Source organism: Apium graveolens, chromosome 8 (genome assembly GCF_009905375.1).
Source record: "Apium graveolens cultivar Ventura chromosome 8, ASM990537v1, whole genome shotgun sequence".
In the NCBI taxonomy this organism is placed as follows: domain Eukaryota; kingdom Viridiplantae; phylum Streptophyta; class Magnoliopsida; order Apiales; family Apiaceae; genus Apium; species Apium graveolens.
In genome coordinates, this window is record NC_133654.1 from 96,536,317 (window position 1) to 96,608,405 (window position 72,089).

The 72,089-nt window shown below is 38.5% G+C and overlaps 3 protein-coding genes and 1 non-coding gene across 4 annotated transcripts; 3 read left to right on the forward strand and 1 right to left on the reverse strand.

Annotated features, from left to right (window-relative positions):
* The first annotated feature begins 10,068 nt into the window (after positions 1-10,068).
* On the forward strand, positions 10,069-10,175 carry LOC141681522 (small nucleolar RNA R71). Its single transcript, XR_012558950.1, has one exon. It is a non-coding gene; the product is annotated as a small nucleolar RNA R71 (small nucleolar RNA).
* A 13,949-nt stretch (positions 10,176-24,124) lies between these two features.
* On the reverse strand, positions 24,125-25,720 carry LOC141677131 (large ribosomal subunit protein uL5-like). The gene is made up of 4 exons (XM_074482896.1): positions 25,574-25,720; positions 25,341-25,491; positions 25,024-25,219; positions 24,125-24,448 (listed from the first exon to the last, which is right to left on the reverse strand). The coding sequence occupies exons 1-4, from the start codon at positions 25,574-25,576 to the stop codon at positions 24,250-24,252; spliced, it is 549 nt and encodes a 182-aa protein (XP_074338997.1). The 5' UTR covers positions 25,577-25,720; the 3' UTR covers positions 24,125-24,249.
* Positions 25,721-25,776: 56 nt separating this feature from the next.
* On the forward strand, positions 25,777-29,889 carry LOC141677130 (uncharacterized). The gene is made up of 3 exons (XM_074482894.1): positions 25,777-26,012; positions 26,206-26,255; positions 29,146-29,889. The coding sequence occupies exons 1-3, from the start codon at positions 25,851-25,853 to the stop codon at positions 29,618-29,620; spliced, it is 687 nt and encodes a 228-aa protein (XP_074338995.1). The 5' UTR covers positions 25,777-25,850; the 3' UTR covers positions 29,621-29,889.
* A 36,300-nt stretch (positions 29,890-66,189) lies between these two features.
* Positions 66,190-66,627, forward strand: LOC141679777 (uncharacterized). The gene has a single exon (XM_074486182.1). The coding sequence runs from the start codon at positions 66,190-66,192 to the stop codon at positions 66,625-66,627; it is 438 nt and encodes a 145-aa protein (XP_074342283.1).
* The last annotated feature ends 5,462 nt before the right edge of the window (positions 66,628-72,089 follow it).

Sequence of the window (72,089 nt, forward strand, 5' to 3'; positions counted from 1 at the left end):
GTTCTCCCCATTATAAGAGCTGTGCAAGGCACAATGTTGTATATGATTGTGACCTAACGTTGGATTTCCCAATAAATTTTTTTTTATTATCAACTCATGCCGCCAAGAAAGATTGGAACTAGGGCGAACCCTGGATCTGGGACCAGTGGAAGCCATAACCAGGATGATAGGAACCAGGAACACAGTGAGAGGAAGATGAGATTATGTGGAACAGGATGACTCCCTGTATGAAGAGGAGAGGAAACATATAATGTTGAGGGATTTGAGATAGAGGCTGAAGAAGGAGAAATCGAGTTGGCAACCAGTACCACACCCAGGCATGGATCCCATGGGCCAGTTCATGCAACTCCTAAGGTAGAATTTCGAACGTCACCCAACCCACCCCCAAGGAAATAACAATGTTGTGGCAAACTCTTTCAGGCTTTTAAGTCCCTTAAGCCCCCTGAGTTCCATGGATCAGCCGACCCAGTTTGTGGCAAGGGCATGGTTAAAGGAATGGAGAATCTTTAGATTTTGAGTACCGATGAGCACAGAAGACTGTATTTGCTACCACCTTCTGAAAGGAAAACTACACTGGTGGGAGGCCAAGAAAAACATGAGACGAGCTATTATAACCTGGGAGAGATTTAGTCAGTTGTTTCTGGGAAAGTATTTCCCGAGGTTTATGAAAACCAGATGGAGCTCAAGTTCTTGGAGCTAAGCAAATAATTTATCGGTAGCAGAGTACGAAGCAAAATTCACTGAGTTATCAAGGTTTTGTGCCGAGTTTGTGAGCACCCAGGAAAAGAAAGCTAGGAGTTTCAGCAGGGACTGAAACCGTGATTCAGAATAGTTGGCAATCCTTGAGCTTACTACTATGCCACTCTGGTGCAAAAGGCACGATTGTAGAAGTCGGAAGTGAACAGATGCAGAAGGAAAGAGAGAAGAAAGGAATAAAGAGAAAAGTATGAGCATGGGTGGAGGTTCCGCAGGAAGGAGCTTCCCAACTAGATTTAATCGAGGAGCAGTGTCCCTACCAAGGAACACTGGGTTTAAGCGGCCAATGAGTGTGAGTGTAGCCAGGCGGCCAGAATCAAGAATATCCTATCCCAACCAGTCTCGACCCCCATTGCCAGCCTGTAACATATGTGGAGGAATCACACTGGGGAGTGTAAAGGAAAGCCAGTAACCTGCTTATGTGGTCGGAAGGCTGTTAGGGGGTGCGAAAACACGCGCTAATATTCACGCAAGTATACGCGTTCGCAAGTAATATAGAATATTTCTAGTTCGTTCCCTCAGAGACTCAGACTAAATTATTGTCTAATTAAACTCACTCACCAATGTATGATTACTTCTCAATGTTAAGATAATAACACTTAAAATTGTTGATTAAATATTAACTATAATTAACTACTTAATTAACCACTTAACTAACACTTCAATTTATCAATAATAAAACACTCATGAGATCACAACTTCATTATTACTTCCTTCTATAGCCATTGTTATTACCTTTAGCATGTGACAGTGATGATATTAATCGAATAACACGAAACTGATAAAAGCCAACTTTCATTGTACTAATACCATTCTACCAAGCATCCACAATTAAGATAGAAGTTGAATAGTCATCAATTATGTTGAGTTCCTATATGTCTACAGAAATTGACAACACAACGATTTAAGCACAAGTTATTCCTTTTTGATTACATAGGGCAAATAAAACTGTTAGAGTTACCCACTAATCATGCACAACGTACATGAACCTATGCTAGCATGGCAAGTTCTAAATCTCAAGATCCACCGTCGCTTCACAAGAGATTAACACCCTATCTTATATGTTCGCGACGCACATAAGACGAATACGCACAACCAATACTAGATATCAAGCAATCATCACACACTAAAGTATTAAACAATTAACTAAAGAATTCCATAATAAATCCGTTGCAACCCCATGATCACGATTAGCCCATAATAGAACTTATCGCCATCATGGGTTCATATGAAATCATGATAAACAAACACAAGAAAATAATAACTAAACTAATTATATTAAAACAGTACGTCACAAGAGTAAATAAGTCAAAGCAAGAAAACTAGCATCCAACGTTACAACGAAACAAGAATCACAAGAAATATGCTTCCTCTTCGTTGCGGTGTGCTAAATCGGTCTTCTTCCTTATCTCCTTCGCTTCTTGCGTAAAACACAATCTTCTTTCTTAATCCCCGTGAAAACGTCTCAAATCTACTTATATAATAGTCCCATAAAACTCAGATTACATAGAAGTTGGAAGCCAAACAGAAGTAGAAGTCTAAAATAATTCAGCAAAATTCCCGACCCTGCGCGGCCGCTCAGCATAGCTGCGCGGCGCGAGGCCTCTACTGGAAAAAATCCAAGTTTGCTCCGTTTCTTCGCCGTAATCTGCCCGTCCTTTCCTCCTCTCACAATGGTGAACACATGCCAAGGCTTATTCTTGATGATTCCTCCCCCGAAATGCAACTAATACCCTGAAATGCATAAACACTAGAAAAACGCATCAAATACACAAAATACTTGATTTCAAGACACCAATTTAAGCCATTTTAAGACGTTCTAAGTGGTATAAAATGCCACTTATCACACCCCCAAACTTAAATCGATGCTTGCCTCAAGCGTCACAGACTCAAAAACAAATAAAAATATGCATGAATGCAATCTATATGAAAATGCAGCGATCCCCCTTACTACAATTAACAACCAAATTGCCACATCTCAACGAATGCAGTTAGACAACTAAAGATCAATAAACTCATGCAAACGGACAAACAGCCAGAAACGTGGTGTGTGCAAATTCTTAACAGATATGCTTCGGAACTAGACCAATTACTATGACTAGACTATCCTCAAGGCAATCCTATGATTATACAAATAATAAAAATTCTAGGCACAAAGTGATATACATCACTACAAGAACTCTGGAGCTTACTACGGAATCGTGCTTTTTATTTACAACTCAAATGCTTATTTGACCGTGCAATGAGTGAGGTCCACAAAAGACTTATACAATGGTATCCATGTAACGAGCGTTTTAGCGGATCCCAGACTCTAAAAGCCTTAGGTCACTAGGCACAAAGTCCCCTAAGAACTTAATAACTCGAATACCAAAGAGCCCACTCTTGATCAATTATGCAATTTTTTTTTTTTTTTTAATTGAGCAAGTGCGTTTCGCTCCATCTTGCTCAACCCTAGACTACTCGCAACATAGCGAGCCGGCTACTAGCCATTTGACGCCTAGCCACAACTAGCAACAACTTCCATATTTTTTCTCCAAATTTTTCTTTTTCATGCTTTATCACTAAGAACCTATAATCGAATTCTAAGCATAATAATAGATTGACCTTGAAAACAACCAAATCATAACAACAATCTAGCCCTTACGCATTCTCTAAGACTTAGTGGACTTACAATTGTTTCTAGCATGCATATCAACCTACACAACTTAATATCACTTTAATGCTATCACTACACTCGCATCAATATCACAATTCAGTCGATAAATCATTGCAAAAGGGATCATGGTAAATGCATGAGCTACATGACATTCATAAAAAAAACTATATGGCATAAATTATGCAACTATATGAACTAAACTATCATGAATATGCAACTAAATGACACACACACAATATTCCTTAACTACCACCCCCAAACTAAAAATCTTCACTGTCCTCAGTGAAAGTAGTAGAAAGGAACACAGGGTATACCTACTCGGAGTCATCATCATCACCCTCAGTGGGTGGAGTATCAGGCGGCGGGTATGCAGAGTCCTCACCAAAAACTGGCCACTGGATATCAGCTCCAAGGCCTCGAAAAGCAGTCCCTAACGCAAGGGTGAGCTCCTGAGCAAACCTGCTCTGCGTCTCATACATGGCATCCATCCGCCGTGAAAGCCTCCTATACTGGGCATCACCATCCCAGCACCCTCCTGAGCTCTCGAAGAACCAGCCTCATCACGCCCTGGCCTAGCCATAGTAGCACCTCGTGCTGGACGCCCTCCTGGAAGACGATAACCCAGCCCATGCTCCTCAGGCTCACCACCGGTCCACTCCTGCATCCCATTCAGAGTGCCAGAATCTCGGAGCTGCTGGCAACTGCAACTGCTCATGAGCCCAGTTCACTCCCACTGCTCGGCATAGCTTCGTAACCGTATGCATAAGGGATGTTCATATGCTTTGCTCCCCTCAAAAACTTCAGAATTCCTTGGTAGATAAACTCACCAAGGTCCACATAGTACCTCATTCAGAATTCCCCACAACAGCTGTGCTCTCTCAACTGTGACCTCGTGTGCATGCGAAGAAGGCAAAATATTAGCACAATAAATGCATTCCATGCACGGGCATACCTGTTCATGGCGATCGCCGGAAAGTGACGATACTCATTATTGCTGGACTGCGGTCCAAACTGTGCCCGGTCGACAGAGAGTCGCACAAATCAAATCCAAGTCAAAATCCTCAGCAGTCTTTTCATTCCAGTTCTCCTCCTCGGGCTTCCTCTCTCGCTGTCCAATCACACGGCGAATCGCCGCAGGATGATAATCAACCGTCAGCCCACGGACCAGAAAACCCATTCTTTTCAGCCTTCGCGTTCGCGTAGAACTCGCGAACAACGCTCATCGGTACTGCTTCGGGTGACTCACAAAAAGCTATCCACCCCTTCTCTGCAATCATGGGCAACAACTCACCATCCCTCCCGATGGTAAAAACCCCCTCTCCTTCAGAATCGGCTTCCCCAACAGCCTAGTGTACTCCTCCTCCGCGCTCTGTCAGTTAACCGAGGCCTTGCAGCAGTACCCCTCGATGAATCAGCAGTAGGAACTGTGCTGCTGCTGTCAATAGTGCGTGCTCTCTTGGGTGCCATTGATTCGTGAATAAAAGTGTGTAAGAACTGATTTTTGATGTTTGTGAGAGGGTTTAAGTGTAGGAAGTTTTGTGGGATATGTAGGATAGGTGTATGTATATATAGGGTGTGGATTAGATTAGGGTTTGGGAATTAAGGGATAAAATGATGGGGTAGTGGGAACAAATCGTGGGTTTATGGGCTAAAACTGTTTTTGTGTTTTTTTGTTTTTTTTTTTTTTCTGAACTGAACTAAAAAAATTCTGGTCTCGACCCCTGCGCGGCCGCTCAGCATAGCTGCGCGGCGCTCAGCTTGCTGCGCGGCCGCTCAGCTAGCTGCGCGGGCGCGCAGGGGTCACTGGAATTTTTTTTTCAGCCCCTGTTTTCTGATTTTTTTGTGTTTTTGGATAGGTTATTAACTTCTAAGGGTTCCTGTAACAATTCATGGGTTGCCTCCCACGCAGCGCTTCTTTTTCGTCATTAGCTTGACGTTCGTACCTTCTCAAGTAGTCAACAAAATGGCACTAACCACTCTCGGTTTGCCATGTCCCCATAGTAGTGCTTCAACCGCTGACCGTTAACCTTGAATGCTTGGTCCGATCATTCTCAAAAATTTCCACCGCTCCATGTGGAAACACAGTTTTGACAATAAAAGGTCCAGACCACCTTGATTTCAACTTCCCAGGAAAAAGTCGGAGCCGAGAGTTGAATAAAGAACTTGTTGCCCTGGCACAAATAACTTAGGATGTAGCTTCCTATCGTGCCACCTCTTCACCTTTTCCTTATACATTTTGTTATTTCGTACGCTTGAAGTCGAAATTCATCAAGTTCATTAAGCTGAAGCATTCTTTTCTTACCAGCTGCATCTAAATCCAGGTTCAACTTCTTCAATGCCCAGTAGGCCTTATGCTCAAGCTCCGCAGGTAGATGACATCCCTTACCGTACACCAACTGAAACGGTGACATCCCAAGTGGAGTTTTGTATGCTGTTCTGTAAGCCCAAACAGCTTCATCGAGCTTTAAAGACCAATCCTTCCTTGACGGACAAACAACCTTCTCTAGAATGCGCTTTATCTCTCTGTTAGACACTTCCGCTTGACCATTTGTTTGCGGATGATAGGCAGTAGCTACTCGATGATTCACATTATAACGCTGCATCATAGAAGTGAACTTACGGTTGCAAAAATGCGATCCTTCATCACTTATGATTACCCGAGGTGTTCCAAACCTTGTGAAAATTTGCTTATGAAGAAAATTTAGCACTGCCTTTGCATCATTTGTCGGTAAAGCTTTAACTTCGACCCATTTTGAGACATAATCGACTGCCAGCAAGATGTACTGATTATTGCAAGACGAGATAAAAGGCCCCATGAAATCGATTCCCCATACATCAAAGACCTCGACTTCAAGCATCACATTTAATGGCATTCATCCTTCCTTGACAAATTTCCCACTCTTTGGCAACGATCACACCTTAAAACAAACTGATGAGCATCCTTGAACAAAGTAGGCCAGAAAAAACCTGCTTGCAGAATACGAGCTGCCGTCTTCTCACCTCCATAGTGTCCACCATAAACCGTGGAATGGCAGTCTCGTAATATCCCCTCCGTCTCACAGAACGGGATACATCTCCTGATGATCTGGTCAGCTCCCTGTCTAAACAAATATGGTTCATCCCACATATACCACTTCACCTCATGCAGAAACTTCTTCTTTTGAGCGGATGTCAAATTAGGAGGCATTATATTGCTGACGAGATAGTTTACAATATCTGCAAACCATGGTTCTTCCTCCTGAATTGCAAACAACTGCTCATCCGGAAAAGATTCATTGATTAACGTCCTATCTTGTGAAGTAGAATCGGGATTCTCCAACCTAGAGAGATGGTCAGCTACTTGATTCTCAGTACCTTTTCTATCTTTGATCTCTAACTCAAATTCCTGAAGTAAAAGCACCCAACGAATGAGTCTCGGCTTCGAATCCTTCTTAGAAACCAGATAGCGAATAGCTGCATGATCAGTGAATACTGTTACTTTCGTACCAAGCAGATAAGATCGAAATTTCTCAAAGCCAAAGACTATAGCCAAAAGCTCCTTCTCAGTAGTGGTGTAGTTCAATTGGGCACCATTTAAAGTCTTACTCGCATAGTAGACCACATGGAAGAGATTTTTCTTGCGCTGTCCCAGAACTGCACCTACCGCATAATCACTCGCATCACACATCATCTCAAACGGTTCTGTCCAATCTGGTGCTGTAATACTGGTGCCGTGATCAAACTCTCTTGAGAGTCTCGAATGCTGCCAAACATTCATCATCAAATTTGAAAGGCACATCTTTCTCAAGCAAATTGCACAACGGCTTAGATATCTTTGAAAAGTCCTTGATGAATCGCCGATAAAAACCCGCATGACCAAAAACTACGGATTCCTTTCACAGAATTAGGTGGGGGAAGATTTTCAATGACTCCCACCTTGGCCTTGTCCACCTCCAGACCCTTGCTAGAGACCTTATGCCCAAGGATAATGCCTTCACGCACCATAAAATGACATTTCTCCCAATTAAGCACCAAATTAGTTTCCACGCATCTTTTGAGTACGGCGCGCAGATTATTCAAACATTCATCATATGAGTGTCCAAAGACGGAGAAGTCATCCATGAACACTTCGACGTTATTTCCAATCATGTCAGAGAATATAGCCATCATACATCTCTGAAAGGTGGCCGGCGCCACATAACCCAAACGAAACTCTGAAAAGCAAATGTGCCAAATGGACAAGTGAAGGTAGTCTTTTCCTGATCCTCTGGTGCAATACAAATCTGATTATACCCGGAATAACCATCCAGAAGACAAAAATACTCATGTCCCGCCAATCTGTCAAGCATTGATCAATAAATGGAAGGGAAGTGATCCTTCCTTGTGGCTTTGTTCAATTTTCTATAATCCATGCATACTCTCCATCCTGTAACTGTTCGAGTAGGGATGAGCTCATTCTTTTCATTTGCGACCACAGTGATACCTCCTTCTTAGGTACACATTGTACGGGGCTCACCCACGAGCTGTCAGAAATAGGATAAATGATGCCTGCATCTAGCCATTTCAGAATTTCTTTCTTCACCACCTCCTTCATGATGGGATTCAGTCTTCGCTGCTGTTCCACAGTTGGCTTACTACCTTCCTCTAGCAGAATTTTATGCATACAATATGAAGGACTTATCCCCTTGATGTCTGCTATGGTCCATCCTATAGCCGATTTGAATTCTCTCAAAATCCTTAAGAGCTTGTCTTCCTCACTACCTGAAAGGTCAGATGAAATAATAACAGGTAACGTAGATGAATCACCTAAAAAAGCATACCTCAAGTGTTCAGGTAATGGTTGAGCTCCAAGGTAGGTGCTTCCTCTATTGATGGTTTGAGCTTCCCTTCAGCGTTCTTGAGGTCAGAAGTACCAAGAGATTCAAATGGTATGTCCAGCTTTCGCTTCCAGGGAGAAGCGTTCAGATATTGTAATTGCTCGTTGCTATCTTCATCATCGCTGTCAAAATCCCCCACTAAGGCCTTTTCCAATGCATCAGACATTAGCATGTGATCGAGTTCCGAAGTAACCGCAGAATCAATCACATCCACTTTTAAGCACTCCTCATCTTCTGTAGGGAATTTCATTGCCTTGAATACGTTGAAGGTCACATCCTGATCTTGGACCCGCATAGTAAGTTCCCTTTTTGCACATCTATCAAGGTACGGCCAGTAGCCAAGAAAGGCCTCCCCAAGATTATGGGAATCTTCTTATCTTCCTCAAAATCCAGAATAACAAAATCTGCAGGAAAGAAGAGCTTATCCACCTTGACGAGCACATCCTCAACTATGCCCCTTGGGTAAGTAATGGAACGGTCAGCCAATTGTAGCGACATGTATGTGGGTTTTGGATCAGGCAGATCCAGTTTTTAAAGATCGACAACGGCATCAGATTAATGCTTGCTCCCAAATCACAAAGGCACTTGTCAAATCAGATTGCCAATGGTGCAAGGAATGGTGAAGCTTCCTGGATCTTTCAGTTTTGGTGGTAACTTTTGTTGCAGAACAGCGCTGCATTCTTCCGTGAGAGCAACGGTTTCAAGGTCATCCAGTTTCACCTTCCTTGAAAGAATAGTCTTCATAAACTTCGCATAACTAGGCATTTGTTCCAGAGCCTCAGCGAAAGGTATATTGATGTGAAGTTTCTTGAACACCTCCAGAAACTTCCCGAACTGTCTATCCAGCTTTTGTTGCTGCAATCTCTTAGGAAAAGGTGGTGGAGGATAGAGCTGTTTCTCCCCTGTATTAGCCTCAGGCAGAGTGTGTTCAACAGTAGTCTTCCTTGGTTCCGCCGCTTTCTCCTTTTGCTTAGATTCTTCCTCTAATTCAGCTTCTACTTCTTTTGCCTTTTCAGCATCAGCTACTTTTCCAGACCTTAAGGTAATAGCCTTGACTTGCTCTTTAGCTTCCTTCCTGCCTGGTACTTCCGTGTCACTGGGAAGAGTGCCAGGTTGACGATTGAGCACTGCATTGGCTAATTGACCGATTTGATTTTCCAAGGTCTTGATAGAAACCGCCTGACTCTTGCACAACAGCTTAAGTTCCTCAAAATCAGCACTAGTAGGTGCAGCTGCACTTCCCTGTTGAGGATATGATTGCCTTGTAGCATACTGCTGTGGTTGCTGGAATCCAGGTGGGTTAAACTGTTTACTCACTCCTTGCTGATATGGTGGCTGAATAGCATTCTGATTATTCCCCCAGCTGAAATTTGGATGATTTCTGTTGTTAGGATGATAGGTCGCTGGCACAGGCTGCTGTTGTCGCTGATAATTATTCACATACTGAACAGATTCGTTGACAAGAGAACACTGATCCGTAGCATGAGAACCTGCACAAAGCTCACAAACCATAGCTATTTGATTAACTCCATACGTAGCCAAGAATCAACCTTCATTGATAGCGCTTGGAGCTGGGCTGCAATAGCGGTGGCTGCATCAACTTCCAGAATACCTGCTACCTTGCCTGACGTCATCCTCTGAGTTGGGTTTTGATGCTCATTTGCAGCCATCGTCTCGATAAGATTATACGCCTCAGTATAGCTTTTAGCCCATAAGGCGCCTCCAGCTGCTGCATCGAGCATGGGCCGAGATTGGGCCCCCAAACCATTATAGAAACCAGTGATCACCATCCAATCCGGCATTCCATGATGTGGACATTTTCTCAACATTTCCTTGTAGCGTTCCCAAGCCTCGCACATAGATTCTGTAGGTTGCTGCGCAAACTGAGTAAGAGCACTCCTCATAGCAGCAGTCTTTGCCATCGGATAAAACTTCACCAGAAACTTTTGCGCAAGATCTTGCCACGTAGTGATGGACCCAGCTGGTTCAGAATGTAACCAGTCTTTAGCCTTGTCCCTCAGTGAGAATGGGAAAAGCCTCAACTTGATAGCCTCATCAGTCACGCCATTATACTTAAAAGTGCTGCAGATCTCGACAAAATTCCTTATGTGCATGTTGGGGTCTTCAGTTGCCGCTCCTCCAAAAGAAACAGAATTCTGCACCATCTGAATAGTGCCCGGCTTGATTTCAAAGGTGTTAGCTTGAATAGCCGGATGAAGGATGCTTGACTGAATGTCATCAATTTTAGGCCGAGAAAAATCCATAAGAGCTGGATCAGCTTGAACAATACGATCTCCCATGTTTACTGGTTCTTTCTGCTCAGTTCCTGAATCCGAATCCTCAAAAACTCTCTTCTCCGGAATATCAAGAACTTCGTCTGTCTCCTCAGCTGTATCTAAAGTCCTCTTGCGAGCACGAGAACGAGTTTGCATAAACGCTTGCTAAAGTACCTGAAACACAACCGAAAAATAAGTAACTACTACGTCCTAATCACTGAGTCCTAATGACCAATGATGGTAAGTACATAAACTAAACAAATACGCCGAGTCCCCGGCAGCGGCGCCAAAAACTTGTTAGGGCGAAAACACGCTAATATTCACGCAAGTATACGCGTTCGCAAGTAATATAGAATACTTTCTAGTTCGTTCCCTCAGAGACTCAGACTAAATTATTGTCTAATTAAACTCACTCACCAATGTATGATTACTTCTCAATGTTAAGATAATAACACTTAAAATTGTTGATTAAATATTAACTATAATTAACTACTTAATTAACCACTTAACTAACACTTCAATTTATCAATAATAAAAACTCATGAGATCACAACTTCATTATTACTTCCTTCTATAGCCATTGTTATTACCTTTAGCATGTGACAGTGATGATATTAATCGAATAACACGAAACTGATAAAAGCCAACTTTCATTGTACTAATACCATTCTACCAAGCATCCACAATTAAGATAGAAGTTGAATAGTCATCAATTATGTTGAGTTCCTATATGTCTACAGAAATTGACAACACAACGATTTAAGCACAAGTTATTCCTTTTGATTACATAGGGCAAATAAAACTGTTAGAGTTACCCACTAATCATGCACAACGTACATGAACCTATGCTAGCATGGCAAGTTCTAAATCTCAAGATCCACCGTCGCTTCACAAGAGATTAACACCCTATCTTATATGTTCGCGACGCACATAAGACGAATACGCACAACCAATACTAGATATCATGCAATCATCACACACTAAAGTATTAAACAATTAACTAAAGAATTCCATAATAAATCCGTTGCAACCCCATGATCACGATTAGCCCATAATAGAACTTATCGCCATCATGGGTTCATATGAAATCATGATAAACAAACACAAGAAAAATAACTAAACTAATTATATTAAAACAGAGTACGTCACAAGAGTAAATAAGTCAAAGCAAGAAAACTAGCATCCAACGTTACAACGAAACAAGAATCACAAGAAAATGCTTCCTCTTCGTTGCGGTGTGCTAAATCGGTCTTCTTCCTTATCTCCTTCGCTTCTTGCGTAAAACACAATCTTCTCTTCTTAATCCCTGTGAAAACGTCTCAAATCTACTTATATAATAGTCCCATAAAACTCAGATTACATAGAAGTTGGAAGCCAAACAGAAGTAGAAGTCTAAAATAATTCAGCAAAATTCCCGACCCTGCGCGGCCGCTCAGCATAGCTGCGCGGGCGCGCAGGCCTCTACTGGAAAAAATCCAAGTTTGCTCCGTTTCTTCGCCGTAATCTGCCCGTTTCCTTTCCTCTCGCAATGGTGAACACATGCCAAGGCTTATTCTTGATGATTCCTCCCCCGAAATGCAACTAACCCTGAAATGCATAAACACTAGAAAAACGCATCAAATACACAAAATACTTGATTTCAAGACACCAATTTAAGCCATTTTAAGACGTTATAAGTGGTATAAAATGCCACTTATCAAAGGCCACTATTCAACTAAGTGCCCATCATCAACCCCTGCCGTCATTCCAACCACCACTTGTCATCAGTGTGGACGCCCAGGTCATTGGAAGAGGGAATGCCTAATGAACAAACTAGCAGCTTCGGGAGCAAGCAGGGCTGCTTCTAATAAGCCACCTACTGCGAGGACTTTCAACATGACAGTCCAGGATGCTATGAAAGATTCAGATGTGATAGCAGGTACCCTTTCTCTAAATTCAGTCAGTGCAAATGTTTTATTTGATTCGGGAGCAACTAAATCTTTTATATCAAAGGACTTTGCGCGTAAGTTAAGACTTAAGGCTGAACCCTTGATAGAACCCTTGCAAGTAGAAATAGCCAATCATGAAATTATTCCTGTTAACCAGATTCACCCCGCCTGTGAGATAGGCATAGGGGAGCAATCCTTTAGTGTTGATCTGATTCCTTTTAAATTAGGGGAGTTTGATGTAATTTTGGGAATGGACTGGCTATCTAGCAATGATGCTCAGATAGACTGTAAAGGGAAGAAAGTTAAGCTAAATATCCCAGGGAAGAAGGAAGTTATATTTAGAGGAAAGAGGCAGACGCAGAAATTTTTGACTATGGCCCAGGCCAGAAGGATGCTACGAAAAGGAAATGAGGCCTACCTAGCCTATGTGGTGGACACGCAGAAGGAGGTGCCCAACTTACAAGATATTCCAGTAGTCAACGAATTTGAAGATGTAATCCCACAAGACCTTCCGGGATTACCACCTGATAGAGTGATTGAATTTGCTATTGAGTTGGCCCCGGGGACGGCGCCAGTTTCAAAGGCACCTTACCGGTTAGCCCCGTTAGAAATGAAGGAATTAGCTATCCAATTACAGGAACTCTTGGATAAGGGTATGATAAGACCCAGTGTGTCTCCATGGGGAGCACCAGTTTTATTTGTTAAGAAGAAAGATGGGAACATGAGGCTGTGCATAGACTATCGAGAGTTGAACAAGCTAACCATAAAGAACAGGTACCCATTACCTAGAATAGACGATCTGTTCGACCAGCTAAAGGATGCTGTTTATTTTTCCAAGATCGACCTGAGAACTGGATATCACCAACTAAAGATTAAACCCGAAGATATTTCCAAGACAGCGTTCCGTACCAGATATGGGCATTATGAGTTCTTGGTAATGTCCTTTGGATTAACCAACGCCCCAGCGGCTTTCATGGATTTAATGAATAGAGTATTTAAGAAGTACTTGGACAAATGTGTGATAGTTTTTATTGATGATATTCTGATCTACTCAAGAGCTGAGGCAGAACATGCAGAGCATTTGAGGATAGCTCTAGGAATACTCAGAGAGGAGCAGTTGTATGCCAAATTCTCGAAGTGTGAATTCTGGCGGAATGAAGTACAGTTTTTAGGACATGTGATCAATAAAGAAGGAGTATTGGTCGACCCCTCCAAGATAGAGGCGGTCTCAAATTGGGAAAGACCAACCACACCCACAGAGGTAAGGAGTTTTATAGGATTGGCCGGCTACTATCGTAGATTTGTACAGGACTTTGCGAAGATCGCAGCCCCTTTGACACGACTTACTCGTAAGACAGAGAAGTTTGAATGGACGGAGAAATGCGAGAACAGTTTTCAAGAATTAAAGAAAAGGTTGATAACGGCTCCGGTATTGGCATTGCCGGACGGAAAAGGAGATTTTGTGATATATAGTGACGCGTCGCACAAAGGATTAGGATATGTGCTTATGCAGCACGGTAAAGTGATTGCGTATGCGTCGAGACAATTGAAGGAATACGAGGTTAGATATCCTACTCATGACCTTGAGCTCGCGGCAATAGTATTTGCCTTAAAGATTTGGAGGCACTACTTGTATGGAGAGAAGTGCGAGATTTTCACAGACCATAAGAGCCTCAAGTACATATTTACGCAGAAAGAGCTCAACATGCGCCAGAGGAGATGGTTAGAACTAATCAAGGACTATGATTGTGAGATTCTTTATCATCCAGGGAAAGCCAATGTGGTGGCTGATGCCCTTAGTAGAAAGGAAAGACTCAAAATGATAACGACTTCGGAAGAATTGATAAGGGATTTTGAGAGAATGGAAATAGAAGTAAAGGTAACCGGAACCGGAACTGAAAAGCTTTTTGAGATCTCAATGCAGCCAGAGTTATTGGAAAAGATCAGATTGTGCCAGGAGAAAATAATGAATGAAGGTAGAGAGTCAATGACTGGAGAGGAGATCCATACTGAGAAAGATGATAAAGGGATAATGAGGTACTCCTACCGGATTTGGGTTCCGAATGTTCAAGAGCTTAAAGATGAGATATTGGATGAAAGCCATAGTTCAAGGTATTCCATTCACCCGGGAAGTACCAAGATGTATAGGGATTTGAAGGAATATTACTGGTGGCCCAACATGAAGAGGGATGTAGCAGAATGGGTAAACAAATGTTTGACTTGCCAAAGGGTAAAGGCAGAGCACCAGAGATCCATTGGACTCTTACGACCCCTGGAGATTCCCGAATGGAAATGGGAACATATAGCGATGGATTTTGTTGTAGGCTTGCCAAGGACGAAAGTGAATCACGACGCCATTTGGGTAATTATAGACCGACTGACAAAGTCAGCTCATTTCATTCCTATCAATGAGAGATACACAGTCGATAGACTGGTGGACATTTACCTTAAGGAAATAGTGACGCGACATGGAGTCCCAGCGTCCATTGTCTCAGACCGAGACCCCAGGTTCAACTCCAAATTTTGGAGGAGCTTTCAGGAATGTGCGGGGACCAAGTTAAATATGAGTACCGCGTACCATCCCCAGACGGATGGGCAGAGTGAAAGGACCATCCAGACACTAGAGGATATGTTGAGAGTCTGTGCAATAGACTTTAAAGGGAGTTGGGATGATCACTTGCCGTTGATCGAGTTTTCTTATAACAATAGCTTTCATGCTAGCATCGGAATGCCTTCTTATGAGGCCCTGTACGGAAGAAGGTGTCGATCTCCCTTATACTGGGATGAAGTAGGAGAGCGGAAGATGCTCGGACCCGAAGTGGTCCAAAGGACCAAAGATATAGTGGATCTCATCAGAGGACGGCTTGTAGCAGCCCAAGACAGACAGAAGAAATATGCAGACCTAGCCCGAAAGGACAAGGAATATGAAGTCGGGGACTTAGTACTGCTAAAGGTATTAATGAGGTTCGGAAGGAAAGGAAAACTAAGCCCAAGATACATTGGACCTTTTGAGATATTAAGACGGATTGGAAAGTTAGCTTACGAGCTAGCCTTACCCCCTAATTTGCAACAAGTTCATAATGTGTTCCATGTGTCAATGCTAAGGAAGTATCATCGGGATGCCAGACACATAGTGGAGTACGAGCAGGTGGATATGCAGCCAGATCTAACTTACGTGGAGAAGCCAGTAAGGATTATAGATAAGAAGGAGCAGGTGCTTCGGAACAAAGTAATCAAGCTAGTCAGAGTACTATGGCAGAATCATAATGTGGAAGAATCAACTTGGGAACTAGAGAGCACAATGCTAGAAAAGTACCCCCATTTGTTTTCTGTTTGATTCCGGGACGGAATCCTTTTAAGGAGGGGAGACTGTAATAACCCCCAAAATTTTCAACTTTTTGTAACCCTTGTGAATAGTGTTTTTGCTGAATGAGAAAACTTTTCATGCCACACTATGTAGGGGTTCTGTTATGGATATTCTGAGATTTTATTAGTACTCTATACGGTATATGAGTGTATGTAAAGATCGTCGGAATCCAATTCCGAACACTTTGGTTTTTTCCGGAAATCCACTAGATACGGAGAGAATTGAGTATAAGGTAACAGGATAAAAAGGATTTAAATTAAAGGATTATAATAGAGGATCATAAAAAGGAATATAATGTATTGAGAAAGGTTAAGGGAACCTAAGTAATAAGATCCTGGGTATGATCCTTCAAACGATAAACGAGAACGAAAGTTAAGCGAACCGTATAACAGATCAGCGGTCATTAGGCAAACAATTAGGAAGTTAATCAAAGGGATTAGAGAGAGTGATGTCACCCAACCAATGAGAAGAGGACAAGAAGGGAAAGATGACATCACCACATGACATGGGCATGACATGGGAAGGAAGGAGATGTGGTGGCTTTTTAACCACACAAAATCAAGGGCAACAAGGTAATTAACTAAATCAAACACAAAACCAATCAACCAAGCCAAGCAAATCACTTTCATCAAAATCAAAAAAGAAACCAAGGCATTGTTCTTCATGCTCTCGGCTTTTTGACATTTTAAAGGCAAGGAAATTCAAAATCAAAGATCCAAGCCTCCTAAATTGGTAAGATAATTCCCTAATCATCTTTATGCTTAGTTAGGGCTATATCATGAGTTTAAGCCATCAATTCCTTCTCAATCTTCTTCATTTAATCAATGAAGATGACAATGAATAGTGTTTTCAAGTTTTTAACTTGAATTTTTTCTTGATTTCCTTGAAGATCCAAGCATTCCTAAGACTTCTCAAAGCTTCTTAAGGCTTCCTAGATCCTCCCACCACTTCGAGGAAGGTATATCATCTCCAAACCCTAGATTACTATGTATTATAAGATGATTTTGATTAGTAGGGTGATATTGTAGCTTGATGTTTGTGATTTAGAGTTTGGGATTGAAATGGTATTGAATCGGATTGGTAAATCTTGTTGTTTTGGTTAAAAGAATGTAGTATAGTTAAATTCAAGCTTAGGCATAAGTATGAATGTTAAAATTGAATTGGTTGGGGTTGTTATGATGTGATAAGGATGGATGTTGGTTGTATGTTGGATTGAGGTTGAATTGGGTTGGTTTTGAATGGTTTTAAATTGGGAAATCGCGTAAACATAGTCGTCGTAACGTCCGATTTTCTTTAGACTGTTTTTGTGCATAACATTAGGACCCGAGAACCCCCTGCTATATTTTGACCATTTCCATGTCTAGATAGCTCATGTTACGAGCTTCGTTTTGATATGTAGTTCGTTCGATTCCGATGCACGGTTTAGGAGAAACGACCGTTTCAAGTAACGGCGTTTCGCGAACAAAACTTTTCCCCTCGCCTTACTTTGAAACATAGGTTAAAGACCAAAAAGGGTTAATTAATGTATGAAACATTTATGGTAAGTGTGTTAGGCAGTTGGTAAGACACTCGCGAAGGAATTGCCTTAAAACTCGTAAAGGTTAAATTATTAAAAATGGTGGAGCCGAGGGTACTCGAGTGACTTAAGCGAATCAGTAAGCGCAAAATAAGCGTTAGAGTCTAAGTTAGTTAAAGTATAGATTTACAAGTGACTTTGGTTTAATTCCAACTTACTTGTTGTTTATAGGTTACCAAACTCGTCCCGAGCCTTTTATCACCCCAAGTCGCTCAGGAAAGTTTTCTACCCGTTATACTGTTGTTGTGATGTATATGTGTATATGCATGATCTTGCGTTAAATGCATATTTGTTATAGCAGATTCTTGCGATATATTGTAGCATGTTATATGGTACATATGCATGCCTATTTCGTATTCTTGCCATATATATATCTGTTGGTTCAGTTGATAATACCTATGCTAGAGGATAGCAGTATTTTGCATATACTCTTATTATAAGGACCCAAAAGGTGAAAACATTTTCTAAAACCGGGAGTCGAGGATCCCGAGTAGATTTTGTATATATGTATATATATACATATATATTTATATATATATATGGTTATAGTTTTCAAAACTATTAATCGAATAAGGTTTATTCGATAACTTTATTTTATTTTATGAATATTATTTCGAATATTCATCCGAGGGCTTATGACTCAGTTCATATTATTATTGAATATTACTTGGATATTCATTTGAGGATGTATGACTCCTTTATTTTATGAATATTATTTACAGTATTCATTCGAGGTATTATGACTCCGCTTATTACTTAATAATATTCTTTATTGTATTAAAGAATAAGGTGTTGATAATCAAACTTATTTTTGATTATTCAAATAAAGATAGTACTTTCGTATAAGTATATCTTTGGTTATTTAATACTCGTTTCAAGTATAAGTTTTAATACTTCTACTTCAATTATTTTTATAAAGATTATTCTTTATGGGAATATTATTTAAATAATAATATTCAGACATTTTCTAAATATACTGGGGACTGATTTACTTCATTAAATCAGCTTTACTCCAAACACTCTTTAAAGTGTTTTCGAGTCTTCAAAATGATTTTTAAAAGTTAGAGCGGATCCCAAAACTCATTTTTATATTTAAGATCTTCCTTTTTAAGGGGATTTAAATACTCGCTCAAAACCTGAGGGATCCGGCTCTGTGGTGTATTTTATATTCGCAACAAGGTTGCAGTTTTGGTAAATAAATTGATTACTTACACAACGTTCGGGAAGTAAGTCCATCTATTGAGTCGGCATAAGCAACATGGGCTCAGTGGGCGTCCATGATAGTGTAAGTGGCTCAGTGGGAGTCCATCAAATGCATAAGTGGCTGAGTGGCAGTCCAACATAAGGTCCTATTGAGACCAGGGTGATGACCAGTGGGGAATTCGTCCATCTACTAGTAGAAAAGGTTACTTATTGGTATCCTTGCCTGATCAGCAAGATACCTGGTTTATGCCAAAATTCTTTTCCTTTTTCCAAAATTTATTGGATGTTTCAAACTCTGTTCATACTTTACATGACAGAGGTTTTCAGGAAATGTATAAAGAAGATGTATATGTGGATATATATATATATATATATATATATATATATATATCAGAACTTAATGAAGTATATCATAACTTCATTTCCTTTAATAATATTTTAAAGATTTAATCTATTCAAATCTTGTCTTGTAGTCTCATCTATGTGATGAACTGTTGAAAGCTCATTATACTTTGAACAGTGGTAGTTCAAGTAGCTTTATAAATGATATAAGTGTAGTGAAGTATCTGGTAACTTCATCCCTTATTTTTACTTATATCTAGTAAGTAATTATCTTACACAGGATAAAAGATTCTAGTAAGTATCCATTTAGATACTTATATTATTGTTATCACTTTATACTATCTTGCGAGCTGTAAGGCTCACTCTTGCTTTATTTCTTCATCACACAACAACAGTTAGGAAAGATGGCCAGACTCCAGCAGACCCAGCGCAAGCGCGTGGGAAGCGTCCCGCGTCTTCCCGTTGATGTTGTAGCTGCTATAGCTGCAGAGGTAGATCTATTGGTAGATCAGGCATTCTACTTTTGAGAATCAATTTATGTATAATTATAACTTGTGGCAGATAATGGCAATTAACTGTAAATTATCAAGTAATCATTTTGGGTTGTAATAACTTTTAAATTGTGGATTCAAAGACTTGTACTTATTTCAATTTCATCTCTGAGACTATAACGGGTTGTGGTGTGTGTTAGTGTGGGGTCACAACATAAGGTTATTTATTATTAATTAAGTGAAGTGATATTGTGGAAAGAAAGACCGTGATGACCCGGATCCCCGACCCCGGATCTGGGGGTGTTACATTAATGAAATGCTCTCAAAAATTATCTTACCTTAGTTTGATATGTAGGAAGCTTAAAAATTAATTAGAGGATTTTATACATGGCTGGACGTGGAGTTTTGAAATTTGATTTCTCATTGGAATGGTAATGGCCGAATGGAGCTTTTGATGAGAGAGAAGAGAGAATTTTTGTGCTTGCCTTGGTTGCTTCTTGAAAATGTGATGTAATCTTTAAGATATATTCCTAGGATTTTCAAATCTTTCAATATCTTCCTAGCTAGGCTATTGTCCAAGCTATATTGCTAGCTTAGTACCACCATTACTATTCATTTAACTATTTTCTAGCTAGGTTACTATGCTCACAAGTTAGGTTACTATTTGGTTGCTAACCTTGGTTACTTCCTTACTTAGTTAGTTTGCATGGTTTGCACGGTTTGATACATTTTATTTATTCGCTTATGTATTCGCTTGGTCGCTTATTCATTTTCGTAAGCGGTTCGCGGGGTAAATCCTTTTGGATACGTCCTTTAGGCTTTGAAGCCTTGTACTTGGGTTTTAATTTGTAGGACTTTAGATTCGTAATTGTATTGTGATTCTCGTATTCCTCGATGGTTCATAGATGCGGTCGTTTTACAAAGTTCATTTTCTTTGAAAACTAATGGCGTTTACATACACATACTTGGTACGTATAATCACGTTATCAACTCGGAAATTAAATTTCCTATGCATAACATAGTGTGGCCAAAAAGTTTTCCCCGATTATCAGGGTTACTACATCAAACGTTTTACAAAGTCTCAAAAATTTGAGTTATTACAACAGTTTTTATAACTAATATCTATTACTGTTGATCAAGTATAACGTGCAATTCCATCTTCATGTTTTTTGAAATCTATATAAAAAGAAGAAACTTATAAAACATAGCATATTTGTGTTCTTCATTTTCACTATACTCAGTCTTTTTAGGCTCTTTAGAGACTAGTTGTTTCATTCTCATACTAGATCAACATTTGCTTACATTTTCTTTGAGGCATTATATAGACAGCTGAAATAGATAGCACCACTAATGAAATGTATAATATTGTCACCAAACTAAATAAGAGGAAGAGTGGAAGAGATGATTTCTCGGCTTTCAGATATGTATGCTAACATTTGTGGATATGATCTGTTAATACCAGAACCTACTATATGGACCAACGTTTGAAGCAGCCATCTGAACCTCCCTTTGCACTAGAGCGAACCAGGGACATTAGCAGGAAGCCGGTGAATAATGGCAGGTTTGGATCCTGACACATCTATGGAACTCAGATTGTCATAATTGTACTGTTCGACTTATGCTCTTGAAGATTTTACGTCAATGCTATGAATTTTTATGTTAGGAAAATGAAGTTCTATTATCTTAGGTAGAACTTATGATCTCCAAGTATATATCTATCTATATGCTATGTTTTATATACTTCTTATTAGAAGATTCTTGACATGTATATTGTACATAACATGTTTTTGTTATACCGCAAAATTTAAAACCTTTAATGAGTGCAGATTGTAAGCTAATAGGGGTAGATTAAATTTTCTGAATCTTTCTCAAATGTAATTTCTTTTACAAAAGCAATTAATATGCTCCCTATCTGGGTGGTTATGCTATTGATGTGCTATTGATGCTATTTATGTAAACATGTTATCAAGTACAATGGGTCGCCGAGTAATATTTATGAAGTAATGTCGTGTTAGTATCTTAAATATATTCTTGCAACATATGTGAAAAGGTATATTCGCGTAAAAATATATTCGTTAAAAGAGTAATGTTGTGCTAGTGTTCAACTGGAAAACTACGTAAACAACATTTATAAATTGAAAAAATAGAGTAATTAGTGTTTCTCTAAAAAATGAACAAAGATGAAACAAAAATAGGCAAGATGATCTCGGAAAACCAGTTAGACGAACATTTCTCTTAATATTATTTAAAATATTTTTAAAAATTAAAATTTATTCAACACGTTTAGCGCGGGCAAAAATTCAATTCCTAATAATTACAAATAATTTATATGACGAATGATGAAACTTGAATTTATCTAACACCCAACATTCAACTTAACGTCATTTATGAAGTGAAAATGTCATTTTCATTTTTTGCCCAAACAATTTCAGCAATCTACAAAGTTCATTTACCCATACAAGTCGGCGGGAGAGTGCTCCCAAACACCACCACTGTTGTACTTGCTTTCGTGGTTAATCGTGAGAGACAACCATTTCTTCGGGGTCTAATACCCATACGCAATCACTCAATTTACTTTATTTGGGTGTAATAGGGTAGTTTGCACCTGGAGTTGACAGATGATTTCCTGTAAAATCATTTTGCTTAATTTATTATTCTCTCCGCTTTTTTTTATATGTTGTTTGATTTTTTTTACCCACAATTCTAAATTTTTTGACTGTATATATAAAATAATAATTTTTAAAAATTTTATTTTTGTAAATTAAAGTTTTAGTTATATAATTTTATTCACAGATTTTTTTAAAATTATTATTCTAACTATGTGTCAAAAATTTAGAAGTGTGTACATAACGTCATATAAAAAATGGAGGGAGTAAGCTTAACGATATACACCATTATAATCATCCAAGTGAGATTCCAGACACTGTTTTCTGCAGTGTATCACATTTGGCTAGAACAAAATGCGTCTGCTACTGTTTCAATTGATCTCGTCGAAAGATCAGGTTGAGAGAAGGCCTCCCACAAAATTCAGACAAGAGCTTCGAAAGATCTTAGCCTTTGGCTATTTTTGTTCTAGGCAGTTTGTAGCTAGCACAATGTTTTCAATAGATACTAGTGTTTGTTAAGGTCGAGAGTGATCGCCTTAATGTGTTCCAGAGATTTTTTAGGAAATAAGAGAAGAGAAGAGAAATAATAGAAGAAAATAAATCAGTTGCTTACTCCCGAGTTTGTGTAAAAAATGAGAGAAAATGACCAAGAAAAAAAAAGATAATGTGAGAGAATTTTTCCAAATCTTCCCATTTTTGGAAAGAAAGTTTTGGGAGGAAATTATAGGAAATTTTCTCTCCCGATCTCCCTTCTCTCGCCAAACAACTCTCGAGCACGCTTACAAAGGAAAAATTTTAAAATTATTTTTTCTCTTCTCTCCATTTTGAAACTCTGAGCACAACATAAGGGAATGCCCACTGAAGATCATGAATTAGGTTTCACAACAAACCTAACAAACCATGGTAGTGATTGGCCCTCCGGTCCAAATTTGGACCGAACCTTGGTCCTAATTTGGACCGAACCCCTCTCCGACTCAAATAGTTTGGTCTAAATTTCGGTCCAAATCTCAAAATATTTATTTAATTATTTTAAGGTCTTATAATAATAAATATATTATTTTTGTATGATGTAAGATATTATCTTTATATTTTATTATTATTAATTACTTGTTTTATTTTAAAATTATTAATAAATGAATAATAGTAGAATTCTAATTAAACTTCAAATATATATGAAAAATAGTAAATACATTTAGTTATAACTTTTATAATAAAACTGTTAATAAAACATTACATTCAAATAAAAAAAGTACAAATATTAATTAAATCTTAAAATATTGTTAACTAATACTAATTCTCAGAATTAGTATATTCTTCCCGCAAACATTCTTCATCTCAAAGTCGAGGGATGAAGGTCAAGGATCTCAAAACAACCTAAATAGTTATGGCCAATATTTTGACTATCTTGGAATAAGTCGATTTAATTTGTCGGATTAAATTAATAATTTAGTTTTCATCACATTTTCATTTATGTTGTGTTTCAAATTAAGTTTTATGTGTTGTAATTTTTATTTTAATATTTGAATGTATTCGTAATTTGAATTCAAGAAATGTAATGATATTTATTTAATTACGTTTACATATTTTTTAATTTAAATTATTATCTAAATAAATAATAATAATATCCTAATATCAGTTAATTGCATTTATAAATACCCGAAATCAAAATTTTATGTAATAAACTAAAAGAAATACATTAAAAACTATTATTTTAATCTCGGTCCAAATTTGAACCGATGAATAGTGTCGGACTAAATTCATCGGTCCAAATTTTTTTAGGCCAAATTTGGACCGAGATTTAGGCCACTTTTGGGTTAATTTGGACCGAAATCAGTTCAAATTTGGACCTTTAGCCCACTCTTAGTTGGCCTAAGTAGGCCTAAGTAGCTAGCATAATTATATAGGCTGCGTCTTTAATTCAGTTTCCTAAATCATATTGTCTGATTGTGAAAGTATTCAGCTTGAATTAGTATATCCTGAACCATATTGTCAGATGCATTGTTTAATGACAAGATCATAATTTCACAAGAAAGAAACACAAGGAACTTCGAACTACAGCAAACACAGTTGAAAAAATAAATCCGAACTTTGAAAAAAAACATTATTGTCTCACTATTCAAAACATATAAAAAGAAATATGCTTTGCTAGCCTAAACCACATATTTCTGAGGTAAACTCCCAATCTCATACACTTAATTTCCGATATTCTGCGACTTGTTAAGGATAACACCCTCATATTTGACCTGGAACCATTTCATCGCATCATCTTTGGTAACTCTGTGCTGGATTCCAACTCGAGATTTGCATCTACGACGACGCCCCACACGGTAACCAGGACGTTCAAGTACGACATAGAAATCCATACCATAAATACCAGTAGAAGGGTCATATCTGATGAACAAACAGAGAATTAGAGAAAATGGGAAAAACAAATCCCCTTTCCATAAAGAAGTGTGAAGATAACATCCATAATGGAAAACTTTAGCATACACATTATCAAACAACATAAGCTAAAGACAAAATAACTCTTTTTAGACAAATCTGCAAATGAGCCCAAAGCTTTTTCTAAGGTGTATCATTGAAGAAAAATTCAAAGTTAAAATAGTAGTGGCTAGTGGCAAAATCTGTAGGCATGTGAAAATAGTCCTTCTCGATGCTACTACCAAGTCAGCAAGAACATCAAAAGAACAATCTACATTGTAACTTACATGACTGACTATCAGGCAATAGTTAACATTCAAGAACCAAGGTCTCATATAAACGTATAATAGGTATGCACATCAAGCACGCAAATAAAGTGCAATGCTCTAAATGAAATCACATATTACCATTGGACTAGAGATATAAATCAACGTCAGTATTTGGGATCTGATCCTACACGGCTACTCAATAGTCAATACTATAGATGGTCATTACACAACAATTGATCTTGGGAGAGAAAAACTTAATGAGTCAAAAAAGCTTACTTGATTCCGAGATCGATATGCTCCTGAATACCAAACCCAAAACATCCAGTATCACTGAAGTTCTTCCTAAGCAACTCGTATTCCTTAACCTTAAGTCCGCTCTCCAAGAGCTGCATGGCCTTGTCACCTCTGACAGTAACATAACAAGCAATCTTCTCATTTCTCCTGATCCCGAAAGATCTCACAGTATACCTTGCTGTAACCAAATAAAAAATATCATCACCAGACACTTCAAATCAAAAGCCTTTAAAATACTAATTATTTCCTCTAACTATAATTATAAAAAGAAAAAGTGGGACTAAAAATGGAAAAAAGACCTTTAGAGAAAACAGGGGTTTGTCCAGAGAGTTGTTCAAGGACCTTGGAGGCTCTGGTGAGTCTATCACCACTTTCACCAACAGAGATGTTGAGAACTAGCTTTTGAACCTTTATTTCCCTCATTGGGTTTCCTAGTTTCCTGTCTGATGCCTGCCTCCATCATTTCAACACACATGTCATGTTATTTCACACACACACACACACATGAGTAACTGAAATTAAAAAAGCTTACCATTGCGAGTTGATAAACCTGGCTCTGGCTGCTGCAAATTCAGGGGAATGAAGAATAGATTGATTAGCAGCAGCCTCCAAACCCTAATATGAGGGTTTCTTATTTGTATGGGCCCCCCTAACCTTATTAAAAGCCCACATGTATTTGGGCCTCAGCCCATCTAATTTTATTTTAATAATAAGTCTATTAAAAAAACAAATAATTACCTCATCATCTACTATCATTTTGAGACACAGAGAGAGAGAGAGAGATCGAATCGAATAGTAATAATTGAGAGATGGCGCTCCGAGCTGCGATTTCCAGGCGAGTCACCAATCCGAGTTTGGCGTATGCAACTCGGTCAATATCTTCATGGAGAAACGTTGACTCTGATTCTAAGTCTCGACTCACCCAAGCTATTGTAGCAGATCCCAGCGTTAACAAACTCAATACCGGGCTTGTGAGTTTCTTTTTATATGTCTTTTCTTTTTCTCAATTTTTTCTTTATTTATATGTTTATAACTTTGTTTTTTATATGTTTGTAATTTTGTTTTTTCATTTTAATTGGGTATCTCTGCTGCTTGTAGATTTATGATGTGAATGATATCTGTTTAATTTCATATGATTTTTATGCTGATTTTTAATTTGTCAAGGGAGCTTATCGTGGCGATTTTGGAAAACCGGAAATTGCTGGAATGAACATGTGAGTGCTTGTTTTAATTCTGTCTGTTTTTATCATATCCATTTTAGTTTTTGCAGAATGAATAGATATTTGAATTGACTTCTCTCGTATTAGTCCGTAAACATAAAGACAAGCTTACGGAAATAAACATAATTATGTGTCTAATAAACATAATTATAATAGAACCACGAGTGCCTAATTTTATTAGATAAGGAATTCGGGAATAAACATAAACAGCACTATCAGATCAACGTGAATGACGGCCAAATGAATTTGGGCAGATTTCCTAGAAACGGAATTTTTAACCATAACTTGGGACACTTAAAGCAACTCTAATGGGAGTCTTCATCCATCATTTAAGTTATAATAACTAGTGAGATGGCTAGGCTACTACAACAGACTTACGTGGCTCAGCAAATATGTACTTAGCCTTAAAATACTAGACAAATGTGCTGAGCCATTTCCCACTGGCTATGATATATTATAATATTCTTTCTCCGTATACTAGACAAATGTGCTTGCTTTAATCCTATCTGTTTTTTTGGTAAGTATGCTTTAATCCTATCTGTTTTCTCATATCCATTTTAGTTTTCGCAAAATGAATAGATATATGAATTGACTTCTCTCGTGTTAGTGCGTACGTGCAGAAGATTCTACCTGAATATATTTTATAAATTTATGGCAACTATTTAGTACTGTTAGGAATTGTTGATTTAAAAATATTTATATTCTGATACTGTTTTTAAAGGAATATTCATTTGTACACTGTGTTAAGTTTTTGTCTTCTAGTGTACAGCATGAAAATTCATCTTATATAAAGTAATCTTAACATACTTTTAGAAGATTATCAAATATTTATAAAGAATCAAAGCAATGACTGATGTACGCTTATTGAGCTGTCAACGTATCAAGTTTGGATCAGCTTAAATTGATATACAAACTACAAAATAACTCCCACTTATGTGTTCGAGCTCCTAGGACCACTTGTTTTGGTTGCTATTAGGCCAATTATAACCCCAAAATCTAGTTCGTAGAGTATTTGCCTTCCTCACACTTATTAATCAACACTCTTTTTGAGATAATTATTAAACAACCAAGAGAAATGAGCATATCCCCAAAATAACTCGTCATGCTTTGATGTCTGTACATTAGTATATTACACGATTTGACCTACTGACCCTTTAACTAATTACCATATGATCCTCAGTATTGAATTCAACTCATTTGAACAATACACATTGAAGCGAAAATGGAAATTTAACAATACTATATAAATGATTCATGATATATGTTTAGAATTGACAATCATTATTTTTCCGATTTTAAAATGGTGTTTTACTTGTGGTCCTCCTTATTTCAGGCTTTAAAAGATTATTGTTGTGACCTAACTATATTTATAAATCCAAGTCCCACATCGAGGCATGTGGAGACTTTAGTTTAAATATAACGTGAATTGTTATTACTAAATGCACCAACAAATCATGATCTTTTGGAGATCTGTGGTGGTCTTGTAAGTTGTTGAATTTGGGCCTGTATAATTCATAACAATTTGTCGCCAAGTACTATTATATCTGAGTGCCCTTTCCTATCGTAGATATATTTTAATATAACATCTATTTTGACATCATTTATCATTATGCAGGAGCAAATTAGCATCAATCTTTATATGTTTTTTTCTAAGCCAATCTTTATAGGTTGTCTAAAACAACAAATATAATTCTTGTATATCAATTTATCTAATTTAATTTTTTACCAAATAAAAAAATATTGGACCTTTTTTTAACATAAAAATTATTTAAGTTTATATAATACAGGGTTGCACTCTTTGGAGAACACAATTTAGTATGCTGAATACAATTGTTATGCAATTTTAACATTTTTCTACATTTTCCATATTTTATTGTTTTGCACTTTTTAAAGTACCAAAACAATTGTGCTCGGGAGAGAAAGTGTAAACAGTTGTGCCATTATTCTCACGATTGCTATAGGGCCGGCCCTGCATTTTGGCAGGCTGAGGTGTTTTGATAGATTTTCTCTTGATGAAAGTTCCTCGCCAAATAGACAAGGGTGAGATAGGAAAGTTGATGGTAGATAATAATTTTGTTGCTCTCCAGATTTGTATGTTATATGCGTTTCGGTTGCTTTTAGTAAATTTGGTTTGTTTGTTTCTATCCTTGCTGAAACTCAGTGTAGCAATACTACGTAGGATTTGAATTTATTAGGCAATATTCTTCAAAGGGTGGAAATGTGAATGCAATTAATTGAAAAACTGAAGCTTGCCTTTGGGGAGAATTCTGATCTGATTAAAGAAAAAGGGTATGAAGAAATTTAAAGTCCCTCTGAAACTGGGGCACCCTGTCCTTTTGTAGGCTATCATAAGTGGTTCTCACCAATACCATTCTGATTTTATGCATAGTTGTCTGTATTATCAAGCAGCTCTTAATTATGTCATGTGGGCTTTTAATTGTAACATATATGCAATTGTTCATTATGAAGTTCCTGATGTCAGGGAAGCCTAGGGAACAATGAGCAATTAGTTTAGAAATTCTGTAAACAATATAGGTGATACTCAATTAGTTGTCCTTGAAATCAGAAATTCTTTTTGGTCCTATTTCCTAGGAGGTGATGAACTGTTACGGAGATTTCTCAAACATACATGACAGGGCAAACCTGAATGCACTGCTCGTTTGTCTGCATTACTCTGAGCTTAAAACAGTTGTACTTGATACAATGTTTATCTTCATGAAGAATTTCTTTAGCAGCGGAAAGGAATATTTTCTCTATAACCCCCCCCCCCAAGCGACCTGCATGCACCTTTATTAAAGCATGTCTGGAGGAGATATTAATGATACCTTTTGTTGCTATATGAAGTGTGATTCTGATATGTTTACATATTTCTTTGTGGATGCAGTTTTGTTCATGAAAAAGAACAGGCCTTGGCCGTGAAGAGTCAATTGCAGCAGTTTGTCAGACCGCTGTGCAGATATCCTTCTGTTCCTGGTGCACTAATTGGTTCAACTGTTCTTGGCAGATCCTTTTCTCTTGCTAACATCCGTGCCACACACAGCCAGGCAGGTGTAACTTCAGGAAGCGGGGGAATCTCGGCCAAGCTTCGTCCTTTGTCACCTCATCTTACTGTTTATAAGCCACAGTCCACCTCAACTTCTTCAATTTTCCATAGAATTGCTTACATATACATGGGTGTTGCAGCATTGTTCTATTATCTCCTGTATCTGAAAATGGGTATGATTTGCTTCACCTATGAGAAATTCTACCAGTTCTTCTATTATGTATCAGAGCTCTTCCCAATTATCAATGAGATTTCTGTTGTTGCCCTGGCCTACTATCTGTTCAAGGGAGCTGAGCAATTCATAAAATTCAGATAGAAATTTTTGCTAGAGAGAATAATGTGGCATATGGCCTCTAGAATCACCTGGTTATATGTTGAGTTTTGTAATTCTGCTTTGACTTTTGCCCCCATCATTTCTTGGCTGAAATGACCTAGGGTCTCATTACATTTGAAGATATAGAAATAACATGTAGTGGAACTGATCAGGGTTTTTAAACCAGAGTTTGTGGTGTATTAAATAATTATGGTGTATTTGTGGACAGCATAGCAAGTGAATGTGTGATGAATGATGGTTTTATTCCGCTATACTTGTGAAATTAGTTCCTTTCAGGTTTATTAATTATACATTTCTGATATTGTACAATGTTAGAATGATCTTTGTCTTGCAATGTTCCGGAATTGGTACCTAGTTTCAATGAGATGACGGACAGACAGTTCTGATGAAAACAGAGGGATGGGGAGTGTTTTTTTGTTGTTAGATAATGTGGGTTGTAACGTTGTATGCATCCACCCAGGCTTCGAATCGGCAAATTATGTAGTTCTCTATAATCGTAGACTAGTAGCCTGGATTTGTCAACGGTGATTGTTTGAATGGGTATGCGATGGAGAATTTCGGAGACCGAAGAATATGGAGCCAGAAGAGCAAGGGAGAAGAAAAGAAGTTCCTAGTTATTAGCAAGAGGCATCCGCAATTCAAAAAGATGAATGTAATTATAAACACGTAAAAAAATAACGATGGTAAATTTTAGGTACTTTGAACATAAAATGTATATATTAAAAAGTTTTACCAAAACAAAATACATGGAATAATATAACTTTAAGATTCTAAAAATATTATTTAAATGAACAGAAAAAATGTTCTATGTACAATAACTAGGATACTTAGGAAAGTTAAATAAGTACATGTAGTATTTTAATGATTGAGGTGTAATTTTTTTATATAATTTCAATAATTATAAAAGTAACTCTCTGTGACACCCTCAATCTCGGGGTTAGGAAATGAGGACTCACACACCTCTATTCTAATAATTAAATATGCATAAACCCCGATTAACTACTAACAGGATCAGCAGGATAAAGTATGAGACAAGATTACAACTACCAATCACTGAATATAACTTACAAACCCAAAATATTATTAAATAATCAATATCGGTTCCGGCTGGAAACCGACAGATAACCCATTGTATCTTTATACACCTCTTTCTAGGCGCGAGCTCACTCATAACCTGTACTACCTGCTCTGGCAACTGGAAGCCCTCAACACGGTAGGGACCACCAGGTACGCTCTTACGAGCAGTGCGCCTAAGCCTGGCCATCTTCTTGCTTAACTGCCATGGTTAGATTAAGACAAAACAAGTGAGTAGAAAACTCAGCAAGTAACTATATAGCAGTTCTACAATATCAAATCTCAATATACTTTGAACAAACTAGGGCATTCTACTTTAGTTAATCTAGGTGGCAGATTTCCATATATTTATTTTTGTTTTCTTTGAGATAAGGAAAGGGTATCCGAAGAATAGTTGGGTTTTCAAGAAACAAGGCTCGAAACAGAACAAAAGCCGATATTCATCACAATTCATTATCAGATCAAAATAGATCTTTCGATAGAGGAAAACAACAGTATTTCAAGATATAGAATCATTCGTGTGATCAACAATTTCAGGAATCAGGGTTCTGAGCTTTAAGCTCCACAATAACATATTCAACTCTTTTCAAAAAAGTATAAACCATTTTCATTTCCAAAAATCAATTTAATGAATAAAAGTTTCAGTTCCCTTTTTAAATAATCATTTAGAACCCTTGATTGGATCACTTATCTTTCCATTTCATTATATACGGGTGATCAGCCCGTATCGACCTCCATTCCGGTCTTTAAGGTACCATTCGGCATAATTTCAGCCTTAAATTGGACTAGTCCCACTAGCCTCTTACCATGACTGGACTAGTCCCACTAGCCTCTTACGTCTCAATCCAATCCATCAAGAATTCATTTGGAAAACCTTGAGTTGGAAAATAATAGGTTTTCTAAAATTCATTTTATCATTACCAAGCCTTTGAAATCATTCGGACTCTTTCAAGTCGAAACTCATTCTTAATTCAGATTTTAAAGAAACAAAGTTCAGGGAGTGAATCAAAGATACGCAAGGAACAATTCTCAAGAATTCTGTATCAAGGATAATAAGGTACTAAATTTGAAGGATCAGTAATAACTTAGAGATCATTAGGGCGATCAAGTGAAACAGGGTATCATTAACAGAGTTATCCAAGATAATTAAAGGTTCAATATGATTCATGGCATTATAGGAAACTGGAACAGAAAGGCAGATTATCAAAGGGTGAAATTAATAGGATTATCAATAACAGGTTATCAAGAACAAGGGTACTTCAAATCAATATCAGGGTTTCATAAAGCAAGGGTTTTATACTTTGGCAGTTCAATACTTTACAAGGTATGAACAACATTTCCTTTATAATCATTTACACAAGTAATCAGAGTTACTTGCCTGAAATTGCTTTCCTGAGGGTTGAACTACTGCCACCTAGTATATTTTTCCCTTTCCTAGCCCGAATTCCCTCACGCTCCGAATCTACAATAAAAACCAGAAATCTTAATTAGATTCCCAACTCTCGTTCCCGGAACGATCTCTCTATATGATAACTCGATTATATCTTTGACTCGAACTATACGAGTATAGCTTATACATATAAGCACACAGCACATAGCACATAGCACAATCCTTTCTCGTAGTTTTTATATCCTTATATACCTAGAAATCAAAGCGTACTCGCTTGACCTAGGCTATTTCTCAAATCACACTAACACGACTCTTTTACGAGTACTAGACCCATTTACAACCAAACATTTACGTGCATACTATCACTTATATCAATCGACTTAATTCCATTTTCTTTTATTCCTTAATTCGAACCAAAACAACAATCCAATCAAGCAAAATCAAAGATTTTTCACATATAACACTCAATCATTCTTTCAATTACCAAAATCAAGTTTTGATCTTTATTTCTTATGGCCTATTCGGCCTTATTGCAAATACCCACCATAAAATCAATCAAATACTCACTTTAATTCACATAAACCCGTATCTCATTCAACAACCTTTAAAGAACCATTCTCCTTTCTTTTAATCATAAAAAATCCGAACCATAATCCTACATATACAATCAAATTTCTCAAAAATCACACCATACAACTTTAGTTCTAGCATGATCCAACATTTAAACTAGCACCATTTTTTTATTAACAAATTTGGAACATAAACACCACTCAATCATGGTCATGCAATCAAGTTCTCATTAGTCACTAAGATTTTTAGCAAAAATCAACTCAATTCTCTTTTTAAGCCTAAGACCCATTCGGGTTTATCAAGAAAACACACATGCAAAGATCAATCTTGACATGCAAAGTCTTATATCACATTTTCAACTTGTTTTAAACCTTAACTTAGTCATTTAACTCATTTTCATCAAGATTTCTGAAGCACAAAGCCAAACATCACCTAATGACTCAACTTTAATCAAATTATTCAATCAACATGCATGCATTCACTTAATCACAAATCAATCTCTTCTAAACCCATTTTCTATTCGGCAAAAATTCAAAATTCACAATCCAAGAACCAAACAAGGACATACACATCTTGATCCTTTTTAAGACTAACATGCAATCACTTTTAGGCTATTCATACTTAGTGTTTACCAAGATTATCTCACAAAAATCAATTTCCTTTCTTATTAACATAAAAATTCGAACCTAACTTAGCATGCATCAATAATTTCATTCCTTTTCAAGCTAATAACAATCCATTATTACTTTAAACAAGTTTACTCAAATCCAACAACTTTAAAGATTAAGTCCATTCGGCCTTTTTCAAAAACAAAACATGCAACTTGATATTCTTACTCCTTGAATCACAAATCATCCTATTTCTTAACATCAAATCATTAAATCACGCATTTAACCATAATCAACTTGATTTCCTTAAAAATAATAATGGACATTTGGCCTTATCAATCAAAACACCACATGCAAACATAAAGAAGTGATCTTAAGGTTCTAGAGCTCAGTTTTTAACATCATAGCTCACCACCGGTTCACCGGAGTTCATCACCGGTGGCGGTGGCTGCATGGTGGTGCCCTCATTCGAGGGTGTCCATCCATAAAAACCCCCGATTTCTTAACAAAGCCAATGCAACAACACCACATGCAATCTGATTTCAGCACGTTAATCACAGAACATGAACTAATCAAGCAAGCCCTCGGTTCTTGGCTCGAAACCGAACCCAACACACACACACACACTACGACATGCAAGCACAAACACACACATGCACATGAATTAAAGATCTTGTATGGATTAAGGATGAAGATTCATGGAGTGTTTTAAGGAATTAGAGAGGGAGAGGCAATATACCGAGAGAAATCAAAGAGAGAGAGAAAGAGAGTTGCCGAGAGAGAGAGAGTGAGAGTGAGAGAAAGAGAGAAAAAAGTGAGTGCACGGCAAGAAGAAGAAAATGGGGGAAGGAAGGAGTGTTTTATACTCCACCAAACAAGGGTAAAATGGTAATCTAATAACCCCCTTTTTAATTTGCATTTTGTTTCTCTTTTTACTCAAGTGCAACGAAATCTAAAGTAAAAATATTTTTCTCTCGGGAAGATGAAATTGTCTTGAATAAAAATCTTTAACACGTAGGTCTCGAAATTAGCTTTTTATCCATTACTCATAATAAGAATTTGAGCGAACGGTTGATTTTATATAAATTTTGCAAACTTGCTTTAATAAATATATTTTCCTCATAAAATCGATTTAAAAATGCAAGGTCCAACAATTAAATTCACTTATTATCTTTAAAAAGTCTCTAGGACCTCTATGAAGATAACAGAATAAATCTCATGTTTTTATCCATCTCAGATGCTTTTATAAAAATACACGAAGGTTAATTAAACCTTTACTTAAATCACATAATTCCTTTAAAATTCACAAAATTGACACAGAACATATAGTCATGCACACAGTCAAGCAATCACACGCATATAGTCACATAACGACTCAGGTCTGATCATAGAATATATCACTCTTAAATCTTTATCCTCTTTTACGCGTACCGGGTCACGTTCAGCCTTACGGCCCGACGCTCAGCGTTTCGATTACGCTTCTCATTATCTTTGCCAATCAACACGTCTCTTAAGACGAAATACTTTATTCATTCACTTCACATATAATTCATATTTTATATTATTAAATTTTCATACTAGGACGGGTTCCGTTCTACCTGACGCCCCGAAACCACAGCTCGACTTCTAAGCTAACTCTTTAAATTGGAACGTTTTTATTCACGCTCCTTAACTCTAGTATACAGATAAGACAAATAATCACCACTTAATCACATAATCTCATCACATAACACATACTTTACTTTCTTAATTACGACGCAAAATTCTCGGTCGTTACAATCTACCCTCCTTAAAAGGATTCTGTCCCCAGAATCTAATCTAAGAAAACAGATGGGGATACTTTTCTTTCATTTCGCTTTCTAATTCCCAAGTCGATTCCTCGACTAGTGGATTTCTCCACAACACTCTAACTAGAGGTACAACTTTATTTCTAAGCGTCTTTTCTTTTCGATCCAAAATTCGCACTGGTTGTTCCACATAGGACAAATCTGGTTGGATTTCTACTGGTTCCAACTCGATCACATGGCTCGCGTCGGTATTATACTTTTTCAGGAGAGATACATGAAATACATTGTGCAGATGTTGCATTTGCGGCGGCAGCGCCAATTCATACGCCACTTTCCCAACTTGTCGCAATACTTCAAATGGTCCAATATACTTTGGACTTAGCTTTCCTTTCTTTCCAAATCGAGTTAAACCTTTCCAAGGAGATATCTTCAACAAGACCTTGTCTCCAGTTTCGAATTGCACATCTTTCCGCTCTTGATTCGCGTACTTTGCCTGTCGGTCTTGAGCTGCAATTAATCTCTTTCCTATCATTTTAACTTTTTCCTTCGTTTGCTGCACTAGCTCGGGGCCAATTAACTTGCGCTCACCAACTTCGTCCCAATAAGTAGGGGATCTACACTTTCTTCCATACAACGCTTCATAAGGCGGCATGCCAATAATTGCGTGATAACTGTTGTAGGAAAACTCAACTAAGGGCAAATGATCGTCCCAATTTCCTTTGGAATCTATTGCGCAGGTTCGCAACATATCCTCAATTGTCTGAATTGTCCTTTCACTTTGTCCGTCTATTTGCGGATGATATGCTGTACTCATTTTCAATTTCGTTCCCAAATGATCATGGAATTATCGCCAAAATCTTGAGTTAAACCTTGGATCTCTATCAGACACGATAGATACAGGAACTCCATGACGCATCACGATTTCATCCAGATATAATTTGACCAGCTTCTCTAATGAAAACCTTTCATTTATCGGCAAGAAATGCACTGACTTTGTCAACCGATCAATTACCACCCAAATCGCATCATGATTAGACTTGGTTTTAGGTAATCCTACCACGAAATCCATCACGATATGTTCCCATTTCCATTCAGGTATGTCCAGTGGCTGAAGCAATCCACTTGGCCTTTGATGTTCCGCTTTAACTCTTTGGCACGTGTAACATTTGCTTATCCATTCCGCAATTTCCTTTTTCATGTTTGGCCACTAAAATATTTCTTTCAAATCCTGGTACATCTTCGTACTTCCAGGGTGAATTGAAAATCTCGAGTTATGCGCTTCTTGCAAAATCTCGTGCTTTAGTTCCACAACATCAGGTATCCAAATACGTGAGTTAACACGGTATATCCCTTTTCCATCCTTTTGAGCTTTAATTTCTTCTCCCGTCAACTTATTCCTTTCGCGATTCATCACTTGCTCTTGACAGCATCTAATCTTTTCCGAAATTTCAGGTTGAAACCGTATTGTATAAATGGCTTCACCTCCACATTCTGGAGTCTACACCACTATTTCCATCTTTTCAAAGTCCTTGATTAATTCTTCTGATGACGTTAACATATTCAACTTTTCCTTTCGACTTAAAGCATCAGCTACCACATTTGCCTTTCCAGGATGATAGTTTATCGCACAATCATAATCTTTGATCAATTCCAACCACCTTCTTTGTCGCATATTTAGTTCTTTCTGAGTAAAGATATACTTTAGGCTCTTATGGTCCGTATAAATCTCGCACTTTTCCCCGTACAAATAATGCCTCCAAATCTTAAGGGCAAATACAATTGCTGCCAATTCCAAATCGTGCGTTGGATACTTTTGCTCATGCGGCTTGAGTTGCCTTGACGCGTATGTTATTACCTTCCCGTGTTGCATTAACACACATCCAAGTCCTTTATAGGAAACATCACTGAATATCACAAATTCACCTTTATCATCTGGTAATACCAACACAGGGGCGATTACCAACCTCTTCTTTAACTCTTGATAACTTTCCTCACACTTTTCTGTCCAAACGAACTTCTCATTCTTTCTCGTCAATTTTGTCAATGGAACCGCAATCTTTGAGAAATCTTGCACAAATCTTCTATAGTATCCGGCTAATCCCAGAAAACTTCTGACTTCCGTCGGAGTCTTGGGTCTTTCCCAATTCATTACAGCTTCTATCTTGGCTGGATCCACTTTAATTCCTTATTTATTAACTACATGACCAAGAAATTGCACTTCCTTTAGCCAAAATTCACACTTTGAAAACTTTGCATACAGCTTCTCTTTTCGCATAATTTCCAAGGAAATCCTCAAATGCTCCTTATGATCTTCCTCCGTCTTGGAATAAATAAGTATATCGTCAATAAACACAATCACGAACTTGTCCAAATACTGCTTGAACACTCTGTTCATAAGATCCATAAATGCAGCTGGCGCATTCGTCAATCCAAATGCCATCACCAAAAACTCATAATGTTTGTATCTTGTTCGGAACGCTGTCTTGGGTATATCTTCCGCTTTGATCTTTAGTTGATGATACCCAGATCTTAAATCAATCTTTGAAAATCACGAAGCTCCTTTTAATTGGTCAAACAAGTCATTGATCCGCGGTAGAGGGTACTTATTCTTGATTGTCAACTTATTCAGTTCACGGTAATCGATACATAATCGCATACTTCCATCCTTCTTCTTTACAAACAACACCGGTGCGTCCCACGGGGAAACACTCGGTCGGATTACTCCTTTGTCCAACAACTCTTGCAACTGAGCTGCCAATTCCTTCATTTCAACCGGCGCCATGCGATAGGGAGCTTTTGACACTGGTTCCGTACCAGGAGCCAATTCAATCGTAAACTCGATCTCTCTGTCTGGAGGTAGTCCAGGCAATTCATCAGGAAACATGTAACACCCCCAGATCCGGGGTCGGGGATCCGGGTCGTCACGGTCTTTCTTTCCACAATATCACTTCACTTAATTAATAATAAATAACCTTATGCTGTGACCCCACACTAACACACACCACAACCCGTTATAGTCTCAGAGATGAAATTTAAATAAGTACAAGTCTTTGAATCCACAATTTAAAAGTTATTACAACCCAAAATGATTACTTGATAAATTTACAGTTAATTGCCATTATCTTCCACAAGTTATAATTATACATAATTGATTCTCAAAAGTAGATGGTCTGATCTACAATAGATCTACCTCTGCAGCTATAGCAGCTACAACATCAACGGGAAGACGCGGGACGCTTCCCACGCGCTTGCGCTGGGTCTGCTGGAGTCTGGCCATCTTTCCTAACTGTTGTTGTGTGATGAAGAAATAAAGCAAGGGTGAGCAGCAAGCCCACCAAAATAATATGTATAATGATTTACAATATATGAGCCTACTCATAATACTCATGAAAGTCTTGGTCAAAAGAAATGAACCAAGTTTGATATCTTAATGCGATGAAGTCGCAAAATATTCAGTATATATACATATATACTTTTCAAAATATTGGAAGTCCTCTTCCATGCATAATATACACAAAGTCCCAGTGTATAACTGTATAAAAAAATATCGTTGCAAGGTGATCTCATATATCTAACCTTGTCTCAACATTTTTCTGAAAATCTTTGTCATTCATAAGACAATTATTAATTAGATATAAGTTTAAAAGATGAGGTTACCAAATACCCCAATATACTTATATCTTTCCCAATACTACTTGAACTACCACCGTTCAAGTTATAATCAGTTTCAAAAGTTCATCACATAGATGAGACTACAAGACAAGATTTGAATAGATTCAATCTTTGAAATATTATTGAATGAAATAAAGTTACGAGATACTTTATTTAGTCCCGATATATATATCCACATATATATATCTCTTAAACATTTCCTGGAACCTCTGTTATGTAAAGTATGAACAGAGTTTGAAACATCCAATGAATTTTGGAAAGGAAAAGAATTTTGGCATAAACCCGATATCTCGCTGATCAGGCAAAGATACCAATAAGTAACCTTTTCTACTGTAGATGGATGAATTCCTCACCGGTCATCACCCTGGCCGCATTAGGACCTCGCGCTAGACCGTACCCCGGCCCCTCACGCGTTGATGGACTGCCACCCAGCCACTTACACAATAATAGACCGTACCCCGGCCTGTCGCTTATGCCGACTCAATGAGATGGGCTTACTTCCCGAACGTTGGGCAAGTAATCAATTCATTTACCAAATCTGCAACCTCGTTGCGAATATAAAATACACCACAGAGCCGGATTCCCCAGGTTTTTGAGCGAGTATTTAAATCCCCTTTAAAAAGGAAGATCTTAAATATAAAAATGAGTTTTGGGATCCGCTCTGACTTTTAAAAATCATTTTGAAGACTCGAAAACACTTTAAAGAGTGTTTGGAGTAAGGCTGATTTAATGAAGTAAATCAGTCCCCAGAATATTAGAAAATATCTGAATATTATTAATTAAATAATATTCCCATAAAGAATAATCTTTATAAAAATAATTGAAGTAGAAGTATTAAAACTTATACTTGAAATAAACATTAAATAACCAAAGAAATACTTATATGAAAGTATTATCTTTATTTGAATAATCGAAAATAAGTTTGATTATTAACACCTTACTCTTTAATAAAATAAAGAATATATTACAGCACATAATCGGAGTCATAGATCCTCAAATGAATATTCAAATAATATTCATAAATAATATAAAAGAGTCATAAGCCTTCGAATGAATATTCAAATAATATTCAATAAATAATATAAAAGGAGTCATAAGTCCTCGAATGAATATTCAAATAATATTCAATAAATAATATAAAAGGAGTCATAAGTCCTCGAATGAATATTCAAATAATATTCAATAAATAATATAAAAGGAGTCATAAGCCCTCGAATGAATATTCAAATAATATTCAAATAATAAAATAAACTGAGTCATAAGCCCTCGAATGAATATTCAAATAATATTCAAATAATAAAATAAACTGAGTCATAAGCCCTCGAATGAATATTCAAATAATATTCAAATAATAGAATAAAGGTATCGAATAAACCTTATTCGATCCATAGTTTTAAAAACTATATCCATATATATATATATATATATAAATATATATATATAATATACTCGGGAACATCGACTCCCGGTTTAGAAATATGTTCACCTTTTATCCCCTATACTAAGGGTATACGCAACTACTTGCTTATTTCTAGCATAGGTATTATGCAACTATAAGCATTGAAATCAACAGATAGATAACCAGATTACGAAACAGACATGCATATATACCATATCAGCATGCTCCAATATATCGCAAAATTTGCTAATAACAATCATGCACTATCACAAGATATTGCATATACATATATTTACATCACAACAACAGTATATCGGGTAGAAAACTTGCCTGAGCGACTGGGGGTTACGAATGGCTCGGGACGAGTCTGGTAACCTATAAGCAACAAGTAAGTTGGAATTAAACCAAAGTCACTTGTAAATCTATACTTTAACTAACTTAGACTCTAACGCTCGTTTTGCGCTCACTGATTCGCTTAAGTCACTCGGGTACCCTCGGCTCCACCATTTTTAATAATTTAACCTTTACGAGTTTTAAGGCGATTCCTTCGCGAGTGTCTTACCAACTGCCTAACACACTTACCAAAAATGTTTCATACTTCAATTAGTCCTTTTTGGTCTTTAACCTATGTTTCAAAGTAAGGCGAGGGAAAAAGTTTCGTTCGCGAAACGCCGTTACTTGAAACGGTCGTTTCTCCTAAACCGTGCATCGGAATCGAACGAACTACATATCAAAACGAAGCTCGTAACATGAGCTACCTAAACATGGCAGTGGTCACAATCTAGCAGGGGGTCCTCGGGTCCTAATGTTATGCACAAAACAGTCTAAAGAAAATCGGACGTTACGACGGCTATGTTTACGCGATTACCAATATTTATACCACTCCAATTCTTTACCAATTCACTACAAACCACCCAACCATCATCAATACCTCAAACACAACTTATATCAAGGCAAAGTCAGTCCATAATCTCAAGGTTTTCCAACTTATTCAACCACAAACATGATCTACTAACCATAACTTAAGATTCATTAACCATTAACCAAGATTCATATCCAAAATCACCACAAATCCAACCAAACCATCTATCATACATGGATCTTGCTATACATACATGGATATTTCTATATATACATTAATCCATCCATAAACTCATCAAAACTCAAAGTTCAAACTATAAGTTAAAGGTGAAGGTTGTTTATACCTCCTTGAAGCTTCCTAACACAACCCAAGAGCTTTGAATGCCTAAAAGAACCTTGATCCTTGCTTGTATAACCTTAATCTTTCATAAAAATTCAAGAAAACTAAAGTTATTTCTTGAAGGTTACTATTCACCATCTTCTTCCTTGATTTATAGAAAAAGATTGGCTTGGAATTAGAAGCTTAAACTTATAGGAAGTATGTAACTATCCATGGGGAAGCTTAGATAATTACCTTGCTAAATAGTAAGTGGTGGAGCTTGGATCTTCAAATTTTAAGAAATGGGCCGAGAGCTAGCTTGGGAAGAAAGATATTTTTGTGTTTTGTTTGATGAAAATGAAATGATTTGCTTGGTTGGTTGATTTTTGTGTTGTTTTTGGTTAATGACTTAATTAACCTTGATTTTGTGTGGTTATAATTCAACCACACTTCCTTCCCTTCTATGTCATGCTTGTGTCACCTTGCACATGTCATTATGCTCCCACTTGTCCACACCTTGTGGTTTGATGATGTCACAATCCCTGGCTTCTTGTACAAGCTTGTCTCTTGGTCACTTATTTGTTTTACGGTTCGCTTATCTTTCGTTCTCGTTTATCGTTTGAGGGATCATACCCGGGATCTTATTACTTAGGTTCCCTTAACCTTTCTCAATATATTATATTCCTTTTATGATCCTCTCCTATAATCCTTTAATTTCAATCCTTTTTATCCTGTTACCTTATACTCAATTCTCTCCGTATCTTGTGGATTTCCGGGAAAAATCAAAGTGTTCGGAATTGGATTCTGACGATCTTTACATACACTTATATACCACATAGAGTACTAATAATATCCCATAAGATCAATAACAGAACTCCTACATAGCGTGGCATGAAAAGTTTTCTCGTTCAGCAAAAACACTATTCATAAGGGTTTCAAAATTTCTCAAAAATTGGGGTTATTACAGTCTCCCCTCCTTAAAAGGATTCCGTCCCGGAATCAGATAGAAAACAAATGGGGATACTTTCTTAGCATTACACTTTCTAACTCTCGAGTCAATTTTCCACATTGTGGTTCTACCACCAAACTCTGCCTAGTTTGATAATCCTTCTCCTAAGCACTTGTTCCTTTTCACTCTATAACCCTTCCTGGTTGCTCCATATAGGTTACGTCGGGTTGCATATCTATGCGCTCATATGCCCCTATTTGACTGGCATCCGAATTACACTTCCTTAACATTGATACGTGGAACACGTTATGAACTTGCTACATATTCGGGGTTAGGGCTAGCTTATATGCTAACTTCCCAAACGTCTTAATATATCCAAGGGTCCAACAAATTGTAGACTTAGCTTTCCTTTCTTTCCGAACCTCATCAATCCTTTCCAAGGGATACCTATAACATTACTACGTCCCCTATTTCATACTCTTTATCCTTTCGTGTCAAATCAACATACTTATCATGTCCATCTTGGGCTACTACCAGCCGTCCTCTGATTAGATCTATCATATCCTTGGTCCTTTGGACTACTGCGGGTCCGAGCATCTTGCGCTCTACAACTTCATCCTAACATAAGGGAGATCGACATTATCTTCCCTCAAGGATCTCATAAGGCGACATCTCGATAATGACATATGATCTATTGTCGTAAGATAACTCAATCCGAATTAAGTGATCATTCCAAATTCTTTCAAGTCTATTGCACAGACTCTCATTATAGCTTTTATCATTAGAGCTTCTGCTTCTCAATACCCATTCTTTTCCAGTTCGTAATCGCTACTACCTTCCGTTCCTAATATTATACTGGTTATACTTTTGCTCGTTAGCGTTCTATAACCTTTTAATAACCACGTCAACCTTAGTATCACGAATGTGTTCCCATTCCGCATACTACCACCACTTTATTACTCCTTTTTCAGTTGTTTCTATTTTCCAAAATTTGATCAATCAAATAGAAGTAAAGGAATTTGTTGAGAGATCACTATGATCATGAACACTTGTTATATTGCATAGTTAGTACAGAAGGTGGCCAACCTTTAGTACTTGACAAGCAATTAAACAATAGCTGGTATCCTACTCGGCTTCTATCACACAGATAGATAGTCATTCGGCAATACCTCCCCTTTTGGAAGGGTTGTTCTTCTCAGCTTACATGAAATGAAAAGAAGAGAAAAGAACGAACTGAAGAGAATTGTATATATGAAAAAAATATACTGCCACAAAATATCTGGCTTGGAACCTACCTCTGAACTATAGAGGTTTGTCATAGGAGAACAAAACATATACGTATTTATATCAGCATCAAGCATTATAGCCTCGTATTTCCCATGCCTAAATATTTTCGCTATCCCGTCCATCATTCTATGGACCCACACTCTTCCTTGAGCTTATACATAATCACCTTTGAAACTCCCTCGACATCGAAAATCGAATCTGGGATCTCATTCTAGACATCATCGTTACTTGAATTCTATGCTTGCACCGCAACCTTCCTCGTATAATAATACGACTCTCTATTGATAAGAAAGAATAATTATTCACTAGGTAGATACTCTACTTAATTAGTCTATCAATGATAACTTATACACTACCACTACCCGATTAGTGGTACTCAATCTCAACACCCATTCCAATACAACTCTCACGGTTGTAATCAGCTCATTAATCGCAGAATCATTACTGCCTTACTATGGTCCACCACTGACCTACTGTAGTCATTCATTTTCCATGAAGTCTTAATAACTAACCATACGGAGTCCATACATCTCGTATCTAATTCTCCTAAGGAGTTAACATAACCACCAATCACAATTCATGAAGAACACTCCAAACTCTGACGTACTTTCATGACATGAAGCAGATAAAATTTGCAGAAGAGTTTCGCTCAAAGCAACGATAGCAGGTTAATACCATTCTTAATCATATGCCTTCAATAGAAGACTTAACTCAAAGGTTTGTTTAGTCCTTTTTGAACTATGGTCCTGGCTTATCTCAAGATAGTATCTTCTGAGATAGATAGCCCGCTCATGGCGATTACACGAATTAAACCTTTACTAACTACTATTACGGTTGGGTATTGCACAGTCATCAGAAGGAATGTCAATCTTCCAAACCATAATACAACCTTCACAGTTTTAACCATCATCACTGTATTCCTTTGGCACAAGTGCCTATAATTATCCTCTTACCTTTAAAGTGTCGGCCACCTCTTTGGCCTTTCCTGATAGTACAATTTCCTTACAGTCAATGTCATTTTAACCACCTCCAAATAATTTTCTACCTCATTTCAATCACAGCTTATGTGAAGATGTTTTCCTTAAAATCTGATGAGTAAAAAAAAAATCACCATTTTTCCATAAGTTATTGCCTCAGTCTTTAGAGGTTAATCACTGTCACGACTGACTCTCAACTATACTTAGAACATCTTTTATCTTAAGTCCTAATTGCCTAGAACAATTTCAACCTTTACTGGTTTGATCCATACTTTCTCGTGGTTTAACACGTGCCCCACTTGGCATCATTATAATTACGTCATATTTCCTTTATCCCCATTTCCATTCTTGAGAATTTTGAATATTACCTTTTTCCTTATAAAACCTCTAAGGTTATCCTTCAATCGTTCCTCCTGTATTCCCTAGATACAGGGCATATCACAATACCATTTACTAATAGTAGAACCATTGTCTATATACTTCTGCAAAATTTCTCCACTGATTCTTAAAGGTTGTTGTTACCTTAACCCTTTCCCAATCATACTGTCAAAACTCATACTACCCCTATTAAGGGTGACATGCCAACCTTTATGCAGTCCCCTAGGATTCATTTTAAGTTACCAATGTTCTATCCTTAATTCCACCTTTAAAAGGTACCTGCATCCTTCCACGAATAAATCAAGTCATATTTCCTTGATAGATTATCATATTCATCATTCCCACCTCGATAGTAAATGCCTAATTTCACAATAACATCTGTATACAAAATGAGGTTAATCAAAATGGCCTCCAAAAGATAACAACGGTTATCCGCTTTTCTTGCCTAATCTGGTAACGATAACATGGATGTTCTGGAAGATATTGGTCGTGTTGAACGTGAACTTCTTCTTAATAATTCCTTATTTACTTTTGTTGTTTATCTCAACAGTCACCTCAATGTTGGGATATCTTTCATATCTGGCGTCTCCCTTTCTGGGTATCATGCCACCGGTCTTACACTTCACCTTCTTGAAGGTCACTTCCTTCATCCAATTTTCTTAATTTCTTACTTTCTTATCCCCTTAGTCTATCCGCGTCTCATTATTTATCCTTCGAATTATCTCAAGGTTTCCTCGAATCCTCCCAACTTACAGGGGATAAACTATATGCATCTCTTATGCCTTCAACCGTCAACTTTAACTCATGGTGAATCACCCTCATCCTGACGATCATATACTTTTCTATTTCTATTAATAGGAGTCTTTAGGGTTTCCTCATACCCAACTCCCTTATCATTCCTCAAACTCTGTTGCCATTTTATTCCTTTCCACTTCAATTCCTTTTTATTTTCCTTTCTCTTATCATTATTTCATGAACCAACACAACATAAGCATTGATTTCAAATATCCCGTCATTCTGGATTCGCGTCTTCAGAACGAATCTTAACAACTTTTACAGCTTAGATTCATAATTCATCATACTCGTCTGCCTTTGTTCTGGCTCTAAAGCTTTTACACTATTCCATAACCTTGGGAATTACGATCCCGAAAACAATTGGCTGAACTTTAATCAGTTTATTATAATCTCTTGCTCCGTGCCTTCCTTGGCCTTTCACCAGCGGGTGGTCTCTCTCTTGGGAGGGTAAGTGACAAAACAGTCTTTTGTGGTTCGTCAATCATTTAGAATCTCAAATGATTCATCTATTTCCTTTAGCCAGGCTCTTGCCTCGACTGGGTCAGCTTGTTCCTTGGAACTCTGAGAGCTTAGCGACTTAAAGGTCATGAAAGAATTTCCCACCGCACTGTCTCCTCAGGGTGGTGGTTGGGGATAATAGTCTAAGTTCTGTCTAGACAGGTCCATGAATTGCCGTATAGGGGTACCATCTCGGGTCTCCTTTCCTTACTCGACTTTTTGTTTCCTTAGTATGAAATGTTTCATCCTACTCCCCATAATTGGGGTCATCTTTTAATTTAAAATCCTCATTTTCCACTCCATTATGTCATGGGTTCCTTCTATCTTGATGGCGACCTCCCTGACTATCACGTTCAGGGTTTGCTCTAAATCTTATTCCTCAAACTAGCTTTCATCTAAGATCCCATCTTTAAGCTCTTGAACATTTGGAACCCAAATTCTGTAGGAATACCTCATTATTCCCTTCTCATTCTTCTCGGTATTAACCTCTTATCTATTTGTTGGCTCTCTGCCTTCATTCATAACTTTTTCTGGCATAATATGATCTTTTCCAATAATTCGGGCTGTATTGCTATCTCAAACAGCTTTTCGGTACCGGCTCCGGTTACCTTCACTACTATTTCCATTTTCTCAAAATCTCTTATAAACTCTCCCAAAGACATTATCATCTTGAGTCTCTCCTTTTTACTAAGGACATCAGCCACCATATTGGCTTTCCCCGAATGATAAAGAATCTCCCAATCATTATTCTTGATTAGCTCTAACTGCCTCCTATGGCATATGTTGAGCTCTTTCTACGTGAAAATGTACTAGAGCACTTATGGCTTAGGTAATTCTCGCACTTCTCTCCATACAAGTAGTGCCTCCAATCTTTAGGGTAAAACTATTGCCACGAGCCTAAGCTCATGGGCGGGGATATCGAATTTCATATTACCTTAATTGTCTTGACATGTACGCGATTACCTTACCGTGCTGCATAAGCACGCACCCTAAGCCCTTGTGCGAAGCGTCACTACACTTCACAAAATCTCCTTTTCCATCCGGCAACGCCAGCATAGGGGCCGTCACCAACCTTTGCTTCAGTTCTTAAAAGCTATTCTCGCATTTCTCTGTCTATTCGAACTTCTCAGTCTTATGAGTAAGCCGCGTTAAAAGGGCTACTATCTTTACAAACTTGAACGAACCTCCGGTAGTCGACCTAACCATGGTCATCAATTCATCAGTGGTCCTTTATCCAATCTTGTCAGGATCCTCCATGGGATCCTCCTCAACAACTATCCCTTCTAGGACAACATCCTCAACCGCTACATCCTCAATATCAACATCATCTGGTCCTGCATTAGGACACTCTATCGGATCCACAATCCGATCTCCAATTAGTAATAAAACATCATCGCGCTGTTGCTCCTCAACCTCAGGGTTCGGAGTCCCGCTACTCTATACGATAACGAACTACGCTTCTATCGCTACATTTATAAGGGTTCCCATAAGGGTTTTAACTGTCAGTACTACGTTAGGTAGTCCGACTATGAACTTGGCAAGAGTTCTTATTATCTTAGTGAACTTATTATCTTAACGTCCCATCATCTCTGAGGTTTATAACGCTTAGCTCTGATACCATTTCTGTAACACCCCCAGATCCGGGGTCGGGGATCCGGGTCGTCACGGTCTTTCTTTCCACAATATCACTTCACTTAATTAATAATAAATAACCTTATGCTGTGACCCCACACTAACACACACCACAACCCGTTATAGTCTCAGAGATGAAATTTAAATAAGTACAAGTCTTTGAATCCACAATTTAAAAGTTATTACAACCCAAAATGATTACTTGATAAATTTACAGTTAATTGCCATTATCTGCCACAAGTTATAATTATACATAATTGATTCTCAAAAGTAGATGGTCTGATCTACAATAGATCTACCTCTGCAGCTATAGCAGCTACAACATCAACGGGAAGACGCGGGACGCTTCCCACGCGCTTGCGCTGGGTCTGCTGGAGTCTGGCCATCTTTCCTAACTGTTGTTGTGTGATGAAGAAATAAAGCAAGGGTGAGCAGCAAGCCCACCAAAATAATATGTATAATGATTTACAATATATGAGCCTACTCATAATACTCATGAAAGTCTTGGTCAAAAGAAATGAACCAAGTTTGATATCTTAATGCGATGAAGTCGCAAAATATTCAGTATATATACATATATACTTTTCAAAATATTGGAAGTCCTCTTCCATGCATAATATACACAAAGTCCCAGTGTATAACTGTATAAAAAAATATCGTTGCAAGGTGATCTCATATATCTAACCTTGTCTCAACGTTTTTCTGAAAATCTTTGTCATTCATAAGACAATTATTAATTAGATATAAGTTTAAAAGATGAGGTTACCAAATACCCCAATATACTTATATCTTTCCCAATACTACTTGAACTACCACCGTTCAAGTTATAATCAGTTTCAAAAGTTCATCACATAGATGAGACTACAAGACAAGATTTGAATAGATTCAATCTTTGAAATATTATTGAATGAAATAAAGTTACGAGATACTTTATTTAGTCCCGATATATATATATCCACATATATATATCTCTTAAACATTTCCTGGAACCTCTGTTATGTAAAGTATGAACAGAGTTTGAAACATCCAATGAATTTTGGAAAGGAAAAGAATTTTGGCATAAACCCGATATCTCGCTGATCAGGCAAAGATACCAATAAGTAACCTTTTCTACTGTAGATGGATGAATTCCTCACCGGTCATCACCCTGGCCGCATTAGGACCTCGCGCTAGACCGTACCCCGGCCCCTCACGCGTTGATGGACTGCCACCCAGCCACTTACACAATAATAGACCGTACCCCGGCCTGTCGCTTATGCCGACTCAATGAGATGGGCTTACTTCCCGAACGTTGGGCAAGTAATCAATTCATTTACCAAATCTGCAACCTCGTTGCGAATATAAAATACACCACAGAGCCGGATTCCCCAGGTTTTTGAGCGAGTATTTAAATCCCCTTTAAAAAGGAAGATCTTAAATATAAAAATGAGTTTTGGGATCCGCTCTGACTTTTAAAAATCATTTTGAAGACTCGAAAACACTTTAAAGAGTGTTTGGAGTAAGGCTGATTTAATGAAGTAAATCAGTCCCCAGAATATTAGAAAATATCTGAATATTATTAATTAAATAATATTCCCATAAAGAATAATCTTTATAAAAATAATTGAAGTAGAAGTATTAAAACTTATACTTGAAATAAACATTAAATAACCAAAGAAATACTTATATGAAAGTATTATCTTTATTTGAATAATCGAAAATAAGTTTGATTATTAACACCTTACTCTTTAATAAAATAAAGAATATATTACAGCACATAATCGGAGTCATAGATCCTCAAATGAATATTCAAATAATATTCATAAATAATATAAAAGAGTCATAAGCCTTCGAATGAATATTCAAATAATATTCAATGAATAATATAAAAGGAGTCATAAGTCCTCGAATGAATATTCAAATAATATTCAATAAATAATATAAAAGGAGTCATAAGTCCTCGAATGAATATTCAAATAATATTCAATAAATAATATAAAAGGAGTCATAAGCCCTCGAATGAATATTCAAATAATATTCAAATAATAAAATAAACTGAGTCATAAGCCCTCGAATGAATATTCAAATAATATTCAAATAATAAAATAAACTGAGTCATAAGCCCTCGAATGAATATTCAAATAATATTCAAATAATAGAATAAAGGTATCGAATAAACCTTATTCGATCCATAGTTTTAAAAACTATATCCATATATATATATATATAAATATATATATATAATATACTCGGGAACATCGACTCCCGGTTTAGAAATATGTTCACCTTTTATCCCCTATACTAAGGGTATACGCAACTACTTGCTTATTTCTAGCATAGGTATTATGCAACTATAAGCATTGAAATCAACAGATAGATAACCAGATTACGAAACAGACATGCATATATACCATATCAGCATGCTCCAATATATCGCAAAATTTGCTAATAACAATCATGCACTATCACAAGATATTGCATATACATATATTTACATCACAACAACAGTATATCGGGTAGAAAACTTGCCTGAGCGACTGGGGGTTACGAATGGCTCGGGACGAGTCTGGTAACCTATAAGCAACAAGTAAGTTGGAATTAAACCAAAGTCACTTGTAAATCTATACTTTAACTAACTTAGACTCTAACGCTCGTTTTGCGCTCACTGATTCGCTTAAGTCACTCGGGTACCCTCGGCTCCACCATTTTTAATAATTTAACCTTTACGAGTTTTAAGGCGATTCCTTCGCGAGTGTCTTACCAACTGCCTAACACACTTACCAAAAATGTTTCATACTTCAATTAGTCCTTTTTGGTCTTTAACCTATGTTTCAAAGTAAGGCGAGGGAAAAAGTTTCGTTCGCGAAACGCCGTTACTTGAAACGGTCGTTTCTCCTAAACCGTGCATCGGAATCGAACGAACTACATATCAAAACGAAGCTCGTAACATGAGCTACCTAAACATGGCAGTGGTCACAATCTAGCAGGGGGTCCTCGGGTCCTAATGTTATGCACAAAACAGTCTAAAGAAAATCGGACGTTACGACGGCTATGTTTACGCGATTACCAATATTTATACCACTCCAATTCTTTACCAATTCACTACAAACCACCCAACCATCATCAATACCTCAAACACAACTTATATCAAGGCAAAGTCAGTCCATAATCTCAAGGTTTTCCAACTTATTCAACCACAAACATGATCTACTAACCATAACTTAAGATTCATTAACCATTAACCAAGATTCATATCCAAAATCACCACAAATCCAACCAAACCATCTATCATACATGGATCTTGCTATACATACATGGATATTTCTATATATACATTAATCCATCCATAAACTCATCAAAACTCAAAGTTCAAACTATAAGTTAAAGGTGAAGGTTGTTTATACCTCCTTGAAGCTTCCTAACACAACCCAAGAGCTTTGAATGCCTAAAAGAACCTTGATCCTTGCTTGTATAACCTTAATCTTTCATAAAAATTCAAGAAAACTAAAGTTATTTCTTGAAGGTTACTATTCACCATCTTCTTCCTTGATTTATAGAAAAAGATTGGCTTGGAATTAGAAGCTTAAACTTATAGGAAGTATGTAACTATCCATGGGGAAGCTTAGATAATTACCTTGCTAAATAGTAAGTGGTGGAGCTTGGATCTTCAAATTTTAAGAAATGGGCCGAGAGCTAGCTTGGGAAGAAAGATATTTTTGTGTTTTGTTTGATGAAAATGAAATGATTTGCTTGGTTGGTTGATTTTTGTGTTGTTTTTGGTTAATGACTTAATTAACCTTGATTTTGTGTGGTTATAATTCAACCACACTTCCTTCCCTTCTATGTCATGCTTGTGTCACCTTGCACATGTCATTATGCTCCCACTTGTCCACACCTTGTGGTTTGATGATGTCACAATCCCTGGCTTCTTGTACAAGCTTGTCTCTTGGTCACTTATTTGTTTTACGGTTCGCTTATCTTTCGTTCTCGTTTATCGTTTGAGGGATCATACCCGGGATCTTATTACTTAGGTTCCCTTAACCTTTCTCAATATATTATATTCCTTTTATGATCCTCTCCTATAATCCTTTAATTTCAATCCTTTTTATCCTATTACCTTATACTCAATTCTCTCCGTATCTTGTGGATTTCCGGGAAAAATCAAAGTGTTCGGAATTGGATTCTGACGATCTTTACATACACTTATATACCACATAGAGTACTAATAATATCCCATAAGATCAATAACAGAACCCCTACATAGCGTGGCATGAAAAGTTTTCTCGTTCAGCAAAAACACTATTCATAAGGGTTTCAAAATTTCTCAAAAATTGGGGTTATTACAAAACACGTCCGAAAAATCTCTTACTACCGGAATATCGTCGATCCTTAAAGATTCTTTCTCCACGTCCACGACATGAGCCAAATAAACCTCGCATCCTTGACGTATCAATCTTCTCGCCTCAATAACCGTTAGAAATTTCTTCTCTTGCCTCTTTCCTTTAAATATCACTTCCTCGCCATCCTTGGTTTTTAACTTCACTTTCTTACTTTTACACTCTATTTGCACCTCATGATTTGACAACCAATCCATTCCTAGTATAACCTCAAATTCTCCTAACTTAAAAGGAATTAAGTCAGCAGAAAAGTGCCGACCTTCTATAGACACATCACAATCGGGACAAATCTTGTTAACAACAACTTTCTCTTGATTTGCTACCTCTATAATCAACTTAGGCTCTAGAGGGTACGCAACACAATTTAACTTATCAAGAATGCTTTTAGAAATAAAAGATCTGGTTGCTCCAGAATCCATCAAAACTTTTACTTCTACTGAGTTTATAACAAGCATACCTGCTACCACGTCCACATCTTGCACCGCATCTTTCATTGTCATGTTAAAGGTCCTAGCTCTGGGTTGAGCTGATGGTGCGGGGAGAGACGGCGGTCCAGCAATTCTGAGAACATTAGCCTTCTGCACAGGCTCCTTGCAATTTCTAGCCATATGGCCTACCTTGCCACACTTGAAACAAGCCAAATCAGGCTTCCTTATTTCATTTAAACATTCCGAAAAATAATGCCCCTTCTGGTTGCACTTAAAACATGTTATATCCAGCTTATTACACCTCCCCGGGTGTCTCTTTCCACAGTTCCTGCATTCTTGCATCTGGGGTCTGCTTTCCTTTCCCGGTTATCCAGCTTTCTGGAAACGGTTCTTCTGAGCTCCACTCCCGGGTCTAAACTTCTGAAACTTTTTGTTCTGACCTCCACCATTCTTTCCAAACTTTCCTCTGAACTTTGAACTTCCTTGCTCTTGCTCAGAGCTTTCAAACTTCCTTTTTCTTCCTTCATTTTCTCTTCGAGCAGCTTCCCGCTCACCTTCTACTATCATTGCCTTTTGAACCAAAGCAACATAGTTCTTGATATCCAACATCGCTATTTGACTCCTAATCCACGGCTTAAGTCCCTGCTGGAACCTCTTAGCCTTCTTTGTTTCAGTATTCACGTACTCTGGCGCGAACCTTGCCAACTCTGAAAACTTCACCTCATATTCTGCTACCGACATTTCCTCCTGTCTAAGATCCAAAAATTTCATCTCCAACTGATCTTGCATATAACTTGGCAAATATTTTTCCAGAAACATCTCAGTGAACTTCTCCCAAGATAAGTCTTTGCCTTCTAACAACGCCTTAGAAGACTCCCACCAGAAACTTGCTTCATCCCTCAAATAATAACTTGCGTACTGAGCTTTCTTATCGTCCTTAACTTCGGCTAGCTCAAAGGCTTTTCCATCTCTCTCAACCACGACTGTGCTTTAATCGGATCTGGCAAACCTAAGAACTCTGGAGGATGAACAGATTGAAAGTGCTTGAAATTTCCGACTTTTGGGCCCACAAGTTGTTGCAAAAGCTGAGCAAGTCTGCTCATCAAAGTGGTTTCTGGGTTTATTTCTGGGTCTTGGGTGGGAATTTCTTCTTCTTGGTGATCTGGTGAGTTGGCCATTTCTTACAAACCTGATTGAGCAATTATTTAGCAATACGATAGCATGGCATATATATATAACAACAATTTTTATGAAATCTCTTTTGTGGGTTTTAAATTTTACCCAATTTGCACATGCAATCCTATTACTACATAATTCTCATATCAGTGTTGTTTTATCATGGCAAGGAATAGGGTTTTACGATCTTTAGACATGGTTGTATGAAAACATAGCTGTATTTAAAACATGGCATTGAGAACAGTTTATAAGATAAACAAGGTGCACAAAGGAAAGCAAGATAATAGATTTATTTAAATCAAGGGTTACATAGGAAATATTCTGGATTTTAAGGTTCTGAAACAAGGTACAATAAATAGCAGGGTTAAACAGAGGAAAAACTGGAAAACATCCCCCTATCTACCCCTAACTTCCAACTACTACTACTACACTAGTCTGAAATACAAAAAGATAAATGAAAAAGGGATCCCGACATCTGACCAAGTATCCCAAAGCCTACCGGTGCTGAAAACAACAACAACAATCTACGGGCTCAACCAACAGTCCCGTCTAATCATCTAGGATCTCTCTCAACACAACCAACATCCAGCGAATGATCTTATGCAGCCTCCGGGCCTCAGCATCAGCATCACTAGTGGATGGTCCCTCATCCAATCTCCTCTTGGCAACCTGCTCCACCAACTGAATCCTAGCTCTCCACTCCTCCACCACCACTGAAGTCCTCTGCCTAGAGTCTCGAATCAACCTATCTACCAAAGCTCCCAACTCAGGAATGCGGGAGTACACAAAGTCTCGATCCTGGGCTAACTTGCCACCAATACTGACAGGAACAGTCTTAGGCATCTCCGACTCTGGCTCAGGGGCAGGGGTCTCTGAATCAGGCCTCAAGGGTGAAATCTGCATAGGGATGTCACTACTCTCAGAAGGGTCCTCCTCTGGGTCTGAACTAACATATACAGGCTCCTCTGGAGAGGGTGGAATAGGGTCCACAGGGGTACCAGTCAAGCTAATCTCTGAGTCTGAGTCACTACCACTACTAGGATCCTGAGAGAAAACATAAAACAGCAACCAAGAAACAATGTTAGGGTCAAATAAAGCTTCCAGCTAACTCACACCCTAACTCTAGTTTCTGCTTTACCAATCAAACACTTTCCTTAGACTATACCTAATAGTCTAACTCAACTCTACATGAGTCGAACTCTCTCGCGATATAGATATATTCCCAAAATACCCCTTTTTAAAACCTAACTTGTCTCAGGGACTAGATCCTGTAGCTCTGAAACCAAATTATGACGCCCTCAATCTCGGGGTTAGGAAATGAGGACTCACACACCTCTATTCTAATAATTAAATATGCATAAACCCCGATTAACTACTAACAGGATCAGCAGGATAAAGTATGAGACAAGATTACAACTACCAATCACAGAATATAACTTACAAACCCAAAATATTATTAAATAATCAATATCGGTTCCGGCTGGAAACTGACAGATAACCCATTGTATCTTTATACACCTCTTTCTAGGCGCGAGCTCACTCATAACCTGTACTACCTGCTTTGGCAACTGGAAACCCTCAACACGGTAGGGACCACCAGGTACGCTCTTACGAGCAGTGCGCCTAAGCCTGGCCATCTTCTTGCTTATTGCCATGGTTAGATTAAGACAAAACAAGTGAGTAGAAAACTCAGCAAGTAACTATATAGCAGTTCTACAATATCAAATCTCAATATACTTTGAACAAACTAGGGCATTCTACTTTAGTTAATCTAGGTGGCAGATTTCCATATATTTATTTTTGTTTTCTTTGAGATAAGGAAAGGGTATCCGAAGAATAGTTGGGCTTTCAAGAAACAAGGGTCGAAACAGAACAAAAGACGATATTCATCACAATTCATTATAGGATCAAAATAGATCTTTCGATAGAGGAAAGCAACAGTATTTCAAGATATAGAATCATTCGTATAATCAACAATTTCAGGAATCAGGGTTCTGAGCTTTAAGCTCCACAATAACATAATCAACTCTTTTCAAAACAGTATAAACCATTTTCATTTCCAAAAATCAATTTACTGAATAAATGTTTCAGTTCCCTTTTTAAATAATCATTTAGAACCCTTCATTGGATCACTTATCTTTCCATTTCATTATATACGGGTGATCAGCCCGTATCGACCTCCATTCCGGTCTTTAAGGTACCATTCGGCATAATTTCAGCCTTAAATTGGACTAATCCCACTAGCCTCTTACCATGACTAGACTAGTCCCACTAGCCTCTTACGTCTCAATCCAATCCATCAGGATTTCATTTGGAAAACCTTGAGTTGGAAAACAATAGGTTTTCTAAAATTCATTTTATCATTACCAAGCCTTTGAAATCATTCAGACTCTTTCAAGTCGAAACTCAGTCTTAATTCAGATTTTAAAGAAACAAAGTTCAGGGAGTGAATCAAAGATACAAGGAACAATTCTCAAGAATTCTGTATCAAGGATAATAAGGTACTAAATTTGAAGGATCAGTAATAACTTAGGGATCATTAGGGCGATCAAGAGAAACAGGGTATCATTAACAAAGTTATCCAAGATAATTAAAGGTTCAATATGATTCATGGCATTATAGGAAACTGGAACAGAAAGGCAGATTATCAAAAGGTGAAATTAATAGGATTATCAATAACAGGTTATCAAGAACAAGGGTACTTCAAATCAATATCAGGGTTTCATAAAGCAAGGGTTTTATACTTTGACAGTTCAATACTCTACATGGTATGAACAACATTTCCTTTATAATCATTTACACAAGTAATCAGAGTTACTTGCCTGAAATTGCTTTCCAGAGGGTTGAACTACTGCCACCTAGTATACTTTTCCCTTGCCTAGCCCGAATGCCCTCACGCTCCGAATCTACAATAAAAACCAGAAAGCTTAATTAGATTCCCAACTCTCGTTCCCGGAACGATCTCTCTATACGATAACTCGATTATATCTTTGACTCGAACTATACGAGTATAGCTTATACAAATAAGCACACAGCACATAGCACATAGCACAATCCTTTCTCGTAGTTTTTATATCCTTATATACCTAGAAATCAAAGCGTACTCGCTTGACCTAGGCTATTTCTCAAATCACACTAACACGACTCTTTTACGAGTACTAGACCCATTTACAACCAAACATTTACGTGCATACTATCACTTATATCAATCGACTTAATTCCCTTTTCTTTTATTCCTTAATTCGAACCAAAACAACAATCCAATCAAGAAAAATCAAAGATTTTTCACATATAACACTCAATCATTCTTTCAATTACCAAAATCAAGTTTTGACCTTTATTTCTTATGGCCTATTTGGCCTTATTGCAAATACCCACCATAAAATCAATCAAATACTCACTTTAATTCACATAAACCCGTATCTCATTTAACAACCTTTAAAGAACCATTCTTCTTTCTTTTAATCATAAAAAATCCGAACCATAATCCTACATATACAATCAAATTTCTCAAAAATCACACCATACGACTTTAGTTCTAGCATGATCCAACATTTAAACTAGCACCATTTTTTTATTAACAAATTTTGAACATAAACACCACTCAATCATGGTCATGCAATCAAGTTCTCATTAGTCACTAAGATTTTTAGCAAAAATCAACTCAATTCTCTTTTTAAGCCTAAGACCCATTCGGGTTTATCAAGAAAACACACATGCAAAGATCAATCTTGACATGCAAAGTCTTATATCACATTTTCAACTTGTTTTAAACCTTAACTTAGTCATTTAACTCATTTTCATCAAGATTTCCGAAGCACAAAGCCAAACATCACCTAATGACTCAACTTTAATCAAATTATTCAATTAACATGCATGCATTCACTTAATCACAAATCAATCTCTTCTAAACCCATTTTCTATTCGGCAAAAATTCAAAATTCACAATCCAAGAACCAAACAAGGACATACACATCTTGATCATTTTTAAGACTAACATGCAATCATTTTTAGGCTATTCATACTTAGTGTTTACCAAGATTATCTCACAAAAATCAATTTCCTTTCTTATTAACATAAAAATTCGAACCTAACTTAGCATGCATCAATAATTTCATTCTTTTTCAAGCTAATAACAATCCATTATTACTTTAAACAAGTTTACTCAAATCAAACAACTTTAAAGATTAAGTCCATTCGGCCTTTTTCAAAAACAAAACATGCAACTTGATATTCTTACTCCTTGAATCACAAATCATCCTAATTCTTAACATCAAATCATTAAATCACGCATTTAACCATAATCAACTTGATTTCCTTAAAAATAATAATGGACATTCGGCCTTATCAATCAAAACACGACATGCAAACATAAAGAAGTAATCTTAAGGTTCTAGAGCTCAGTTTTTAACATCATAGCTCACCACCAGTTCACCGGAGTTCATCACCGGTGGTGGTGGCTGCATGGTGGTGCCCTCATTCGAGGGTGTCCATCCATAAAAACCCCCGATTTCTTAACAAAGCCAATGCAACAACACCACATGCAATCTGATTTCAGCACGTTAATCACAGAACATGAACTAATCAAGCAAGCCCTCGGTTCTTGGCTCAAAACCGAACCCAACACACACACACACTACGGCATGCAAACACAAACACACACATGCACACGAATTAAAGATCTTGTATGGATTAAGGATGAAGATTCATGGAGTGTTTAAAGGAATTAGAGAGGGAGAGGCAATATACCGAGAGAAATCAAAGAGAGAGAGAAAGAGAGTTGCCGAGAGAGAGAGTGAGAGTGAGAGAAAGAGAGAAAAGAGTTAGAGCACGGCAAGAAGAAGAAAATGGGGGAAGGAAGGAGTGTTTTATACTCCACCAAACAAGGGTAAAATGGTAATCTAATAACCCCCTTTTTAATTTGCATTTTGTTTCTCTTTTTACTCAAGTGCAATGAAATCCAAAGTAAAAATATTTTTCTCTCGGGAAGATGAAATTGTCTTGAATAAAAATCTTTAACACGTAGGTCTCAAAATTAGCTTTTTATCCATTACTCATAATAAGAATTTGAGCGAACGGTTGATTTTATATAAATTTTGCAAACTTGCTTTAATAAATATATTTTCCTCATAAAATCGATTTAAAAATGCAAGGTCCAACAATTAAATTCACTTATTATTTTTAAAAAGTCTCTAGGACCTCTAGGAAGATAACAGAACAAATCCCATGTTTTTATCCATCTCAGATGCTTTTATAAAAATGCACGAAGGTTAATTAAACCTTTACTTAAATCACATAATTCCTTTAAAATTCATAAAATTGACACAGAACATATAGTCATGCACACAGTCAAGCAATCACATGCATATAGTCACATAACGACTCAGGTCTGATCATAGAATATATCACTCTTAAATCTTTATCCTCTTTTACGCGTACCGGGTCACGTTCAGCCTGACGGCCCGATGCTCAGCGTTTCGATTACGCTTCTCATTATCTTTACCAATCAACACGTCTCTTAAGACAAAATACTTTATTCATTCACTTCACATATAATTCACATTTTATATTATTAAATTTTCATACTAGGACGGGTTCCGTTATACCTGACGGCCCGAAACCACAGCTCGACTTGTAAGCTGACTCTTTAAATTGGAACGTTTTTATTCACGCTCCTTAACTCTAGTATACAGATGAGACAAATAATTACCACTTAATCACATAATCTCATCACATAACACATACTTTACTTTCTTAATTACGACACAAAATTCTCGGTCGTTACACTCTCTTTGTCCATATTAAAAGTTCTTTATATCTCACGTACGAGCAACATTGAATCTTGAATTAATATTCATTTACTGATGAATAAATAAATCAAATAAAATAAAAAATACTTGGTATATTCCGTTTATATATGATGTGAGGAGAGTAAGATGTATGCAGATCAAGTTCCTACTCCAAACAGTAGGGAGATTGTTTCCATAAAAACATGTCATTTGATTTACTGCATGTTATGCCCAAAAATTGGTATAAACAATATTCAGATTGAGATTGATAGAATAGTCAAGATTGAGGAAGAAATACCTAAAATTAAGGAACATATAAGGTTATTTTCCTCGTGGAAGAAAAGTCGGCGCGCCCTATGTGTAGGCAGGCCGCGCTCTATATTGTGAATGGCTGATGAAGAAGTTGTTGTCAATACACCCCATGATAAGGAGGCGCACCCTCATCATGGAGGGGAGGCGCGCCTAGTGACTTGGTAGGAAAGTGAGGAAATCTCTGGAAAATGCCCACCAATGATAAATCTTAGGGCACGTTCTAAGTGAGTAGGATGTCTTGAAGAGGACTTCAACATGGTTACTTGGACGGGTTCTTTGGAAGATTCAAGGAAGATAGAGATTATTATTACTAAGCTATTTGAAGCAGGTACTCTATTGAAGAACTCCTTTTCTGTAGCACATCTATAGGAAGGTGGTGTCCGTGGTCAGAGACCTCCAGGGGTATGCTTGGACGGAAGGCCTCCTCCTGTAGTCAATGAGTGTCCTCATTGGGGATGTGGGGTAAATTATGGTGTGTGCTTTGGGAGCTCTGTCTTTGTAGTCAACAGGTGTCCTCGTTAGAAGACTTCACAGTATCCTGCACTTTGCACCCAAAAGCTTGGGATCACTTGTCCTGCAATCTGGTAGGGGCTCCTTATCGCAGGCAATGATGCGTCGAACATTTGGGGTGAACCATGGCTATACCTGCGTCCACGGACTAGAGAAACAGTTGGTAGCGGAGGGTTATCCTTGGTCAGGGAGATGCCTTATCCGTGAAGTCTCGAAGCCGTGGACGAGCCTTGGGCCTTTGTAGTTGGGCCTCATCGGCGGACATTCCTAAAGCTAGTAGAAATCGGTTTCCAGTGGGTTTTCCATTGGGCCTCGGGACAAGAGATCTAAGCCCATTAGGTTTCTTGTTCCCTAAGAACTACATTGGCTTGATTCCCTATAAATAGGGATATATAGGCAAATTGTAAAGGGTCAGAAGCGAGAGCGCAAAGGAGCCACCACTAATGCTAAGCAATCTCAGCCACCAATAACCATCACCACCAAACACTGTTCATCTTTTCCGATGAATACTGTTCATCGAATTCACCGATTACTGTTCACATTTCCGACGAAGAACTACCATCACGGATCTTGTTTCCAGCTACGAACCTCATACTTTATTGCTCCCAAATTTCTCCGTCAACAAATTGGCGCTAGAAAGAGGGGCCAATCAAGATCTGCATCTAGGAGGAAGGACGTCTGAATATCATGATGGAAGTTTTTATGATGGAAGCTCTGAAGAAAAATCTGATCATTGGTATGAACGCCATGAACCTTACGTTCCACCCATGACTGGTCGCCCCACTCCAGATGTTGGGGGACATCCGCCTGTGCTCATCAACAACGCTGACTTGCTGGAACAATTGTATCGCATGGGAGATGCTCTGAACGGTTTCGATTCAAGGTTGAGCACCGTGAAGCGACGCAAAACCAGAAGGGGCTTCGCCACAACCGTACCACTCATGCACCTGGGAAAGCACCTATGGCTGATAAAGATGCCTCGGTCGGTCATGGTTAAACTGGAGGAGGACGTGTGCCGATAACCCCGCGACATTTAAACTATTCCAACGATACATCTCCAATCATCGAGCTTGTGGAAGAAGATGCTGATGGTCGAGAAATCCTGCGGACGGATAACCGGGGGGTTGTCCATCCGCACCGGTCTGGGCGTAGTCTTGAGGAGCGCCGACAGGCGGAGTCCATGCCAGAGAATGAGCAACGAGGTTTCGCGGCTTTAAAGGATCGCTTGGGGATCCACTTAGGCGATGATGATCTGAGAATGTTGTTACTTGAATGGCAAAAGGAAGCTAATCGTGGAGATGTGACGCCCCACGGTACAACGCGTGTGCCCCTAAATTCCCATGGGAATCAGGAGCGGCCCCGTGATCATAAGAGAGCTCCTCCCCACAGATTGCTGTACCGGTATAGTCGAGGATATGGAAACGACAGTTGGAGAAGACCCCAATGGAGGGGAAGAGGCAGAGGTCGAGGTAGGTACTTAGATGGGTATCGCCGCGACAACTACCATGGCCGCACTGATGCCCGCTGGTACAATCGAGCAGACAACGATAACTATGCTGAGTATGATGACCATAGAGAGGTGGTAAATTATGATCGTGAGGTGGCTCGTGGCCGCGGCCGAGGTCAAGGAGAAAATCCGGGGGAAGATCAATGTCGAAACCAAGAAGTGATCATGATACGAGAAGATGCCCAGAACACCAACCAACAACAAGCTCCTCCAGTTGGGAACCAGACAGAAGTACCTCCACCGCAGCCCCAAGGTCCGGAGCCTCACATGCAGACTATCCCAGGTGTGGGAACTTTCAATGTGGACGATCTGAAAAGGCTACTTAACCACTTGGAAGGCAGAGTGACGTCCATGGCCGAAATCCCTTCTCCGTTCTTGGTGGCTGTAAGAGAGGCGCAGTTGCCAGCCGGATATCGCAACACTACTAGCGATCTCCGTTTCCACGGAAGCTCAGACCCTGTGGAATTCCTGGGCCAATTCAATATAGAGATGGACGTATATGAAGTCCCAGATTTGGCTCGATGTCGGCTCTTGGCGGAGACTTTTAGAAAAAGCGCCCAACAATGGTTTCAAAAGCTTGGGGCGGGAGTAATCACTTCCGGGGACCAAATGAAGACTCTGTTCTTGACCAAGTTCCAAGATGCCGTGAGATATGCTCCCTCTGTTACAACTATCACCAACATCAGGCAAAGGGAGAATGAAAGCTTGACGTCGTACTTTAAAAGGTTCAATACTGAATCTACCAGCATAAGAGGGGCTTCAGATAAAGCCTTGAATAGCTTTTTGATAGTCGGGCTAAGGGTTGGTTCGGATTTCTGGAAGCACTTACAGGGAAAAGACCCAGCCACTCTGGCGGATGTCTTTGCCTTGGCAGAATCGTTTAAAGCCATAGAGCAGTCTCTAGTAGAGGTACAACCAACTGCGCAAGCAAGTCAGAGAAACAAAGCAAGGAAGAGAGACAGATCTCCAAGCCCAAGATATAGAAGAAGTAGTCCACGACCACGAGAAAGGAATGGAGTCCTCCCTCAAGCTATGATTACAGAACAAGCCGGTATATGCTTTTGGCCACGTCTACTGAACATATCTTTGAGGTGAACAAAAATAGAGGGATGATTAGAAAACTCGAGGCTCTATCATCCTGACAAAGTAAAGAAAAGAAAAAGTATTGTGAATACCATGAGTCGTCTGGACATAACACACATGAGTGTTGGCAACTAAAAGATGAGATTGAAGCACTTATCAAGGAAGGATATCTTGGCGAATGGGTGGTTAAGGAGGTAAGAAGGCACAAGGATAGCACTGACAGAGTAAAGGGAGAAGGAGGGCGAGCCCCACGGGGTCGAACAATGAAACTCTGGAAGAAAATAAATTCATCAGGGACGGCAGTATCCGAAAAATCTACGGGGGAGATCCTGGGATAGAATCCAGTAAGAGGGCCTTGGAAAGATATGCATGGGAATCTCGGTTCAGACCTCTCACAGACATTCATAGGGTGGAGACTCGGCCACCCAAAGTGTTTAAGGGTGAATTCATGGATATCACCTTCAGAGAAGCAGATGCCCGGTGGGTACATCACTCCCACAATGACGCACTGGTCATTTCCATCCAGATCGGGACCAAAAATATCCATAGGGCCTACATAGATAATGGAAGCTCAGCAAACATCCTCTACTACAACACCTTTAAAAAGATGGGGCTACCTGATCGGGATATGTCGGGGGAAGATTCGTGGTTCTATGGTTTCTCTGGCGCGGGAGTTAGAGTTATGGGATCAATTCGGTTGCCATGTACCATGGGGGAAAGTACGTTGTCTGTGATAAAGATGCTTGAGTTCAAGGTTCTAAATCAAGAGTCATCCCACAACATGCTATTAGGGCGGCCTTTTCTTCGGGAGATGAGGGTCATTACTTCGATCCACCATCTTACTATCAAGTTTCCAACCCCAAATGGTGTGGAAAGTATAAAAGGCTCTCAGTATGACTCTCAGGAATGCTACAGGCAAGCTATGAGGGGCTTTAGGAAGGACTCCCACAGCGAAAATGCATCAGATGATGATCGAGAAAGGAGCATCGAACAACCGATCGAAGAAATCCGAGTCCATTACTATGTCGAGAAAAAAGACGAGCGCCCCTCTGAGCTATCTCCAACAATGTTGTTTTTAGAAGACACAATCAGAATTGAAATGTTGGAAGAAGAGGAACCCCCAAATGCCATAGTCCAAGCAGATTTCAATGGGAAATGGCTCGAAGGAAGATTTGATGTCTTGTAAAGTCTTGGGCAGGATGGGCATAAGGTGGATGCCCCTGTCCCTGAAGGCGCGCCCTTATCTTCGGAAAGTTTAAAGGAAGTTGATGCCCCTGTGATACAGGGTGCGCCTTCCCTGCAAAATGATGAGAATCGTGATCTGCCCGACCTAGATCCACGAATACCAATGCCAACGGAAAATATTGGGCCAGCGGAAGACATAATTAAAATCCCTGTCGACGAAAAAGATCCAAGTAAGGTTTTAAGAATTGGATCTCAGTTGGCGCCAAGATTGAAATAAGGGCTTTCAATATTTATCTTGGCAAACCTTGATATATTTGCGTGGAACCATTCCGATATGGTGGGAATTGACCCAGAAGTGATGTGCCACCGTTTGAACATTGATCCTAAGCATAAAGGAGTTAGGATAAAATGGAGGGCCGTGAGTGGCGAAAGGGCACTAACCTTGGCGGAAGAAGTGGATAGACTCTTGGATGTCAGAATAATCATGGAATCTTTCTACCCGGATTGGATGGAAAACCTGGTGTTAGTAAGAAAACCTAACGGCAAGTGGAGAACATGTGTGGATTTCACCGATCTGAATAAGGCGTGCCCAAATGATAGCTTCCCGTTGCCAAGAATTGACCAGTTGGTCGACGCCACAGCTGGACATGCCTTGCTCAGCTTCATGGATGCATACTCGGGGTATAATCAAATTCACATGTATGAGCCTGACCAGGAACACACCTCTTTTATCACTGATGGAGGACTCTATTGCTACATTAGGATACCGTTTGGTCTGATCAACGCTGGGGCCACTTATCAAAGATTGGTAAACAAAATGTTTAAGAGGCAGATTGGGAAGATGATGGAGGTATATGTGGACGATATGCTTGTAAAATCTAAGAGGGCAGAAGATTACATCGCAGACTTAGTTGAGATGTTCCATATTCTGAGAAAATATAGGATGAAGCTGAACCCTCAGAAGTGTGTATTCAGCGTGGAATCAGGAAAATTCTTGGGATTTATGGTTAACCACCGAGGAAATAAAGCGAACCCGGCAAAAATCAAGGCTCTGTTGGACATGAAATCTCCCAACAGCGTCAAGAAAGTACAGAGTATGACAGGAAGGATTGTAGCTTTAAATCAATTTGTCTCAAAGTCATCAGATAGGTGCAAAGAATTCTTCAAAGCAATCAAAGAAATGGGGAAGAATTTTGTGTGGACCTCAGATTGTGAAGAGGCTTTTCTGAAAATCAAAGAGCAGTTGGGAAATCCTCCTATGTTAGCCAAGCTAGAAGACGGAGAAACATTGATTCTCTACTTGGCGGTTTCATAATACTCCGTCAGCGCGGTTTTGGTAAAGGAGGAAGCAAGCCACCAATGGCCCGTATACTATGTGAGAAAAAGGTTGCTGGATGCAAAAACCAGATATACCAGCATGGAGAAATTGGTATACGCTCTTATTCTTGCGGCGCGAAAGTTAAGACCATATTTCCAAGCTCACCGGATAGAGGTTCGCACCGCTTATCCACTCCGACATATTCTGCATAAATCAGAATCATCGGGAAGAATGTTAAAGTGGGTGATAGAGCTGGGACAGTTCGATTTGGAATATTGTCCTCACACAGCAATCAAGGGACAGGCGTTGGCGGACTTCATACTTGAGTTTGATTCTGAAGTAGATAACAAGGCCATAGTGCTGGCATAACCTCCCTCGCAAGGAAATCCTCCTACTGATGAGATAGAGGAGTTCCCACATCCTTGGTGGATCTTTCATGTTGATGGGGATGTAAATAATAACGGATCAGGCACCGGGATTGTCTTAGTCACCCCGGAAGGGCATCATTTGATGAGTGCCATCCACTTCAATTTTTATGTCACCAACAGTGATGCTGAGTATGAACTCTGGAAGTGGGGGTTGTGAATTTGATAGCTCAGAGTGACTCTGAGTTAGTTGTAAACCAAGTCAACGGAGGTTTCCAAGCCCGGGGACCACGAACGGAGTTATATATGAGATATGCGCAACGTCTGTTGGAAAAATTTGGAAGTGCCAGGCGAGAAAGTGTTCCAAGAGAAGAAAATAGTAATTCGGATGCGTTGGCAAAGATGGGATCACAAATGGACAGCATCCAGCTTGGGCAAATCCCTTTGGGGATCCAGGAGGTACCAAGTGTTCCAGAGATGGGGGTGTTCCAGACACAGGAGATCCCGCGAGAAAGTTGGATGACCCCCATTCATAATTATATTCAAACGGGAGCTTTTCCAGAACACAAGCTACAAGCTCGACGCCTTCACTACCAGGCTGCTAAGTATGTTGAATATGATGGGATATTATATAAGAGAGGATTTAACCAACCACTGTTACGCCGCGTGGACCTAGAAGAAGGAAATTATATCCTCAGAGAGGGGATTTGTGGAAATCACTCGGGGGTGGTTCGTTGGCATTAAAAGTCCTCAGACAAGGATATTACTGGCCAACTATGAAAGAAGATGCCTTCAAGTTTGTTCAGGCTTGTGACCGTTGCCAGCGATTCGCTAATTTTTCCAATGCCCTGGCAACGTCTATTACTTCATTGGCAAGTCCTTGGCCTTTTTCCATGTGGGGGATCGACCTCATTGGAGAGTTGCTCAAAGCAAAGGGTGGTGTGAAATATGCCGTGGTGGCTGTTAACTACTTTACTAAATGGGCAGAAGCCATGCCACTGGCCACGATCACAGCAAAGAAAATAAAGAACTTCATTTTCAACTCCATAGTATGCATGTTCGGTATTCCGTACAAGCTCATCTCGGATAATGGGAAGCAGTTTGACAGTAAAGAGCTAAGGAAGCTTTGTGAAGACTTGAACATCAAGAAAGATTTCGCCGCGGTCTATCACCCGCAAAGCAATGGTCAGACAGAAGCTATAAACAAAATCATAAAGCATACTTTGAAGGCTAAGTTGGAAGAAAAGAAGGGAGATTGTCCAGAGAAGATGCCCATGGTCCTTTGGTCTTACAACACAACTCCTAGATCAACCTTAGGAGAGACCCCATTTTTGCTTACTTATGGGTATGAGGTTATGGTTCCCGTGGAGGTAGGAGCCGGATCCCTACGAAGAGACTTGTTTGTTATAGAAGATGCAGAAGTTAACCAAAGGCTCCACTTGGATTTGCTAGACGAAGCCCGGATGAACTCTCAATTAAAGCTTGTTGTATATCAGCAGAGAATCATGAGGTATTTTAATAAGAAGGTAAAATCAGCCATTCAAGGTAGGGGATCTTGTGTTACGGAAGGTCATGCCAAACACCAAAACAGCTCAGCATGGAGTGCTTGGAGCTAACTGGAAGGGACCATACAAGGTCAAGGCTATACTTTGGAAGGGAACCTATTGCCTGAAAGATTTGGATGGCAAGTTTATTCCCCGAGCTTGGAATGTGGAGCATCTACGGAAGTATTATCAGTAGGGTGTGGCTCTGGCCCCCTCATATCTATGATTAATTCCTATATAATAGACTAGTAGCAAATAAATTCCCCCTAGCCTAGGGGGTAGTGTACATGACTGCGAACCTTCGAACTAGCAGAAGGATAAAATTTTCTAGTAATTTCCCCATAGAGCATAGTAGCCATGGGACTGGTGTAATTTTTGCACTAGAGCGCATAATCAATAAAAAAAAATTTGATTTAAAATTATTTTGGCTACTTAGCATACAAATTGTAAGAAACATTCAGGGCGCGCCCTGATAACAAAGTCTATAAAGTTATTTATGATACAGAAGATATCCATGATATGGTATGCTAGAAAAACCCCATTATTGTACTAGAAGACAAAATATGCTATCTAGGAAAATACCTAGGAAAATATGCTATCTAGGAAAATACCTAAAATCAGGGGCGCGTCCTATATTAAGGCACGCCCAGTTAAAGAATTGTTAACTTATGCATGCAAAAAATGACACAAAACACGCCTCCATAAAAGTATGCGCCTAAAAGTATAATGCTTAGCAAAATAATGGCACAAAAATAAAAGTGTGTGGATGATTAAATAAAATTAAGGCAAAGATCCAAACAAAATAAGGTGTGCTATCAGTTTGGTACTTAATAGTTTTAACCTTGAAGAGATAAGTCTTACATATCAAGGCGCGTCATCAGTTTGGTACTTAAATAAATTTTTGTAAAAGAATTACTGATAAGAAAGGTATACTTGGCACTTGCACTTTATAAAGAGCCAGGGCGCGCCCTGATTACAGAGAACTATAGATCCCCATGATATAGAAACAGTTTCAAAATCTTGCAAAAAGATAAATATCCATTAATGTGCTAAATAACTATCTCTAAATACTAAAGGGCGCGCCCTCCTGAAAGGCATGCCAAATGCAGTTGACCTTAGAGAAATTGTGTTCTAAAATTATAAGCAGAAACATAAAGGCGCGCCCTTACGAGAGAACGCACCTCACAATAGAAGTGTATAAAGGTTAACAAAAGAACTAAAAACAATAATCTATATGACAAGGCACGCCCAAATGGTTGAGGCGTCTTAACAGACTTCATATACATGATAAAAGATATAAAATTAGATAAAACCATACGATAAATCATAATGCAGAATAGTAAATGCAGAATAGTGAAAGAGTAGCAAAACATAGTCGTACAACTTTGCACAACATCAAAAGAGGGCTGGCTCCTCAATGTATTAAGAGACTTAGTTCAGATAAGAAAAGATAACAAATTAGGGCGCGCCCTGATTTTCACTAGTTGGAGGAATGGATTGGAGAAGGATTGATGGGCCAGCTTCTGGCGCGTCCTTCGAGGGCTCGTCTTCAGGCGCACCCTCAGCTTCCTCTAAGACAAGCTCCACCCTTTTCTCTCGAATCTCCTCAGAAAATTCCCTCTTGAATTCAGCCATTTCAGCTACGGTCTCTTCACCAAACTTCTCAAAAGTGTACTCAGGATCATTTGCCACGAATCCAATCCTGTAAAAATGAAAGCCATTGGCAAAAGCATCATCTGTTATGATCCTCCTTTCCTCCATCCAACCACTTCTCTCTTGCTCCTCAAGATGTTCAATCTTTGCCTTTGCCTCTGCTATCTCTATATGGAGAGATTCGGCCTTCTTGTTGGCTATTTCAAGCTGGGAAGTTGAATTGGCTACTTCACCTTTGAGGAAGGAGATTTCAGAGTCCTTGGCTTTGATATCTTTGGTATGTAGAAAATCTTTGTCCTTCAAGGTGTTCTTCAAAATATTATTATCACCCTGCAGCCTCTCATGGCACGCCTTCTCCTCCAGGAAATTGTCCACCATTTGATTAGAATGAATGAACAGTTGGCAAGATGCCTTCATGGAAGCACGGGTGGCCTCCTCCAAGCTCATAGCTTGCCACTGCTCCACCTCCTCATCTGTAACATGAAGGGAACCCAGGGGGCCAAAGGAATTCAGAGCAGCAGAAGATCCGGAAGGCGCGCCATTGGTCCTTAGCTTCTTGGGCGCGCCTTGTTTGTCGGTCAAGTCAATAATAGGCCTTTTTAGAATAGGAGTAGTCTGAGAGATAAGAGTAGGGGCATGATTGGATGTCTGGGCCACAAAAGCCTCTTTCCTTGATTTTGGCATGGGTTTGTCGCTTGGACGCGTCCCGAATGACTTAGGAATCCTGGGAGGAGCCATTTCTGTATAAGACATGAAAAATATGAGCAAATGTCGAAATAAGGCAGACTAGCAGAATCAAAATTTCCAACAAGGATTTAAAGATATACAATGTACATAGATGCAACTAAAAAAGCAAATACATAATGCATAAATATAAATGTGTAATCTATAAAACAAGTAGTCAGAGGTATAAGGCTCCCAGATGTAGGGTGCGCCTTACATAAGTAATGATGATTCAACAGGATGTAAATAACTAAAAGTGTTATGTGGAACAAAGTTTGTGATAAAACAACAAAGATGCACCAATAACATAAGGCGCGCCATGAAGACCTGGAGTGGTCAGACCTGGGGAATTTCCCCTTGAAAAGAATTGTCTTCCATTTCATCGTCCTCTTCATCACCTTCTTCATCACTATCCAAGTCGACAGCCCGAGAGACAGGAACACCTTTTCTAAATCTGATAAATTTACACTTCACTCCCACTTGGTGGGAGAGGATTCCCACATGCATAAGATTGGTCCTAGTGACCAATGTCTTCAGATTCCATCTTTCGGCGACTACTCTAAGGAGGGCCTCTGCTCGTTTTTTGGGCTTGCCCTCATTTGTCTTCGCCACTGGCTTGTCTGGATAAATATGATTTTATGAGGAATAATGAGTAAATACTAATTATAAAAAGAAAACTAAGGAGGCGCGCCCTTACTTGGAGATGTGTTGAATCTGATTCTCAACCTGAGAACATCATATATATAGAAAAAATTCTCCTTCCAGCCTTTCTCATGGCTAAGCTTTCCTGAAGTGAAGCCTTTTTTATTGTGCTGCTTATCTGCGACCAGATAATAATATCCATGGTCAGACTTCTCTAGGCTAAAGAAATGGCTAACCTCATCCATCGAGGGTTGAGAAAAAACCAAATTTGTGTAGAGAATGAATAGGGCGAGGACAAATCTATAGCTGTTGGGAGAAAGTTGGAGAGGAGCCACATCATAAAGTTTAATCACCTCCCTAAGAAAAGGGTGTAAGGGCACGCCCACACCTAGTGAAACCAGCTTAGGATTGGTGACCATTCTAGGGATCCTGAAATTTCTCCCATAGTTGAAAATATGGGGCGCATCATGCTAAGAGGGCGCGCCCAAATGCCTTCCATATTATAGAACTCTATGAGCCATTCTAGTTGCTCATCGGAGCAAGCTGAGGGTAGGCCCACACAAAAAAGCTTCCCATGCTCTTTCCTAAAATGCTTCTTCACAGCTTCACCACATTGCTCGAACTCATCCCAGTCAAAGTCTAACTCACTGTTAGAGACTTCCTAATGCTGGAAAGGGATTGGAGAAGGTTCAGGAGAGGTGGAAAACTGAAGAGTGTTTTCATCAAAGAAATTCATTTCGTCATGAAAAGGTGACATATTCTCTTCAGGCGCACCATCAGGAATGGGAGAAGTAGGCGCACCCTGGGATTGTTACGGAGAGAGGCTTGGAGAAACAGCCATGTAGGAGACTTTGGATGGTCCTGCACCAACGTTAACACCAATATCGATGCCCCTAAACCTATCCACGTTCAGGCTCTCCAACCAGTCATCATCATCCAGTTATGTATTAGCAGGGATTGGAGATCTTTCTTTTTGGATTAGCTTCTGTTTACTCCTTCTCTGATTTAGAGGAACGTGATCTTGAGAGTCGGTTGATGATTCTGCCATTATATTGCTAACTTTAAATTCCTGAATAAGGCACGCCTCTTGTTCCAAAAAGTGGGGATTTCTGTGGGCGTTGTTAGGGCAAAAACACGCGCTAAAATTCACGCAAGTATATGCGTTCGTAAGTAGTATAAGATATAAATCAGATTCGTTTCCACAGAGACTGGTTTAGGTTAAGTTCAATTTATGCACCTATGCAACAATGTATGGTTATCGCTCAATGCTAAGACAAATAACAAATTGGGGTTTTATTAAACTAAGAGATTATACTAAATAACATTAACTAAGAGAATTGAGGTTGAATTACTATATATGACAAACATGGGATTCTAACTTCATTAAATACTTCATTCAAAGTTTATGTCTTTAACCCTAGCATGTGATGGTGATGACACTAATCAGATTACACAAAACTGATAAACGCCAACTTTCGTTGCACGCGTACCATTCTACCAGACATCCACAAAAGAGATAGAAGCTGAAGAGGCACCAATTATATGGAGACCCTATATATCTATAGAATTTGATAACATAACGGTTTAAGCAAAAGTTATCTATCGTGATTACATAGGGCAAGTAAGATGATTAAAATTACCAAC

Bases quoted from the DNA above. Each gene is read 5' to 3' on its own strand.
- LOC141677130 (XM_074482894.1), top strand. From the start codon at position 25,851: ATGGCGCTCCGAGCTGCGATTTCCAGGCGAGTCACCAATCCGAGTTTG. The intron at 26,013-26,205 runs GTGAGTTTCTTT...TAATTTGTCAAG, and splicing joins ACAAACTCAATACCGGGCTT to GGAGCTTATCGTGGCGATTT. The intron at 26,256-29,145 runs GTGAGTGCTTGT...TTGTGGATGCAG, and splicing joins GAAATTGCTGGAATGAACAT to TTTTGTTCATGAAAAAGAAC.
- LOC141677131 (XM_074482896.1), bottom strand. The intron at 25,220-25,340 runs GTCTTTTTTCCA...ATTTGGTTACAG, and splicing joins AACCCCTGTTTTCTCTAAAG to CAAGGTATACTGTGAGATCT. The intron at 24,449-25,023 runs GTAAGCTTTTTT...TTTGTTCATCAG, and splicing joins CATATCGATCTCGGAATCAA to ATATGACCCTTCTACTGGTA.
- LOC141679777 (XM_074486182.1), top strand. From the start codon at position 66,190: ATGAGATATGCGCAACGTCTGTTGGAAAAATTTGGAAGTGCCAGGCGA.